This window comes from Triticum urartu, chromosome 5A (assembly GCF_056163025.1).
Source record: "Triticum urartu cultivar PI428250 chromosome 5A, HENAU_Tu73, whole genome shotgun sequence".
Classification (NCBI taxonomy): Eukaryota; Viridiplantae; Streptophyta; class Magnoliopsida; order Poales; family Poaceae; genus Triticum; species Triticum urartu.
Genome location: NC_141877.1, coordinates 103,652,599 through 103,724,687, shown reverse-complemented (window position 1 = coordinate 103,724,687; position 72,089 = coordinate 103,652,599). Strand labels below are relative to the sequence as shown.

The following is a 72,089-nucleotide window of genomic DNA, read 5'->3' as shown; positions in this document are numbered from 1 at the left end:
GTCGTTTCCCATTAGTATGGACCCATTCCCTATGGTCTGATAAGAAGAAAACAATGAAATGTCAGCACACACATGAATATTTTCACCTGTGTCAATCCACCAATCGGTAGACTGACAAACTGAAAATACAGTAAAAAAATTACCGTACCCAGATGGCCCACTCTCATCGTTGCTCACAATCATGTTAACAGTCTTGGAGTCCTGTCCTGACTTCTTAAACTTGTTTGGGCACTTGGCAGCCCAATGTTCATCTGAACCACAAGTGAAACAGCCACCCTTCTTCTTATCTTTCTTGAAGGTCTTCTTGCCCTTCTTCTTAAACTCGATATTCTATTGGACACCAGTCTTCCCCTTGGGCTTGTGGGGGTTGAAGTTCTTCTATACCACATTGGCGACAGAGGTGTTGGGGAACGTAGTAATTTCAAAAAAATTCCTACGCACACGCAAGATCATGGTGATGCATAGCAACGAGAGGGGAGAGTGTGATCTACGTACCCTTGTAGACCGACAGCGGAAGCGTTACCACAACGCGGTTGATGTAGTCGTATGTCTTCACGGCCCGACCGATCAAGCACCGAAACTACGGCACCTCCGAGTTTTAGCACACGTTCAGCTCGATGACGATCCCCGGACTCCGATCCAGCAAAGTGTCGGGGAAGAGTTCCGTCAGCACGACGGCGTGGTGACGATCTTGATGTTCTACTGTCGCAGGGCTTCGCCTAAGCACCGCTACAATATTATCGAGGACTATGGTGGAAGGGGGCACCGCACACAGCTAAGAAAATGATCACGTGGATCAACTTGTGTGTCTAGGGGTGCCCCCTGCCCCCGTATATAAAGGAGCAAGGGGAGGAGGCCAGCCGGCCCTATAGGCGCGCCAAGGAGGAGACCTCCTCCTAGTAGGAGTAGGACTCCTACTAGGAGGGGGAAGGAAGTGGGGAGGGAGAAGGAAAGGGGGGCGCCCCCCCCCTTCCTAGTCCAATTCGGACCAGGGGGAGGAGGCACGCGGCCCACCCTGGCTGCCCTTCTCTTTCTCCACTAAGGCCCATATGGCCCATTACTTCTCCCGGGGGGTTCCGGTAACCCTCTGGTACTCCGGTTTTCTCCGAAATCACCCGGAACACTTTCGGTGTCCGAATATAGCCGTCCAATATATCAATATTTATGTCTTGACCATTTCGAGACTCCTCGTTATGTATGTGATCACATCCGGGACTCCGAACTAACTTCGGTACATCAAAACTCATAAACTCATAATATAACTGTCATCGAAACCTTAAGCGTGCGGACCCTACGGGTTCGAGAACAATGTAGACATGACCGAGACATGTCTCCGGTCAATAACCAATAGCGGAACCTGGATGCTCATATTGGCTCCTACATATTCTATGAAGATCTTTATCGGTCAGACCGCATAACAACATACGTTGTTCCCTTTGTCATCGGTATGTTACTTGCCTGAGATTCGATCGTCGGTATCTCAATACCTAGTTCAATATCGTTACCAGCAAGTCTCTTTACTCATTTCATAATACATCATCTCGCAACTAACTCATTAGTTGCAATGCTTGCAAGGCTTATGTGATGTGCATTACCGAGAGGGCCCAAAGACACCTCTCCGACAATCGGAGTGACAAATCCTAATCTCGAAATACGCCAACCCAACATTTACCTTTGGAGACACCTGTAGATCTCCTTTATAATCACTCAGTTACGTTGTGACGTTTGGTAGCACACAAAGTGTTCCTTCGACAAACAGGAGTTGCATAATCTCATAGTCATAGGAACATGTATAAGTCATGAAGAAAGCAATAGCAACATACTAAACGATCGGGTGATAAGATAATGGAATGGGTCATGTCAATCACATCATTCTCCTAATAATGTGATCCCGTTAATCAAATGACAACACATGTCTATGGTTAGGAAACATAACCATCTTTGGTTAACGAGCTAGTCAAGTAGAGGCATACTAGTGACGTTTAGTTTGTCTATGTATTCACACAAGTATTATGTTTCCGGATAATACAATTCTAGCATGAATAATAAACATTTATCATGATATAAGGAAATAAAATAATAACATTATTACTGCCTCTAGGGCATATTTCCTTCAGTCTCCCACTTGCACTAGAGTCAATAATCTAGATTACACAGTAATGATTCTAACACCCATGGAGCTTTGGTGCTGATCATGTTTTGCTCGTGGAAGAGGCTTAGTCAACGGGTCTGCAACATTCAGATCCGTATGTATCTTGCAAATCTCTATGTCTCCCACCTGGACTAGATCCCGGATGGAATTGAAGCGTCTCTTGATGTGCTTGGTTCTCTTGTGAAATCTGGATTCCTTTGCCAAGGCAATTGCACCAATATTGTGACAAAAGATTTTCATTGGACCCGATGCACTAGGTATGACACCTAGATCGTATATGAACTCCTTCATCTAGACTCCTTCGTTTGCTGCTTCCGAAGCAGCTATGTACTCCGCTTCACATGTAGATCCCGCCACAACGCTTTGTTTAGAACTGCACCAACTGACAGCTCCACCGTTTAATGTAAACACGTATCCGGTTTGCGATTTAGAATCGTCCGGATTAGTGTCAAAGCTTGCATCAATGTAACCATTTACGATGAGCTCTTTGTCACCTCCATATATGAGAAACATATCCTTAGTCCTTTTCAGGTATTTCAGGATGTTCTTGACCGCTGTCCAGTGATCCACTCCTGGATTACTTTGATACCTCCCTGCTAGACTTATAGCAAGACACACATCAGGTCTGGTACACAGCATTGCATACATGATAGAGCCTATGGCTGAAGCATAGGGAACATCTTCCATTTTCTCTCTATCTTCTGCATTGGTCGGGCATTGAGTCTTACTCAATTTCACACCTTGTAACACAGGCAAGAATCCTTTCTTTGCTTGATCCATTTTGAACTTCTTCAAAATTTTGTCAAGGTATGTGCTTTGTGAAAGTCCAATTAAGCGTCTTGATCTATCTCTATAGATCTTAATGACCAATATGTAAGCAGCTTCACCGAGGTCTTTCATTGAAAAACTCTTATTAAAGTATACCTTTATGCTATCCAGAAATTCTATATCATTTCCGATTAGTAATATGTCATCTACATATAATATCAGAAATGCTACAGAGCTCCCACTCACTTTCTTGTAAATACAGGCTTCTCCAAAAGTCTGTACAAAACCAAATGCTTTGATCACACTATCAAAGCGTTTATTCCAACTCCGAGAAGCTTGCACCAGTCCATAAATGGATCGCTGGAGCTTGCATACTTTGTTAGCTTCCTTTGGATCGACAAAACCTTCCGGTTGCATCATATACAACTCTTCTTCCAGAAATCCATTCAGGAATGCAGTTTTGACATCCATTTGCCAAATTTCATAATTATAAAATGCGGCAATTGCTAACATGATTCGGACAGACTTAAGCATCGCTACGGGTGAGAAGGTCTCATCGTAGTCAATCCCTTGAACTTGTCGAAAACCTTTTGCGACAAGTCAAGCTTTGTAGACGGTAATATTACCGTCAGCGTCAATATTCTTCTTGAAGATCCATTTATTCTCAATTGCTTGCCGATCATTGGGCAAGTCAACCAAAGTCCATACTTTGTTCTCATACATGGATCCCATCTCAGATTTCATGGCTTCAAGCCATTTTGCGGAATCTGGGCTCACCATCGCTTCTTCATAGTTCGTAGGTTCATCATGATCTAGTAGCATGACTTTCAGAACAGGATTACCGTACCACTCTGGTGCGGATCTTACTCTGGTTGATCTACGAGGTTCAGTAGTATCTTGTTCTGAAGTTTCATGATCATCATCATTAGCTTCCTCACTAATTGGTGTAGGTGTCACAGAAACTGGTTTCTGTGATGTACTACTTTCCAATAAGGGAGCAGGTACAGTTACCTCATCAAGTTCTACTTTCCTCCCACTCACTTCTTTCGAGAGAAACTCCTTCTCTAGAAAGTTTCTGAATTTGGCAACAAAAGTCTTGCCTTCGGATCTGTGATAGAAGGTGTATCCAATAGTTTCCTTTGGATATCCTATGAAGACACATTTCTCCGATTTGGGTTCGAGCTTATCAGGTTGAAGCTTTTTCACATAAGCATCGCAGCCCCAAACTTTCAGAAACGACAACTTTGGTTTCTTGCTAAACCACAGTTCATAAGGCGTCGTCTCAACGGATTTTGATGGTGCCCTATTTAACGTGAATGCGGCTGTCTCTAGAGCATATCCCCAAAACGATAGCGGTAAATTAGTAAGAGACATCATAGATCGCACCATATCTAGTAAAATACGATTACGATGTTCGGACACACCATTACGCTATGGTGTTCCGGGTGGCGTGAGTTGCGAAACTATTCCGCATTGTTTCAAATGTACACCAAACTCGTAACTCAAATATTCTCCTCCACGATCAGATCGTAGGAATTTTATGTTCTTGTTACGATGATTTTCAACTTCACTCTGAAATTCTTTGAACTTTTCAAATGTTTCAGACTTATGTTTCATTAAGTAGATATACCCATATCTACTTAAGTCATCTGTGAAGGTGAGAAAATAACGATATCCGCCACGAGCCTCAACATTCATCGGACCACATACATCTGTATGTATGATTTCCAACAAATCTGTTGCTCTCTCCATAGTACCGGAGAACGGTGTTTTTGTCATCTTACCCATAAGGCACGGTTCGCAAGTACCAAGTGATTCATAATCAAGTGGTTCCAAAAGTCCATCAGTATGGAGTTTCTTCATGCGCTTTACACCGATATGACCCAAACGGCAGTGCCACAAATAAGTTGCACTATCATTATCAACTTTGCATCTTTTGGCTTCAACATTATGAATATGTGTGTCACTACTATCGAGATTTAATAAGAATAGACCACTCTTTAAGGGTTCATGACCATAAAAGATATTACTCATATAAATAGAACAACCATTATTCTCTGATTTAAATGAATAACCATCTCGCATCAAACAAGATCCAGATATAATGTTCACGCTTAACGCTGGCACCAAATAACAATTATTTAGGTCTAATACTAATCCCGAAGGTAGATGTAGAGGTAGCGTGCCGACCGCGATCACATCGACTTTGGAACCATTTCCCACGCGCATCGTCACCTCGTCCTTAGCCAATCTTCGCTTAATCCGTAGTCCCTGTTTCGAGTTGCAAATGTTAGCAACAGAACCAGTATCAAATACCCAGGTGCTACTGCGAGCATTAGTAAGGTACACATCAATAACATGTATATCACATATACCTTTGTTCACCTTGCCATCCTTCTTATCTGCCAAATACTTGGGGCAGTTCCGCTTCTAGTGACCAGTCTACTTACAGTAGAAGCACTCAGTTTCAGGCTTAGGTCCAGGTTTGGGTTTCTTCTCTTGAGTAGCAACTTGCTTGCTGTTCTTTTTGAAGTTCCCCTTCTTCTTTCCTTTGCCCTTTTTCTTGAAACTAGTGGTCTTATTGACCATCAACACTTGATGCTCCTTCTTGATTTCTACCTCCGCAGCTTTCAGCATTGCGAAGAGCTCGGGAATAGTCTTATTCATCCCTTGCATATTATAGTTCATCACGAAGCTCTTGTAGCTTGGTGGCAGTGATTGGAGAATTCTGTTAATGACGCAATCATCTGGAATATTAACTCCCAATTGAATCAAGTGATTATTATACCCAGACATTTTGAGTATATGCTCACTGACAGAACTGTTCTCCTCCATCTTGCAGCTATAGAACTTATTGGAGACTTCATATCTCTCAATCCGGGCATTTGCTTGAAATATTAACTTCAACTCCTGGAACATCTCATATGCTCCATGACATTCAAAACGTCGTTGAAGTCCCGATTCTAAGCCGTAAAGCATGGCACACTGAACTATCGAGTAGTCATCAGCTTTGCTCTGCCAGACGTTCATAACATCTGGTGTTGCTCCAGCAGCAGGCCTGGCACCCAGCGGTGCTTCCAGGACGTAATTCTTCCGTGCAGCAATGAGGATAATCCTCAAGTTACGGACCCAGTCCGTGTAATTGCTACCATCATCTTTCAACTTTGCTTTCTCAAGGAACGCATTAAAATTCAACGGAACAACAGCACGGGCCATCTATCTACAATCAAACATAAACAAGCAAGATACTATCAGGTACTAAGTTCATGATAAATTTAGGTTCAATTAATCATATTACTAAAGAACTCCCACTTAGATAGACATCCCTCTAATCCTCTAAGTGATTACGTGATCCAAATCAACTAAACCATGTCCGATCATCACGTGAGATGGAGTAGTTTCATTGGTGAACATCACTATGTTGATCATATCTACTATATGATTCACGCTCGACCTTTCGGTCTCCGTGTTCTGAGGCCATATCTGTATATGCTTGGCTCGTCAAGTATAACCTGAGTATTCCGCGTGTGCAACTGTTTTGCACCCGTTGTATTTGAACGTAGAGCCTATCACACCCGATCATCACGTGGTGTCTCAGCACGAAGAACTTTCGCAACGGTGCATACTCAGGGAGAACACTTCTTGATAATTAGTGAGAGATCATCTTAAAATGCTACCGTCAATCAAAGCAAGATAAGATGCATAAAAGATAAACATCACATGCAATCAATATAAGTGATATGATATGGCCATCATCATCTTGTGCTTGTGATCTTCATCTTCGAAGCACCATCGTGATCACCATCTTCACCGGCGCGACACCTTGATCACCATCGTAGCATCGTTGTCGTCTCGCCAATCTTATGCTTCCACGACTATCGCTACCGCTTACTGATAAAGTAAAGCATTACAGCGCAATTGCATTGCATACAATAAAGCGACAACCATATGGCTCCTGCCAGTTGCCGATAACTTGGTTACAAAACATGATCATCTCATACAATAAAATTTAGTATCATGTCTTGACCATATCACATCACAACATGCCCTGCAAAAACAAGTTAGACGTCCTCTACTTTGTTGTTGCAAGTTTTACGTGGCTGCTACGGGCTTAAGCAAGAACCAATCTTACCTACGCATCAAAACCACAACGATAGTTTGTCAAGTTGGTGTTGTTTTAACCTTCGCAAGGATCGGGCGTAGCCACACTCGGTTCAACTAAAGTTGGAGAAACTGACACCCGCTAGCCACCTTTGTGCAAAGCACGTCGGGAGAACCGGTCTCGCGTAAGCGTACACGTAATGTCGGTCCGGGCCACTTCGTCCAACAATACCGCTGAACCAAAGTATGACATGCTGGTAAGCAGTATGACTTATATCGCCCACAACTCACTTGTGTTCTACTCGTACATATAACATCAACACATAAAACCTAGGCTCTGATACCACTGTTGGGGAAGGTAGTAATTTCAAAAAAATTCCTATGCACACGCAAGATCATGGTGATGCATAGCAACGAGAGGGGAGAGTTTGATCTACGTACCCTTGTAGACCGACAGCGGAAGCGTTAGCACAACGCGGTTGATGTAGTCGTACGTCTTCACGGCCCGGCCGATCAAGCACCGAAACTACGGCACCTCCGAGTTTTAGCACACGTTCAGCTCGATGACGATCCCCGGACTCTGATCCAGCAAAGTGTCGGGGAAGAGTTCTGTCAGCACGACGGCGTGGTGACGATCTTGATGTTCTACTGTCGCAGGGCTTCGCCTAAGCACCGCTACAATATTATCGAGGATTATGGTGGAAGGGGGCACCACACACGGCTAAGAAAACGATCACGTGGATCAACTTGTGTGTCTAGGGGTGCCCCCTGCCCCCGTATATAAAGGAGCAAGGGGAGGAGGTCGACCGGCCCTATAGGCGCGCCAAGGAGGAGTCCTCCTCCTAGTAGGAGTAGGACTCCTACTAGGAGGGGAAGGAAGTGGGGAGGGAGAAGGAAAGGGGGGGCGCCGCCCCCCCCCCCTTCCTAGTCCAATTCGGACCAGGGGGGAGGAGGTGCGCGGCCCACCCTGGCTGCCCTTTCTCCACTAAGGCCCATATGGCCCATTACTTCTCCCAGGGGGGTTCCGGTAACCCTCCGGTACTCCGGTTTTCTCCGAAATCACTCGGAACACTTCCGGTGTCCGAATATAGCCGTCCAATATATCAATCTTTATGTCTCGACCATTTCGAGACTCCTTGTTATGTCCGTGATCACATCCGGGACTCCGAACTAACTTCGGTACATCAAAACTCATAAACTCATAATATAACTGCCATCGAAACCTTAAGCGTGCGGACCCTACGGGTTCGAGAACAATATAGACATGACCGAGACATGTATCTGGTCAATAAACAATAGCGGAACCTGGATGCTCATATTGGCTCCTACATATTCTACGAAGATCTTTATCGGTCAGACCGCATAACAACATATGTTGTTCCCTTTGTCATCGGTATGTTACTTGCACGAGATTCGATCGTCGGTATCACAATACCTAGTTCAATCTCGTTACCGGCAAGTCTCTTTACTCGTTTCGTAATACATCATCTCGCAACTAACTCATTAGTTGCAATGTTTGCAAGGCTTATGTGATGTGCATTACCGAGAGGGCCCAGAGATACCTCTCCGACAATCGGAGTGACAAATCCTAATCTCGAAATACGCCAACCCAACATTTTACCTTTGGAGACACCTTTAGAGCTCCTTTATAATCACCTAGTTACGTTGTGACGTTTGGTAGCACACAAAGTGTTCCTCCGGCAAACGGAAGTTGCATAATCTCATAGTCATAGGAACATGTATAAGTCATGAAGAAAGCAATAGCAACATACTAAACGATCGGGTGCTAAGCTAATGGAATGGGTCATGTCAATCACATTCTCCTAATAATGTGATCCCGTTAATCAAATGACAACACATGTCTATGGTTAGGAAACATAACCATCTTTGATTAACGAGCTAGTCAAGTAGAGGCATACTAGTGACGTTTAGTTTGTCTATGTATTCACACGAGTATTATGTTTCCGGATAATACAATTCTAGCATGAATAATAAATATTTATCATGATATAAGGAAATAAAATAATAACATTATTATTGCCTCTAGGGCATATTTCCTTCAAGAGGTCCCTTCGGTCCCTTTTCCGTGCGAGTCCTTTGCCCTCGAATTCTGCTCGACACTCAGATGGCCAATGACATCCTCAACTGAGAATTCACGCCTCTGATGTTTTAGAGTAGTGGCAAAGTTCCTCCAGGAATTGGGTAACTTAGCGATAATGCAACCCGTGACAAATTTGCACGGCAGCACACACTTGAGAAGCTCAAGCTCCTTAGCAATGCATTGTATCTCATGAGCTTGGGTTTTCGACCATTTTGTAATCGTGGAACTGCTCCATAATATACATCTCGCTTCCTGCGCCGAATTTAGATTCGAGCGCCTCCCACAAGTCCTTGGCAACCCGCATATGTAAGTATGCATCAACCAGCTTATCTCCGATCACGCTCAGAACGCATCCAACAAAGACGACGGTGGCTTCCCTGAACGCCTTCTCCTGTTCAGGAGCGATTATTCCCGTGGGAGTAACACCAGCGACCCAGAATACGTTCATCGTCGTGAGCCATAAGACGGTTTTAGTCTGCCAACGCTTAAAGTACGTCCCCGTAAATGGGGTTGGTTTCAATGCAGCAGCAAAACCATGGATCGTGAATTGCCTACACATATTAGGTTTTTGGATTGTTGAGGAATTAAGCAATTGTTCAATTAATTTAATCCAATAATAAATCATGAACATGACATAGGCAGTGCTAATGACATACTGAATTTTGATGATGTACGCAAGTATTAGGCAGATAGTAGAAACATCTAGGCAAATCGCTAGTACTGCACACATGAAAATAAACAGGAGCAGGGTAAATGTGTTATACCCTCCAGTAGGCTAGTCGGCCATAGCAGCAGTGGAGGCGTTAGCCTCGTCGGCGATCCTCTTGTCAGCAGCGGCCTTCTCGGCAACCGCGCGATCGGCGTCAGTGTTCATGGTGAAGACGAAGATGACGCGGAAATAGTCGACGTAGATGAAGTAGTTGAACAGAGGCGAGCAATCGCGTAGTAGACACTCCCCAAAAACCTAATCACCTCTCTCCCGTACAGGATTTGGAGAAGCGGGGTTTCGGAGGCCTGCTCTCCCGTCAGCCGTGTATGCGGTAGACCGGATGAGATCACCGAGGGCAGCAGCAGTGAAAAGAACGACCAGGGAGCTGAGCTGCGATGCCTCATATATATAGCCAGTCGGGTAGGAGAACAGTCCAGCAATAAAACCATTTAATTACAGACGTTTCATCTTCATAAAAAACACGTTTAATTACACGCGTTTCCACATTCATTTTGTGTCTGTAATGGACTCCAATTACACGAGGCGTCGCGAGGCGGGCGGCGGAGGAGGAGCGCGCGTGTGGAACACCTCTCCTTCCTTCACAGCAACTCATACTAGTGGGAGAAGAGCTCACCTTATAAGTTGGTGTACATCTCTCTCAACTAGCCATGTGGGACTAAATTTCACACCACTCCCTTGACAGCATGGGCCCTTAGGGATTTTCCTGAAATTGTTAAATGGGCCATTAGCCCAATTAATATTCAGCGGCTCATAGGGGTAAGGTGTGCGTGTATGCATTCATAGGGGTGAGTGCGTGCGCGCATATATGAGTGCGTCTATACTGTGTTAAAAAAAGAACGTGAATTTTTTTGGGGGCAAGTTGCCAAGGTAAGAAATTAGAGAATTTAATATGAAATTACCCTTGACTAATTTCTTGATTAGTGGCAAATAAATCTAGATCATGAAAGGAAGAGATACAGAAAATCTATAGAGAACTTTCTTTTTTCTCTACGACAGATAGACAATGGGGAGAGTTAATTTCCGTTCTTCTAGAGGTGTAAAGAAAATTAGGAATTAGAAGAAACTAGAAGTATACGTGCGAGCCGCGCCGTTGTTTACTGACCTCGTAATAATTTAGAATTTTCAAAGATAGGATTAACACATCAAATCAATTACTTATCTAGGAAACAGTAACATCCTGACATGAATACATTAGAGAACATCCATACACGACCATGTTGAAACAAAGATATACAGAAATCATATGCAAATGTCCATAAAATTAGCAAATTTTTATTTGTGGTGAACCCATTAATTTCGTACATTAAACATCCCTAAAATCATATTTTCTAAACCATATACACCAGATCAAGTTCAGCAAAAAAGGACCATCAATACATCGCCTAGGTTGTATGTCGCGTCCAGCCATGCCAATCGCCAACCACCTCCCTAGCACCCTCCTTGTCACTTGTCATCATCACCTTAGATCTGTATCAATGGAACAAAAATGATGAAAGCCACTCCATGTCCATTAACAATAAAAAAAACTGAGAAACTGAGCCTTCTATTTACTCTTCATTCATCACACTGTATAATTATCATCTAGTCAATAATTATATCAGATGCTAAAAACGATTTTTAATATCTACAATGTAAGTATCATTTTGCTATTCCATAGTTCACATCAAGCCGATCATGTCCTCGGGGATATATCATTCATATATATATATATATATATATATATATATATATATATATATATATATATATATTGCGAATACACAAAGCTTGCGTATCATTTCATTGATATAAGAAGATAAGAATGAGTACAGGGGATGGTACAACGCATGACACAAAAGCAGAAGGCGTGAACATGACTACCGGAGCAGAGGGACATGGAATGCTCAGCCCAAACAAGAAAGTAACATGGCTAAAATCGCCACCCTGGGACGCAGCCCAAACCAGACCAACAAGACGACCAACGTCATCGAAACTGCCACTGAGAACACCGCGAGCATACAAGACGACGCCTTCAAGAAGGGGAACGATGCCAGGGCGCCATCACCATCTGATCTGCAAAGCAAGACCTAGGGTTTCCCCTGATGCTCGAAGAGGGGCACAGAAAGCGGCCATGGCAGCGCCTCCAAGAAGGAAATGACACCCGCGGGTGTCACCGCTGCCAGCATCGAAAGGTCGAGCAAGGATTTTGCCCTGGCCGAGTCTGAGCAGTACCAAGCCGTCGAAGCAAAAGTCGAGGAGGAGGAAGTCGAGTCGGAGGCTAGAACCGCCATCGCAGGAAGGGGAGCAACGCCTGCCGACGAGGGAGGCGTCGGGCGCTGCCGGAAGAGCGAGCTAGCGAACATGCGGAAGGGCGGACGGAGCATGGAGGTGCGTGGAGTTGGGCAGCTGGGCGAAAGGTGTTGGGGAACATAGTATTTCAAAAATTTCCTACGATCACGCAAGATCTATCTAGGAGAAGCATAGCAATGAGCGGGGGGGAATGTGTCTACGTACCCTCGTAGACCGAAAGCGGAAGCATTATGACAACGCGGTTGATGTAGTCGTACGTCTTCACGATCCGACCGATCCTAGCACCGAAGGTACGGCACCTCCGCGATCTGCACACGTTCAGCTCGATGACGTCCCTCAAACTCTAGATCCAACTGAGGCCGAGGGAGAGTTTCGTCAGCACGACGGCATAGTGACGGTGATGATGAAGTTACCGACGCAGGGCTTCGCCTAAGCACTCCGATAATATGACCGAGGTGGAAATCTGTGGAGGAGGACACCGCACACGGCTAAACAATCAACTTGTGTGTTTATGGGGTGCCCCCTCCCCCGTATATAAAGGAGGGGAGGAGGAGAGGGCCAGCTTAGGAGGAGGCGCGCCCAAGGGGGAGCAATCCTACTCCAAGTAGGTTTGCCCCCCCTCCCTTTCCTATTCCTACTAGGAGAAGGAGGAAGGAGGGGGAGAGGAGAAGGAAAGGGCGGCGGCCCCCCAAACCCTAAACCAATTCGTTTTGAGCCTAGGGGGGCGCACCCCACCACTTGCCTGTTGCCCTCTTTCTCCACTAGGGCCCATTAAGGCCCATTGAGTCCTCGGGGAGTTTCGGTAACCTTTCGGTACTCCGGAAAATGCCCGAACTCATCTGGAACCATTCCGGTGTCCAAATATAGCCTTCCAATATATCGATCTTTATGTCTCGACCATTTCGAGACTCCTCGTCATGTCCGTCATCACATCCGGGACTCTGAACTACCTTCGGTACATCAAAACACATAAACTCATAATACAAATCGTCATCGGACGTTAAGCGTGCGGACCCTACGGGTTCAAGAACTATGTAGACATGACGGAGACACATCTCCGGTCAATAACCAATAGTGGAACCTGGATGCTCATATTGGCTCCTACATATTCTACAAAGATCTTTATCGGTCAAACCTCTTAACAATATACGTTGTTCCCTTTGTCATTGGTATGTTACTTGCCCGAGATTTGATCGTCGGTATCATCATACCTAGTTCAATCTTGTTACCGACTTTACTCGTTCTGTAATGCATCATCCCACAACTAACTCAGTAGTCACATTGCTTGCAAGACTTATAGTGATGTGCATTACCGAGAGGGCCCAGAGATACCTCTCCGATACACGGAGTGACAAATCCTAATCTCGATCTATGCCAACTCAACAAACACCATCGGAGACACCTGTAGAGCATCTTTATAATCACCCAGTTATGTTGTGACGTTTGATAGCACACTAAGTGTTCCTCCGGTATTCGGGGGTTGCATAATCTCATAGTCATAGGAACGTGTATAAGTCATGAAGAAAGCAATAGCAATAAACTAAACGATCATGGTGCTAAGCTAACGGATGGGTCTATTCCATCACATCAATCTCTAATGATGTGATCCCGTTCATCAAATGACAACACATGTCCATGGCTAGGAAACTTAACCATCTTTGATTAACGAGCTAGTCAAGTAGAGGCATACTCGGGACACTCTGTTTGTCTATGTATTCACACATGTACTAAGTTTCTGATTAATACAATTCTAGCATGAATAATAAAAATTTATCATGATATAAGGAAATATAAATAACAACTTTATTATTGCCTCTAGGGCATATTTCCTTCAAAAGGATGGAGGGGTGTGATCCGGACAGGGCAAGATCCGGAGAGGAGCGCAGATCCGGACTGCCGGGATCAGAGCAGCAGGGACGCCTGGCAAGCCGAAGGAGCTGGAAGGGGGTGCTGCTCCAGAGGCACGCCAGAGTCGAAGCCGCACCGGGGTGGATGTCGGCCAACCACGGACGCCTGCAGGGGGTGTTTGCGAAGCTGTCGAGACACCGACAAGCCGGATGAGCCGAAAGTTGACGCAGCTCAGACGCGGGGAGCGCCGGATCTGGAGCCGCACTGGCCAACCATGGACATCGAAGAAGGGCGCAGGTCCATTGCTGCCAGGGCCGAGGCCGCACCTGCAGGGTAAGGGGAGGGCGAAGGGAGCTCGCAGACGTGCCACTGCCACACACCCGGCCAGCTGATACGTCTCCGTCGTATCTATTATTTTTGATTGTTCCATGCCAATATTCTACAACTTTCATATACTTCTGACAACTTTTTATACTATTTTTTGGGACTAACATATTGATCCAGTGTCCAGTGCCAGTTCCTGTTTATTGCATGTTTTTTTGTTTCGCAGAATATCCATATCAAACGGAGTCCAAACGGGATAAAAACTGATGGAGATTTTTTTGGAATATATATGATTTTTGGGAAGAAAAATCCACGCGAGACGGTGCCCGAGGGGGGCACAAGGCAGGGGGGCGCGCCCCTGACCCTCGTGGCCACCCCGTAAGGCGGTTGGTGCCCATCTTTCGCCGCAAGAAAGCTAATATCCGGATAGAGATCGTGTTAAAAAATTTCAGCCCAATCGGAGTTACGGATCTCCGGGAATATAAGAAACGGTGAAAGGGTAGAATCTGAGAACGCAGAAACAGAGAGAGACAAAGAGACAGATCCAATCTTGGAGGGGCTCTCGCCCCTCCCATGCCATGGAGGCCATGGACCAGAGGGGGAACCCTTATCCCACCTAGGGAGGAGGTCAAGGAAGAAGAAGAAGGAGGGGGGCTCTCCCCCTCGCTTCCGATGGCACCGGAGTGCCACCGGGGGCCATCATCATCACCGCAATCTTCACCAACAACTTCACTGCCATCATCACCAACTCTTCCCCCCTCTATGCAGCGGTGTAATCTCTCTCTTACCTGCTGTAATCTCTACTTAAACATGGTGCTCAACGCTATATATTATTTCCCAATGATGTATGGCTATCCTATGATGTTTGAGTAGATCTGTTTTGTCCTATGGGCTATTTGATGATCAAGATTGGTCTGAGTTGCATGTTTTATTATTGGTGCTGTCCTATGGTGCTCTCTGTGTCGCGCAAGCGTGAGGGATCCCCGTTGTAGGGTGTTGCAATACGTTCATGATTCGCTTATAGTGGGTTGCGTGAGTGACTGAAACACAAACCCGAGTAAGGGGGTTGTTGCGTATGGGATAAAGAGGACTTGATGCTTTAATGCTATGGTTGGGTTTTACCTTAATGATCTTTAGTAGTTGCGGATGCTTGCTAGAGTTCCAATCATAAGTGCATATGATCCAAGTAGACAAAGTATGTTAGCTTATGCCTCTCCCTCATATAAAATTGCAATAATGATTACTGATCTAGTTATCGATTGCCTAGGGACAAATAACTTTCTCGTAAAAACAAGCTCTTTAATAAACCTAACTTAGTTGTGTCTTTATCTAAACAGCCCCTACTTTTTATTTACGCACTCTTTATTATCTTGCAAACATATCCAACAACTCCTACAAAGTACTTCTAGTTTCATACTTGTTCTAGGTAAAGCGAACGTCAAGTGTGTGTAGAGTTGTATCGGTGGTCGATAGAACTTGAGGGAATATTTGTTCTACCTTTAGCTCCTCGTTGGGTTTGACACTCTTACTTATCGAAAACTGTTGTGATCCCCTATACTTGTGGGTTATCAAGACCTTTTTCTAGTGTCGTTGCCAGGGAACAATAGCGTGGGGTGAATGTTCTCGTGTGTGCTTGTTTGCTTTATCACTAAGTAATTTTTTATTTGTTGTTCTTAGTTGTTCTCTATCTTTAGTTATAGATATGGAACATGAAATACCAAAAAAATTAGGTGTACTTGCTACTCATGGAGATGAGGAACCTCCTAAAACCCTCGATGCTCAATATGTGAAAAATACTATGTACCACTTTGATAATCCTGAGAAAACCTCATTCAATCTGGTAATGGGAGTAACGTTGGATCAACATGAATACTTTAGGGATTATCGCTTGACACAAAAAGGGAAACTATTATGGGATCAAATTTATATATTGTATTGGTATGCTAGGCAACTATGCTTGAGATATGATTATACTTGTTGCTCTAGGATGAAGGCTCCACACCTTCCCTTTTCATGTGAATTTAATGATAATGAAACCTTAGCTTCTTATGCTAATGGTATATATGATTACTATGATGTGGAATAAATAGAAGAATTTTTTGCTTTTAAGGGTGCTTATGAAATTGAATCTTTGTTTGAAAAGTATGAAGCTTTTGATGATGATGTTTATAGGCCTGAAAATTTAGCTATCCTAAAATATTGCTATGATAATTATGAATATAATTTCTATATTAATGCGCTTATTAAGAAAGGCTCCGTTGTCCAAGAAGAGACTAATATTTTGCAGGAATCTATGGAAGAAGAAGTTGATGAAACTGTGAGCTCATTGAATGAAAAAGATGAGGAGGAGAGCGAAGAACAAAAGGAGGAAGAACGGATTGATCACCCGTGCCCACCTTCTAATGAGAGTAACTCTTCAACTGATACATTGTTTAATTTCCCTTCGTGCTTACCGAAGGATGAATGCTATGATAATTGCTATGATCCCGTTGATTCTTTTGAAATATCTCTTTTTGATGATGCTTGCTATGCTTGTGGCCAAGATGCCAATATGAATTATGCTTATGGAGATGAACTTGCTATAGTTCCTTATGTTAAACATGAAATTGTTGCTATTGCACCCATGCATGATAGTCCTATTATCTTTTTGAATTCTCCCGACTACACTATATCGGAGAAGTTTGCACTTATTAAGGATTATATTGATGGGTTGCATTTTACCATTACACATGATGATTTTGATGAATATAATATGCATGTGCTTGCTGCTCCTACTTGCAATTATTATGAGAGAGGAACTATATCTCCACCTCTCTATGTTTCCAATACGATAAAATTGCAAGAAACTATTTATACTATGCATTGGCCTCTACTATGTGTGCATGAATTGTTCTTTTATGACATGCCGATGCATAGGAAGAGAGTTAGACTTCGTCATTACATGATATATGTTGTTTTGTGCTCACTACTAAATTACAAATCATTGCTAATTAAAATTGGCTTTGATATACCTTGGGATCCGGGTGGATTCACTACTTGAGCACTATATGCCTAGCTTAATGGCTTTAAAAAAAGCGATGCCAGGGAGACAACCCGAAAGTTTTAGAGAGTCATTTATTTCTGTTGAGTGCTTTCATATAGTTTAAAAACAACAAAAATAAAGAGGGGAACCCAAAACTTTTTCAAAAAGGAAAGTGAAAGTAAGAAAGACAAGCATTGTTGAAGTGGGAGAGCTCCTTGAACTTTGTTCATGCTCACAGAAACTTTGTGAATCTTGATTACAGAAACTTTTCAACAAAAATAAGTATCCCCTTGTACAATTCCATTGTATTATAAAAATAATGTGCCAAGGTTTGCTTTTAGGATGTTTACATTTGCTTGATGGTCTGTAAGGTGCAGGACAGAAACTTTGGCTGTAGTGCGCGATTTTACATTTTTAGCTGGAACTTCAAATGGTTCTTATTCTTCTTGCACTGTATCTATACAAATTTTTTATTTTTCCTAATTTTTGCAGAATTTTTCAAGTATCAGAAGTATGGTGAATGTTCAAATTATTACAGACTGTTCTGTTTTAGACAGATTCTGTTTTTGATGCATAGTTTGCTTGTTTTGATGAAACTATCAATTCATATCAGTGGATTAAGCCATGAAAAATTTATATTACAGTAAACACAATGCAAAAACAAAATATGAATTGGTTTGCAATAGTACTTAGAGTAGTGATTTGCTTTATTATACTAACGGATCTTACCGAGTTTTCTGTTGAAGTTTTGTGTGGATGGAGTGTTCGATGATCGAGAAGGTCTCGATGTGAGAAGAAGGAAGAGAGGCAAGAGCTCAAGCTTGGGGATGCCCGAGGCACCCCAAGTAAATATTCAAGGAGACTCAAGCGTCTAAGCTTGGGGATGCCCCGGAAGGCATCCCCTCTTTCTTCAACAAGTATCAGTATGTTTTCGGATTCGTTTCGTTCAGGCGATATGTGCAATCTTGGAGAGTCTTTTGCATTTAGTTTTAATTTTTCTTTTATGCACCATGATGGTATGAGATAGTCCTTGGTTGATATATAAAATTCTCTATGCACTTCACTTATATCTTTTGAGTATGGCTTTATAGAATGTTTCATGTGCTTCACTTATATCATTTGAAGTTTGGATTGCTTGTTTCTCTTTACATAGAAAACCGCCATTTATAGAATGCTCTTTTGCTTCACTTATATTTGTTAGAGCGTGGGCATATCTTTTTTAGAAAGAATTAAACTCTCTTGCTTCACTTATATCTATTCAGAGAGATGACAGGAATTGGTCATTCACATGGTTAGTCATAAAATCCTACATAGAACTTGTAGATCACTGAATATGATATGTTTGATTCCTTGCAATAGTTTTGCGATATAAAGATGGTGATATTAGAGTCATGCTAGTGGGTAGTTGTGGATTAGTAGAAATACTTGTGTTGAGGTTTGTGATTCCCGTAGCATGCACGTATGGTGAACCGTTCTGTAACGAAGTCGGAGCATGATTTATTTATTGATTGTCTTCCTTATGAGTGGCGGTCGGGGACTAGCGATGGTCTTTTCCTACCAATCTATCCCCCTAGGAGCATGCGCGTAGTACTTTGTTTCGATGACTAATAGATTTTTGCAATAAGTATGTGAGTTCTTTATGACTAATGTTGAGTCCATGGATTATACGCACTCTCACCCTTCCACCATTGCTAGCCTCTCTAGTACCGCGCAACTTTTGCCGGTACCTTAAACCCACCATATACCTTCCTCAAAACAGCCACCATACCTACCTATCATGGCATTCCTATAGCCATTCCGAGATATATTGCCATGCAACTTCCATCATCATCATATACATGACTTGAGCAATCATTGTCATATTGCTTTGCATGATCGTAAGATAGCTAGCATGATGTTTTCATGGCTTGTCCTTTTTTTCATGTCATTACTATGCTAGATCATTGCACATCCCGGTACACCGCCGGAGGCATTCATATAGAGTCATATCTTTGTTCTAGATATCGAGTTGTAATATTGAGTTGTAAGTAAATAAAAGTGTGATGATCATCATTATTAGAGCATTGTCCCAGTGAGGAAAGGATGATGGAGACTATGATTCCCCCACAAGTCGGGATGAGACTCCGGGCGAAAAATAAAATAAAATAAATAAAAATAAAAAGAGAAAGTCCAAAAATAGAGAAGGCCCAAAAAAAGAAAAAAAGAAAAAGAGAGAAGGGGCAATGTTACTATCCTTTTACCACACTTGTGCTTCAAAGTAGCACCATGTTCTTCATATAGAGATTCTCTTGAGTTCTCACTTTCATATACTAGTGGGAATTTTCATTATAGAACTTGGCTTGTATATTCCAATGATGGGCTTCCTCAAACGCCCGAGGTCTTCATTAGCAAGCAAATTGGATGCACACCCACTTAGTTTCAGTTTGATCTTTCATACACTTATAGCTCTAGTGCATCCATTGCATGGCAATCCCTACTCACTCATATTTATATCTATTGATGGGCATCTTCATAGCCCGTTGATACTCCTAGTCGATGTGAGACTATCTTCTCCTTTTTGTCTTCTCCACAACCACCATTCTATTCCACCTATAGTGCTATGTCCATGGTTCACACTCATGTATTGCGTGAAAGTTGAAAAGGTTTGAGAACGTCAAAAGTATGAAACAATTGCTTGGCTTGTCATCGGGGTTGTGCACGATGTGAATATTTTGTGTGGTGAAGATGGAGCATAGCCAGACTATATGATTTTGTAGGGATAACTTTCTTTGGCCTTGTTATTTTGAAAAGACATAATTGCTTTATTAGTAGGCTTAAAGTATTATTGTTTTTATGTGAAATGATAGACTATTGCTTTGAATAACTCGTATCTTAATATTCATGCCATGATTAGATATGTGATCAAGATTATGCTAGGTAGCATTCCACATCAAAAATTATCTTTTTTTATCATTTACCTACTCGAAGACGAGCAGGAATTAAGCTTGGGGATGCTGATACGTCTCCGTCGTATCTATAATTTTTGATTGTTCCATGCCAATATTCTACAACTTTCATATACTTTTGGCAACTTTTTATACTATTTTTTGGGACTAACATATTGATCCAGTGCCCAGTGCCAGTTCCTGTTTGTTGCATGTTTTTTGTTTCGCAGAATATCCATATCAAACGGAGTCCAAACGGAATAAAACTGACGGAGATTTTTTTGGAATATATATGATTTTTGGGAAGAAAAATCCACGCGAGACGGTGCCCGAGGGGGCCACGAGGCAGGGGGCGCGCCCCTGACCCTTGTGGCCACCCCGTAAGGCGGTTGGTGCCCATTTTTCGCCGCAAGAAAGCTAATATCCGGACAGAGATCGTGTTAAAATTTCAGCCCAATCGGAGTTACGGATCTCCGGGAATATAAGAAACGGTGAAAGGATAGAATCTGAGAACGCAGAAACAGAGAGAGACAGAGAGACAGATCCAATCTCGGAGGGGCTCTCGCCCCTCCCATGCCATGGAGGCCATGGACCAGAGGGGAAACCCTTCTCCCACCTAGGGAGGAGGTCAAGGAAGAAGAAGAATGAGGGGGGCCCTCTCCCCCTCGCTTCCGGTGGCACGGGAGTGCCACCGGGGGCCATCATCATCACCGCAATCTTCACCAACAACTTCACTGCCATCATCACCAACTCTTCCCCCCTCTATGCAGCGGTGTAATCTCTCTCTTATCCGCTGTAATCTCTACTTAAACATGGTGCTCAACGCTCGCTATATATTATTTCCCAATGATGTATGGCTATCCTATGATGTTTGAGTAGATCCGTTTTGTCCTATGGGCTATTTGATGATCAAGATTGGTTTGAGTTGCATGTTTTATTATTGGTGTTGTCCTATGGTGCTCTCCGTGTCGCGCAAGCGTGAGGGATCCCCGCTGTAGGGTGTTGCAATACGTTCATGATTCGCTTATAGTGGGTTGCATGAGTGAATAAAACACAAAACCGAGTAAGGGGGTTGTTGTGTATGGGATAAAGAGGACTTGATGCTTTAATGCTATGGTTGGATTTTACCTTAATGATCTTTAGTAGTTGCAGATGCTTGCTAGAGTTCCAATCATAAGTGCATATGATCCAAGTAGAGAAAGTATGTTAGCTTATGCCTCTCCCTCATATAAAATTGCAATAATGATTACCCATCTAGTTATCGATTGCCTAGGGACAAATAACTTTCTCGTAACAACAAGCTCTTTACTAAACATAACTTAATGTGTCTTTATCTAAACAGCCCCTACTTTTTATTTACGCACTCTTTATTATCTTGCAAACCTATCCAACAACTCCTACAAAGTACTTCTAGTTTCATACTTGTTCTAGGTAAAGCGAACGTCAAGTGTGCGTAGAGTTGTATCGGTGGTCGATAGAACTTGAGCGAATATTTGTTCTACCTTTAGCTCCTCGTTGGGTTCGACACTCTTACTTATCGAAAACTGTTGCGATCCCCTATACTTGTGGGTTATCAAGACCAGCGCGCTGCAGGAGGCAGCCACCGCCAGGAAACCACCGCAACCAACGAGATGAACCGCCGCCCCGGAAGCATGGCCGCAGCACGCGGGGTGGAAGAGCGCCACCACGGCGCCCCTAGGGTCGGCCAGCCCCAGCCCCGTCCTCCCGGGATCCGGCGCCGGCAGCAGCAGGGGTGCTGGCGGAAGCCATGGATCTGGCACGGAAGGTGGGGAAAGGGTAGGTCGCGCCGGCGAAGTCCAGGAGCAACTGGAGCCCGACAAGGGAGGGAGGCGAGGGCGGGGGGGGGGAGCCGCCGAAGGCACGCCGGCGCCGGTGCGCGGCGGAGGTCGACGGGGAAAGGGGTGGAGGTGGCACAACACAGGCCAGCCGAGGCGCCGCGCCGCCACCTTCCTGTGAGCCGGCGCGGCTTCGCCGGCCACTCCTCCGGTGGCGGCGAGGAGGTGGGGTGAGGTGGGGAGGGGGCCGCGGCGGCGTGGCTAGGGTTTCCCCCGCCGCCGCCGGGGGAGGCGAAGCGGGGGTCGCGGGAGGGGTTAGGTTGCGGGGGTCCGTATCCGATAGGTCATTTCCTTCTGTTTGGCCCGCCCAACAATGGGAATAGGAACAAAGTTCCATCCAGTAAATAGATCATATATAGCAGGTAGCACGAATATTACCTTTTATGTTAATGATGATCCATGACACAAAAAAAAAATGAAGAAAGGCAAAAGGCTTGCCTTTACATTAATTAAGTAGGGGGAGAAAAGCAAGGTTCACTACAGACCTCTCACAAAGCACATTGGCGAGAGGAATAGCACACCGAATTCTATTCATAGAAAGCCTGAACCCAAACACCAACGAAAAAACAGGAAACCTAACAACCCTCATGTGAATTACTCTCCCAGTATCATGAAGCTCAAATGCTTGGCGCCGGTCTTCTGCCATAAACGTGACTCGCCCTTGAGTTTTGACAGAATGGACTTTGGGTGGACCTGGACATGGTGGAAGACGCGAGCATTCCGCTCATTCCAAATCTGCCAAGAGATCAACATGGAAAGGGTCCCCACGCAAGCATTCCGCTCATTCCACGACACAAATAAGTTTGCATATATCTCGAGGACATAAAGATGTGTGTCCTTCTGATCATAACATATACAGATAAATAAATGATAACATATCCACTTCTCTACTTGTAGCTATTTATTAACCACCATACATTTAGCGAAACATGAAGTTGGTAGCCAAACAACTTTTATTGGGAAACTGCACCATGCCTTCCAAACTTTGGTATAAAAGACACCAACAAAATGGAATCAATGAAACATAAGGGAAATAGTGGACATTGAACAATAAAGAGCATACTATTATTAGGAAGCTAAACATAGAAGGGTGGCCAGTCCTCCTTAACATCGAACTGAAGCTTAATGCTCGAGTAGATTCATAGCAACTCAAGAGGATCTACGTAGTAAATGTTAGGAATAGCAACTTATCATTATCAGGAGGCAAAACGCCATCATATATACATGTACAGGGGAGGCCAAAGGCCAGAATGCAAAAGGCCAAAAGCCAACATAAATATAACTCTAACACCCCCCCGCAAACTCATGGCGGATCCACAACACTGAGTTTGGAGAGATAAAATCCATGTTGCGCTCTAGTCTGGGCCTTCGTGAAGAAGTCCGCCAGCTGTAACTCGGAAGGCACATACTGAAGAGCGATAACATGGTCCTGCACACCAGCGCGCACAAAGAAAGCATCAACACCAATATGCTTGGTAAGCTCATGCTTCACTGGGTCCCGCGCAATACTGATAGCACCTGTACTGTCTGACAAGAGTGTAGTAGGTGCAGTAACAGTAACACCAAAATCCTCGAGTAACCAGCGTAACCAAGTCACCTCTGCTGTGAGAAGAGCCATAGCTCGCAACTCAGCCTCTGCACTCGAACGGGAAACTGCAGTCTGTTTCTTCGTCTTCCAGGCAATGAGAGAACCACCAAGAAAGACACAGTAAGCAGAAAGTGAACGGCGATCCGAAGGATCACTAGCCCAGGTAGCATCTGAATAGGCCTGGAGCTGTAACGGGCTGGAACGAGGAAAGAAGAGACGGTGAGAGATCGTGCCACGAAGATATCGTAGAACACGAAGAAGGTGACTATAGTGAACCGAAGTGGGAGAAGAAACAAACTGACTCAGGATATGGACAGGATAGGAGATATCCGGACGAGTGACAGCGAGATAGACAAGACTCCCAACAAGATGACGATAACGAGTCGGATCGGACAAGGGCTCACCATCAGTAGCACGAAGGTGAACATTAAGCTCCATAGGAGTCTCAACAGTGCGCTCATCACTAAGAGCCGCACGAGCAAGAAGATCCTGGATATACTTTTCTTGGAAAATAAAAAAGCCATCAGAGGTGGAGGAAATCTCAATCCCAAGAAAGTAACGAAGTGGACCAAGATCAGACATAGAAAACTGCTCACTGAGACGGGCCTTGACAAAGGTAATGTACTCAAGATCATCGCCGGTGATGATCATGTCATCAACATATAGAAGAAGAAGAGTGCGACCACGAGCAGAAAGGTGAACAAACAGTGTTGGATCATGGACACTGGGTGAAAAACCAGCTGCAGTGACAACCGAGGCAAAACGCTCAAACCAGGCACGCGGGGCTTGCTTAAGGCCATAGAGAGAGCGACGAAGACGACAGACCATGCCATCAGGAACTGAATACCCAGGTGGTGGCTGCATATAAACTTCCTCACGCAACTCACCATTAAGAAAAGCATTCTTAACGTCAAGCTGAGACACGGACCAGTGGCGAACAGAGGCCACGGCGAGAAGTGTGCGAACAGTGGTCATATGGGCCACAGGAGCAAAGGTCTCATCGTAATCACGACCATGCTCCTGCTGAAAGCCACGAGCCACAAGACGAGCTTTATAACGCTCAAGAGAACCATCAAAGCGAGTCTTAATCTTATAGACCCACTTACAAGTGATGGGGCGAACACGAGGAGGAAGAGAAACTAGATCCCATGTGCCGGTGCGTTCAAGAGCAGCAATCTCCTCTGCCATGGCAAACTGCCATTCAGGATGAACAATAGCATCTCGATAAGAAGCCGGCTCTACAACGGTCGAAAGACCATAGCGAGAAGGAGAATATCGATCAGGAGGTGGACAAGGCCGAGAACGAAGACCATAAGTCGGCTGAGAGGAGGAAGACGACACATCAGAAGTAGAGGGCACATCAGTAGACTCATCCATAACACGTTGACGACGAGTATAATGGAAAGGAAAGGATGGGAGAGGTGGAATCACTGGAGGTGGAGACGGGGAATGTATCGGTGATGAAGGTGGAGAAGAGGAAGGTATCGGTGATGAAGGTGGTGATTCATGCGATGAGGGAGGAGAAGAAACCATAGGAGAGGACGGTGTCGAATCTGCAATAGTGGGATGAGGAGTAGGAATACTGGAAACAAAGGGAGGTGTATCCGAAAAGGTAAGAAAAGAGATGTCCTCTGTGGAAAAGGCCGAGGAGGATGGCCGAGGGTAGTAGGGACGAGACTCATCAAAGGTGACATCCCGGGAAATACGCATCCGGCGACTGGCAGGATCCCAACACCGAGAGCCCTTATGCTCATCACTGTATCCGAGAAAGACACACTCAACAGACTGAGCGGTCAGTTTGGTGCGTTCACGAGGGGCAAGCAAAACATAGCAAACACAACCAAACAAGCGAAGCACCGAATAATCAGGAGAACGACCAGAAAGACGCTCAAGAGGAATACCACCCTGTAGAGCAGCAGATGGCTGAATGTTGATGAGATAGGTGGAAGTGGTAACAGCCTCAGCCCAGAAGTGAGGCGGAAGAGAGGCAGCGATCATCATCGCACGTGCCGTCTCAAGAAGGTGACGATGCTTGCGCTCAGCCACACCATTCTGAGCATGAGCACCAGGACAAGAGAACTGAGCAAGAGTACCCTGCTCAGCAAGGAATCCTCGCAAAGCATGGGAGATATACTCACCAGCTGAATCTGCACGAAAAACGCGAATAGGAGTAGAAAACTGGGTATGAACCATGGCAGCAAATTTTTTGTATATAGATAAGACCTCACTACGGGAAGACATGAAATAGATCCATGTGTACCGAGAAAAATCATCTATAAAGATAATATAGTAACGATGACCCCCTTTAGAAGTGAAGGGAGCCGGACCCCAAACATCAGAGTGAACAAGATCAAAAGGGCGCTCGGACACTGACTCACTATGAGGATAAGGTAGCTGAATCTGCTTGCCAAGCCTACAACCTAGACAATCCAACGAAGCATTACCGGAGACAGACCCCAGAACACCGCGATGAACCAAAGAGGAGAGACGAGAACCACATAAATGGCCAAGACGATGATGCCACTGTTGAAAAGAGCTGGTAGATGCAGTAACAGGGGCTGTGAGACTAGTGGCGGTGGTAGCGGAGGGAAGACGAAGCCAGTCAAGCTCCCAGAGACCATCAGAGCGTCGAGGGCCAGCACCAAGCAGAGCGCCCGTGTGACGATCCTGAACAGAACACGAATCAAAGTCGAGAATGACCCTACAACTAGAATCTACAATCTGACCACCAGATATGAGCTGCATGGTAAGTCGAGGAACATGAGCTACAGAGGGAACATGAAATGAAGAAGTGCTAAGAGTGCCTCGACTTGCTACAGGGAGGGGAGTGCCATCAGCCGTAAGAACGCGAACAGGAGACTCGACAGGTCGAACAGAGGTCAAAGTGGAAGAATCATACGTCATATGAAAAGACGCTCCAGTATCAAGAATCCATGGGGATGTACCTGAATGGGTAGAAGGTGGTTTCTCATTGCCAGAAGAGTCAGTCACAGAATCTGCAGAAACTGTTGGTGAAGAATCCCAAGCATCAAGCAGGCAACGTAGTTGTGCAATCTCACGTGCAGACAGCGACAGGGCAGAGGTTGAGGTAGAAACACTTGTCGACGATGAGCAGTCGCCACCCCCCATGAAAGCCGCATGTAAAGTCGACCGAGAGTAGCGAGTCGACCCAGAGCCGCATGTGGAAACCACTGGGGGAGTCGACACAGAGCGATCACCGCCGCGCACGAAAGCCGCGGGAGGAGTCGACGTGGGGCGACAATCACCAGGTGCGGAAGTCATGGAAAGAGTCGATGAAGAACGACCATCACCATGCAGAGAAGCGGCCAGAGGAGGCGGTGCAGCTGCCGAAGGAGCCGATGTAGAGCGGCCAGCAGCACAAGTGGATGTCGCAAAAGGTGCTGATGTAGAGCGACAAACACCACCTCCAAGCGGGCGAGCACCAAGCACCGAGGAAAAGCGCATGTGCGAGATGGGATCAATATAAGGAACACCGTCAATAAACACCGGGCAGCGAGGGGGAGGCGTACCCGACGAAAGCATTGTACCTCTCTTTTTCTTTTTTTTTCTTTTTTTTTTACTTTTTTTTTCACAACGACAGGACTTCAGGGCGTCAAGCCAGGGAGCCGAACGAAGCCCACCAGCAGCCCAAAGCAGAACGGAAGCAGGGAGCACGCAGGAGCCGAACGAAGCCCACCAGCAGCCCAAAGCAGAACGGAAGCAGGGAGCACGCACACAGGCAGGTGGATCGATCCACGACCCTGCAGTCAACGCACACGAGTGTGAGATGGGTAACCGGCTCGGGAGAGCAGCAGGCGGCAATGGCGGTTGGCGCTCGACCAGATCGTGCGCGGGGCAAGAAGAAGGATGGACGGCGTCGGCCAGGCCGGGCGGGCGGCGGCGCCGCACCAGGAGGGCGGGCGGCGGCGACGGCGCACCAGACGGGCGGGCCGCGGTGGCGGCACACCAAACGAAAGAGCGGGCGGCGAGATCAGAGACGAAGTGGAGCAAGCCGGCTGCTGGAGCAGTTGTTTCGATCCGGATCAGCCAGAGCGGCCCGATCGTGAGGAGCCTAGTCCTTTGAATATGCAATAGTTGGAGACGGAGTGGATCAAGCCTTGCAGATCGAGCGCCAGCCAAGTCCCGATCGGCAGCGGACTAAAAGCAGCCTGAACAACGGGGAGAAGGCAGCAGCGCTGGCCGGAAAAACAGCGGCGCGGCGTGGGATTAGATGGTAGCACGAGTTGCGTGTGCGAGAAAAAAGAACCTAAGCTCTAATACCATGTTAGGAATAGCAACTTATCATTATCAGGAGGCAAAACGCCATCATATATACATGTACAGGGGAGGCCAAAGGCCAAAATGCAAAAGGCCAAAAGCCAACATAAATATAACTCTAACAGTAAACACATTTGAAACAGAAGGAATAATCACAAGTGATAATTTACTTTGGATACTTTATATGCTTGTGTAGTCATGAGATCCACATAATAGCTTACTGTGATCTCAAACATAAATATAGGTGTGGCTCTTTGTGAATGCCGAAATGTATCAATTCTGGGACATCTGAACTCACCTATCATTGTTTGGGACAGTAAGGAAATAAGTCAAAAAAACATATTTATCCAAATGATTGTAGAAATATCCACCAATCTCTGTATATATAGTTTTCCATGACCAAAGCTTGAATCTGCATGGCGGTCCCTAAGCGCCTTGCCACATAAGCAGCATGATACTAATTCAGGAGCAAGCACACAGATAGGAAAAGTTCATGAAAACATGTATCTTGGAGTAGATTCTAGAGATGAATCTTGACATTTGGCACAATTTTATACCATGATAGTCTCGGGACCAAGGATGCAAGGGGAAACCTAGCCATCAAGTTGAAATAATAGGATTGCCTAAACTCCCACATTGAACTATGGAATGAGTACATAAGATTGATTGGCGATCAATCATCTCTGAAATATCTCTATTTAACAATATCAATATTCAATAAAGGAATTATAGATGGATGAGGCAGTAAGCCCTGTTCCCATGAACAACATCCCGTGGTAAGAACTTATACGCTCTTTTCATGTACTTGGCATGTGGCAAGTCTCACTTTTTCTGTCATGGTTTTTTTGGATCCTAAGATGAATTCTGATATAAAAAGAAGTGAGAAGAATAGAATAGGTAGTTCAAAGTAAAAAAATAAGTGATTGTTAATAATTCCCGCAGGAAAAGAGTTCACTCTTTTTAAAATTTCAGTTTCTAAAGATATAAAATAATGAGAAACCTGACAACAAGACATGTAAATCAAACTTAAAAACAAGTCATCGTACTGATTTTGCCACAATTTTTTTAATCCCTTCTGAAAGTTATACTGTGAACATCTAAAATAGCGAGAATTCCTGTTAACAGTTTATTGTGTTGAGCCCAGGTGCTCTGATTTTGACAGCAGGTTCTCTATAGTTCAGGTACCATTCTGCTCCTAGTGATTTTTCAGATGAACATGATGAGTCCAAAATTATCCAGCACATCAACTTGTAAATGCACAACGCAGACCCATGGAGCAAAACAAAAAGAAGCCAAGACACCGTTTATCTCCCATTCTCTCTGTGTATACATCTTAAGTTTCTTAACATATTATCCTAGATAGTAGCAGATAGCATGCAAACTATTTGATGGCAATGGCTAGCAAAAAACATGGATCTGGACGAAAATAATTTATACTTTTTTCTTTTTAATTCAGGCCTCGAGCATTGCATGATACTGAATCTAGCACATGCAAGGCAAAAGGAAAGCATAAGCACGATTAGAGTTCAACAAAAGCTAACATGTCGACTGTTGGCACTCATTCAGTTGGTCAGTCCTCTATATATACAGAGATTGGCGGGCCATGATATTGACCGTCACAATGATTGTAGAAATATCCACCAATCTCTGTATATACAGTCTCCTATGGTAAAAATGCAGTAATCACCTGTGAATCGTGGATAGCCCTACCCTGTCCTCGTCCGGAGCTTGCTCACGCCAGCCGCACCCAACCCACACTCTGCCCGTCTACCGTCATCGTCCTCGCTCGAGCTCTCCCGGGTCATACCGGAGCATCACCGCCCAGCTCCACCTCTCTAGCCGACCCCTACCTGCGCTCCGCCAACCTCACTTCCACCTCGCCCACGTCGGACCCAAACACCACCATTCCTCCCTGAACTCCACCGTGGCCGCGGCACATGCCCAGACTTGCCTTCCCAGATCTTTACCACTGGCCCGTGCCCATGACAGATCTACGAGAAGAAAGCAGAAGTTACAGAGGGGAGTGGATAATCAAACCGGGATTCGTAGCGATGCACGGCAAGGAGAACATGCCAGCAGTAGGCGGAGCAGCGGTGTCGATGACGGACAGCAAGATAGCCTCGGGCGGCCCACGACTCAGGGAGCTGGGCGGCAAGGAAGTACTGCAGGCGCGGCAGATGTGTGGGGAAGGCATGATTCCGGGGAGACAACCTCGTCCACCATCGCCGAGGAGTCCCCATGCCCACTTCGGCTGACTACCGTCAAATGGCAGAAAAGCATCAAGAAGTAAATCTGGAAGGAGTTTTTTTAGGCTATCTGGGGGAAAGGGAACTGCAGGCGGAAGCAAATAGAAAAAGTGACAAGAGCAGCAGCCTCACGTGAAAAGGAAACCATGGCACGCACCGTGCACCGACCCTAATCACCCCTGCCAAATAGACCCCACAGCGTTCTAAGCAACCCAGATTCACCAGGAGGCAGTAATTCCTGGGAGCTTAGAAACTGTACTGATACATCTTACATTATGAAATATTATTTATCAAAATACAGGTGCTATAAATGAAGGGAGAGTATATACTGCTTTTTTCCAACTTTTTCTAGGGGTGGAAAAAATATTTTTGACATAAAAAAAGGGCTCCTGGATATCAATTTCCTCTTGCGAGGAATGATTTCTGGAAGAAAAGCAACCGTGCATTCTTCCAATAATCCTTTTTTTTCATTTTAAGACAACCCTTTTTGTCATGAGACGACATCAGAGTGGAGGCTGCATTAGAAGTCAATTCAAGAATAAAGGGCGAAGAGACAAGTCATAACACAGTACCACCTCCAGATTATATACAAGAATAAGCAGGCAATTGCATGCACAGAAACCAAACTAAGGAACTACTAGTTCGCTGGTACCCATTTCTCTCCATGACAGCCCATCATAGTGAACCGCACCCACTTGGCCGGTAAAGGAGGATTAGCACTGAGAGCATATATGTTCCAAGCAACCATCGTCAGTCAAATATCTCTTGGGCTTCTATTTTGCTGTGTTGCCTGCAGGATTTGGTCAAAGGTAATATTAGCGCCAAAAGCCAAATACTACGAGACTGAATATATTTATCTTATTCAAAGTATCAATCATTGCACAAATTTATGAATATTATCCAAGAAACCAAATAATATCAGCAGGTCTCCAGACAACTTCAACATGCCTCTTAGGTCCACACGATTCTGAACAACAACGCAAGAACAATAGAATTGCAATGCCATGTAAACATTGAATCCTACAGAATTGAATTTGCAGGAATGCTTGTTTGATTGCAACAGAGGCGGGGAAATGATTCTTCCCAATGGATTTTTCTACCATAAAATGTAATGCAGTGGAATGCTTAGGAAAAATCCAATGGGGTATACAATCCGACAAATCAAACAAACCTCATAAGGAGAATTTCCTAAGGATTTCAACCCTCCAGAATGCCTATGAATACCCTTTGAATTTGAATCAAAGAGGCCTTACAGACGGAAGTGCAAACACTGGACGCACAGAAAAATATGCAAGAGACAACACTGCATGAACTTACTGCTCATCCTTGGAGATTCGGTAATACTTCTCGGCAAGTTGCCTCTGACCAATAAGCTGAGCAAACCGCTCATCGTGGGTGATTATAATCAGCTGGAAGTTCTCCTGGCCTTTCCTACTCTCCATTATTCTATGGCACACACAAGAGACTCTGTTAATGGTAAAGCTCCAAATAATAATAAATTTAATCGCCATGCCTGAAAGTTTACCTCAATAGGGCAGCAGCTAGGCTCTCAGCATTCGGTCCATCAAGATTGGTGGTTGGCTCATCCAGAGCTAATATGCCACAATTCAGACAGAATGTCTCTGCCAGTGCGAGTCTGATTATAAGAGAAGCAAGCACCTGAACAGCAGTGGAGATAACCATGAGATTTGTAGGATTGTATACGATTCATAAGATCATGCTAGCTGAAGTTTATGACAACAAAAGAAACAAAACAAGTTTACCTTCTGACCAGCACTGCATCGCCCTCGCATTTCCAGCTCAGCACCACCATTTTGCATGACAACCTACAATGCAGTTCAAACAGCCAAATGTAACAGTTGTCCAAGCAATCAGTTAGTAAAACGTGTAGCTAATTTAACTTACACGGTAGCTATATGATCGAGTGCCTGCACCCTCAGAATCAGAATTGATGCTTATGCAATCAATATCTTGGCCTCTGTATGTCTGCTGCCACAATTCCTTAATTATTTTATTTATCTCCTCCATTTTCATGGTATGGAACCGCATAAGAGCCCTACAGAAATACAAGTGTGACATCATAAAGAAAGTTACGAAGCATCCATATATTTTATGGATAATTTTCTTGAAACCACCTTTTTTTCTTGTCAAAATATCGACCACATGCCAACAAAGTTCCACAAAAAATGCAGTTCTGTTATATCACGAAATTCAGAAGATCATGGCCTGCCATCAACACAATATCTGTTCCCAGGATTTCAGAAAAAACAGAATCTTTCTCTTGTTGACCACTGAAGGTGGGCCACAACTCAGTTCTTAAAAAGTGTGGTGGTTTTCTGACATAATAATATAAAAGAAGTTGTAATTTGTGAAACTACTCAGAAGTGTGGTTCGTTGACAGTTTGACAAAAAAGGAAAAGTTTTAAGAAAAAAATACTCTATGTTGTACTAATCCCTCCACCTTGCCGTCTTTATCTTGGTTTCATGATTTCTTAATCTATCCAGAAAGAAAAATGACTAGAATTTTGATATTAGTAAGAGTAAATTTAGAAACGATATTGGACAAGTGAAATGCCCATCTTCAGATGCAACACAGTTTCAAGCTAAAATGTCGGTAGTTACTACCGTGAAGAAGTATAAGAGTGAGATCACTAAAGTAGTGATCTGAACATTTAGTGATCTAAACACTCCTATATTTCTTTACAGAGGGAGTACTGATTAATGGCAACTAACTGGTGACTACTAGGGTTAAGTCTTATGACATCAAATTCAACTCTGGTATACATCCAGAACTAGTCATGTGTCAGTAGTGATGGGTATTATGGTTCAGTTTTACGGACTCAACGCTGATGCCATATTAGGTTGCATGCACCAACCCAAAAGCGAGTTCTTTTATATCATGCAGGGTACAGGCTCATTTGTTAGTGTTAATCTAGCATTGTGTTTCCCTTATTTATGAGTCACACGTACTTCTATACAGAATAGCCCAATGGTGACCAGTAATGGTACATCAGACCCATTTTCATAACAGAAAGTATGTCTGAATTTTGAAATTTTGGTTCATAAAGACAGGAGCACAATATACATGAAAATATGGAAACTTGCAATGTTTTGAGTTCACAAAGTGTTTGACATGGTAAGAATAATGGTGTAACCCGCCATATTTTCAGCCTATCACCAAGGGAAGCAAGTCTATCATTAAGGCAAAGAACAGAAAATTTTACTCCCCCCGTTCCAAAATACTTGTCGTGGTTTTAGTTCAACGACAAGTATTTGGACACTGCGTTTTGCTCGCAAAGTCACGAGTTTGTTAGCAATGCCATTGACCATGGCATTTACCCGTCTAACCTAAACGCCATATCATGCTAAAATTTCTGCGAGGAGTCATTTTTGCCTCAACTATCAGTGGAAGGTCAGATTTGTCGTTTTTGCCGTGAAAGCATACTCACTTGTCCAAAGCAGCATAGTATCGGTCCAAGTCCTTATTTGCCATCTCAGTTGTCTGCAACCACATCAGCTTCCTCATCAAGTAATAAGATCATAAAGCTGGAGAAACTGAACCTAGAAGATCATGCCACCTACCTTTAGTTGAAGAAGTTGGTTAAAATATCTCTTCTCAATATCCTTGTATTGTGTCTGTTTAAGTTCAAGTTTGTGCTTTGAAATATTACTTTGGTAAACAGAAATTGTTCCTTGACACCTATTATACTGCAGGGATTGCCAAGAAAATCAAATATCAAGGTGTCAGCCATATTTGATAGAGTTTCATACTAAGAAATAGAGTAATATGTATGGTGCGCCGTTGAACTTCCAAAGTTGTGTCACTTAGATACTTGCACTATGAAATTGCTCATTTTAGACCTTCTGTGCACAAATCAATTAGGCCAGGACATCTGATGACTCACTAATTTACCATAAGGACTAACACATGCATTTTCATATTACCAGGACCTGGGCGGCACACCTATGAAAAGTTGAAGGACGGGCGTACATTATTTTTACTCTTAAGAAATACGTAATATATGTACTAGCTGGCCAAATGCATGTTCATGATTCCCTAAATAGGTATGAGAAAAGAATGGCATCTTATTAGAGACAAGTTTGCCAATTATTAGGAATGAGAGAAACACAATACCTCTGAAAGAAGCCTCTCCTTTTCTTGAGCATGCCGCTTAAGATCAGCTTCTATAGTAGACATGCTGCCGATGGAAAGCACATTATCTTCAAGTAACTCGATATCATGAGTAAGTCGATCCACTTCAGCCTTTGTTTTCCTGTAGTTCAGATTGTCATCAATGTTTCTTTTCAATTGATCTTGGCTCCGTAATAGCTGTTTGCTCTTGTCAAGCTCAACCGAGATGTCTTGCTTTCTTGCCTCACATTTCTGTAACTGAGACAGGGATAGGGTATGCCTTTCCTGCAACTCATTAAGCTTCTCTACTTTGTTTGAATCCAGGTACCTAAGAGAATATATTTTTAGACAAAGTAGTTAGTAAAGGGGGGACAAATTGAAAGAGCGGGAGTGGGAAAATATATACCCTTTGATGCGTGTGTTAAGGGTTCCAAGTACATCGATTTCTTGCTGGAATCCCCTTTTTCTTTCTGCCAGCTGATCATACTCCTGATCAAACCTTTCCTTCAAAGCTTTATATTCTTGCAACAAGCTTTCTCTCTCTTTTGACAATGGAACAAGAGCTTCTTCTAAATGCTGTGTCCATAAGAAATAAACATTTAGCATGTATTAGATCATCATGCACAAGCGCAAGAGTTGCAGTGTCACTGATGCACAAAACTACATAGGAGTACGACAGAAAGAATAATGAGATCATGCCTTCAGGGTTAAAATCTAGACCAACTGTCACAAGTTAATTTGCATGCACCCAGTACTACCCAAAGTTGGTCAAGAGAGCTGTAAGCCCATGACAGTAAACTGATCAAACTAGTGGGTGGCGAGACCTGACTGTTTACTAACAGTAAGTCAATGGCCAGCACCAGCCAGTTAATACTCCCTCCGGTCCTTTTTAGTTCGCATATAAGATTTGACTGAAGTCAAGCCTCGTAAAGTTTGACCAGCTTTGTAGAAAAAAGTGTCAACATTCACAATCTGAAATCAATACCACTAGATGTGTCATGACTTAAAGTTTCATATTATATTAACTTTAGCATGGCAGATGTTGATATTTTTTCATATAAATACGGTCAAACTTTGTGAAGTTTGACTTCAGAGAATTCTAATATGCAGAGTAAAAAGGACCGGAGGGAGTATTACCCAGTTCCATATGAAACAGTGACCTACAACTGCACAAGTTATGTATCTACTCCGTATTATATTATTAAAATAGAAGTCAAACAAGCCATTACGTTAATCCACATAGGCTAAAAAAATATTACCTATTGATCTAAATTACAACGACTGATAAGAGTTATGTACAACAATATTGGTGTACATAGACACGTCTCATAGGACACGTACAATGTGCATAGACAAGTTCCATCGAACACCCATGGTCATACTGTAATAATATATTCGGAAGGTACACATACTACGTCTACTTGGATTGGCATATACCATTGGTGTCCGGCTAGACTTCCATCTAATACAACTTGCACGTGATTGACCTTTTGGTTACGGAAACTCTAGATGGCACTAAAATAGCTTGGATTCCTTCCGAATCAAATGCATGCAGTAGACAGACAATTAATCAAGAGAAATTTTTATAGGGAAGGTGCACTGTTGTCAGAAATTAATCTGTGTGCTCCGTTGATTGCTCAACAACTCGATCAGACATGACGGAATGCAGCCCAATAGATTAGTATTAGAGTCTCAGCCATGGGTATGCATGCATGCAGTGACATTACCGACGATCTCAGCCATGACTGCACACTAATCGACTTAACACACATATTTACAATTGATTTTGTATAGACTTATTTTCAAAAAGATTAAGAGGAAATATTGCAGGAAGATGTGATCACCTTTTTTGGTTTATAACAAAAGAGACAATTATAAGAAGAATACGACATGTGACACACAAAGTTGGCTTGATAGATTGCAATTATTTACAATAACTCTTAACAAAATGGAAGTTACTTCACAAAAAAATGCAAATTAAGTGTGGTCTGTTTTGAGACATGTGGAGACAGAAACCACAAGGTTTAATTATGAATCGTAGTTTAGACTGAATTCTCGAGGAAAAATAGCAATTAAGTACAAGTCACCATTTAGATTAAATTCCCAGAAATTTTATTATCAATCTTATGGTTAAGTTGATAGATATCAGGCAATAAAGGTGTCAAAGAGAAATTCGCAAAGCCTATTAATAAATTTGCTATCAATTTTTATGCATAGATAATATCAAATTCATAAAGGGCTAAAACCTATTTATTTTTCTTATTTATCCTTAATGATTTATCAACGTTATAATCACGGGACAAGGAAAGAAATATTATAATATTATAAATATTAAGTCTACCATTCAAATGTGTGACCTATAAGCAACCATATGTATCGGCATGAACATACAAGCAACCATGAGAGGGACAGAGAGAGAGAGATGATGATGTTCGTAATGAGGCGGACATGGTGGTGACGTACAAATTAAAACTACCTTTGAGTGATGGTCAAGGCGACACCAAAAAATCTTATCAGGAGGACAAAAACTTCTATTTACTAAATTCCAAATAAGAAATAAGAAGCAAGAAATAAAAGGTGTTAGCAAATTGGTCTTATTGCAAACAGTAAATACTAGAAAATTTATATGGACCAGCGTTGCTTTAAATATACTCCCTCCATCCAAAAATACTTGTTGGAAAATGGATAAAAATGGATGTATCTAGAAGTAAAATACGTCTAGATACATCCATTTCTCTGACAAGTATTTCTGAACGTAGGCAGTACATAATAAAACAAAAAGAAAACTATTATTTGTCGATAAAAGCTATAATTATTCTCTCTATAAAAATTCAGAATAAGGAATAAAGAGAGGTAGCTAGCATCTTTTCTTAAATCAGACATTACATAAAATTTGCTGTAGATATATGGTCAAGGAAAATAGAAATTTCATACTGTGGATAAAACTACAACCATTTTCTATATAAAAGTCAAGAAATACAAATAACAAATTTTCTATTACGAACTATGTATAAAAAGTTATATAAACGTAAGTGGAGATTGTATAGACAATTCAACATACAAACGACCGCTGGAATAAAAATAGCAATTCACTGACATCCGATAACAAGCAATATGTAGCGATGAAAAAAATCATCAAAGTAATATGCATGTATGGACATGCATGTGTTGTTCTAGGAACTGAACAATATGAATGGTACAGATGTATCAACATGAATGGTTTTTTTTTCATATAGGAAAGTAGTTTGACATGAATCAAGCAGGGATAACCAAAATTATTAATGAATTGGTTAACACCGGTCAATGTAGTTCATGAGGACTAGAAGCAAGTGAGATGTGGTAGGTTGAGAAGTACCAACATGTCATGTAGAGGAAAAACATATCATTATGAAAGAAGAATCGACCGCCCAATACTAATGTGGCATGTCTACAAGCTTGTGTATCATGCAAAAGAAACATGTTGCCAGCGTATCTTATATCTCTTTGTGTATGCCAAAGAATACAACTTGACAGAAACGCACGGGCATATGTGCTAGTCACTAGAGAATATTAACTGGACCAATATTGCAGATAAATGGAAGTTCAATGAATACCTTCTGATCTAGGATCAGTTGCTCCTTTTCCTCGGCAAAATGTACCAAATCTTCTTCAGCCTTTTTGAACTTCAGCAATACACTTGAAGCTCTTAGTTTTTCTTCCCTAAGAGCATGCCACCGCATCTGAGCATTTGATAGATCCTCGCTAAGCATTTTTTGCTGATCCCTGAGATCGTCTACTTCACCAGTCAATGTGTCCCTGCCAGACAGAAGTAAACAAACCAGTATAGTTGAGCCTCCAAGAGCAAGTCATAAAAGAAGTAAGACTAAACTAATTCAAATGTTTCATGGGTGACGGATTGAATATTCAACATTTGAACGCACTTAGCATATGTTTGGTTGATCACCAAAACCAACCCTACCAATATTTCATCAATGACCAATGTTTTGGCTCTTTCTTGCATAATGTCAAACATACATGCCGGCTCCTTGGCCAACACTAGTTCATTTTTTCTTGCCAGCTTTGGCCAAAAAATGGGCCCAAAAACAATTTTTTGGTGGGATTGGCTTGGGCTCAAACCGAACACACCCTGCGAACACTACGGATGCAAGAAAACCCGCTTCATGTGCAAATCCGGTTGAGTCTGGTTACTGAGTTGTTTGATGTTTGCAGTTGAACTAACATCTCACATTTTGCAGGCCTGGCGGGGCCCGCTCCTGCATCCCTAGCGCACACAGTTGCAGAATGTGTAAACCAAAACATTTAAACATCCCTAATAACCTGTATTTGTGTGCTTAGTTGTGTAGGTAGCCAGTATAATATGGACCTCCACATAAAAATATGAAACGGATAGTTCTCTGTAGAAAAGGCAGCATCTATGAGGATGCAGAATGAATCCTTCACCAAATTCAATTGATAGCTATACAACAAATTAATCAGGGTAAAAGTGTATCCATGTGTGTGTCACAAAAGGAATATCCTCCTTCATTGGCAAACCAGAAAAGCTTAAGCACTTGTTTTCATTTCACAGGCCAACAAAAAAGGAATAGTCTATGAACATGATAGAAGCACATAAAGAAACTATTCTCAGTCTTTCACTTATGTGAGAACAGGCTTTCTTTAAATCCCATCCAGAGAACCAAAGCAACACTGACGGCACACATGCATCATGCATATGCTCTATTTACCGTTAGGAAAGAGAAGGAGGAGCTGCAAGCTCCTCTCAAAGCTTCACCTAGACTCTCATGTATAGATCACCGCATAGCCATGTCTCCTCTACCTTCGTAAAATTCTCTCCTCTCATAAATATTTTTATGTTTCTATCTCTATGTTTCTTTCATCAAATTTACTGTCAAGGCCTCCCATACAGTTTTCAGTTCAGAAAAAAAAAAGGAAACGAATAGAGAGAACACAAAAGGGCAACGATATACATGGTAAGTTTGGTTGGACGATGATGTGGATCAAGGATGGTTGGGATGGACCATGGGTGAGAAAATAAAAAGAAGAAAAATTAAGGAGCTACACAGGAACGCTGAGATTAATTCTTGCATGCTAAAGAAGAAAAACGCACCCTAAAGAAGTCTCCTATGTTATGTTCCATAAATCAAAAAATGAGTTACTGGAGCTAGAAGGGTCTCAAGTGGTGGGGGTAAGGGAGAGTCATTTTCTAATCCCCTGTGATACTAGAACTAGAATTTAGTTGCCTGAACTACTTTCTCAATTCCCCAACAGAGGGTCTTATAATTCTAGGCCATGGAAATTGCATCTGAGTATTAGCAAGATTGTTCCCCGTAGAAAATCATTACCTTGCCCTCTGCACAGAGATCAGCTCCAACTGAATTTCGTCGACAGATTTAACACCTTGGCCACGAGAATCAAGCTTATATTCAAGATCTTTGACTTGTGGTTCTAACTCCTGTATTTCTTGCACATGCCTGTCAATAGTATCAACTGGACGTAACAAGACTTCCACTCCATCCCTGTCCATTTTAACTTGAGCAAGAACACTCACAAGCTGCAACACATCAAGCATACAAGTCAAAGCAAAATAGAAAAGACATCATGAATTATGTTTATAACAGATGCTACTACTTGGTAACTAAAAGTAAAAACCCATGTTTCTCTGGAGGCAGTGCACCTGAAGTGCATTTGCAAAGTGAAGTTTCTCAAATGACAGTGCGACTATCTAAAATACCAGACCATTATATCAATTACCCAAAGTACAGAAATTTTCCTCAATTTCATGAAAGAAGCTAATCCAACAGCACACATTGTCGAAGTGCTTAAGCTTAAGAACAGCCCAAACAACCATCATATGGATGTGACCTAGGAGATTTGCAAACAAAATAATCTACCAGCCCTCTGAAGAGGATGAAACATTCCATGGCCTAGTCCCAGAGAGCATAATATCTACACAAGTAGACTTGTACATCTGTATTATAGACTGATTTACTACATCTTGACACTTGACGTGGAGAAAGGGTCGCTAGAGTTATGCCTCAGGAGTGGAGAATCTTCATCAGGACACATAGTAGAGCTAAGAAATATTTCAGTTTGAGAGTAATTTGGTTAACAGAAACACAGGTCATCTAAGGTATTATGTCCGACTGTGTCTATCTTTATTTTGCGTATGATGAGAACAGAAAATAAAGTGCTGTCAATAGGGAGGACTAACATCATCAGATATCTGTTCCTTCTCACTTTTATCTGCCGAAAGTTGTTCCAAATCCTTCTCTGCTAAAGGTATAGTCTCTTTCTCCAGTTTCACATATTCATCATAAATCACACGGAGATTATCCAATTGATTGAATAAGTCTTCAGCAACTGATAAGTTCTCTGCCAGCACTTTCAAGCGCTCTGCGGTACTTGTACCTGTTGTCCTTTGCTGAAAGATGCAGCATACAACAGAAAGAAATCATCCACCACAAAGTAACTCTAATCAAACGAAAAATGCAGCACTCTTATGCTTACTAGATTACCCACCTTCTTTACAAAGAGGTCCTCTTCATCAGGTGTGAAAGCACGATCACAGCAAGGACACTTGTGATGCTGGCGGGCCACTTTTTCAAAAGGTTCATACATTTGGCGCATTCCCTTAGCATAACTGAAATTACTGCAAATAGGAAGAAAGCATTGAATTTGGGCATCATAATGAGGTGTGGCTTAAAGAGATAGCTACAGTTATGGATACCTACTTTGTCTGTTTATCTCTCTCGTCCATGGCATCTTTCAGAATCTTGGGGTAAGCGTTGATGTCAACAGATACCTTAGCAATGGATTGAAGTTTCGAGTTCAGATGCTTCCTTTTTGCTGCACGAAAGATAACATTTACCCATAAAACTGCAGTATTGGCAGAATAAATAACTAAAGCCTATGGAGTTTTTGCTTAGAATTTTGGTACATATCAATATATTATTTCTCTTAGCGAGACACTTGGATGTTGACCTAGGTGGGCAAGCCAATTCGTGCTTCAGTTTAACTCGGTTAAATCGAACAACTAATGGCTTGTGTGACACATTGGTTTGATACTGCATTCATCAAATTGAAACACTAGTTACCCTTGATCCCTATGTAGTGACAGTTGGAACCACTACAAGGTTTATACTACACTATGAGATAGAAATCGAGCATGCACAATAGTGCAATGTGGTGCATTGTCCAAGACATTCCTTCGACATGATAATCAAAATGGATCTTTCACATACTTTGATCACCTTCACTTTGTTCTGGATTAGAATGTAACTGTAGGTCAGGGAAATTTTGCCCAAGGAACAATTTCAACTGCATAGACTCTACTTAGTTGGCAGTGAATCTGTCATTGTTCCAACATAGCAACTCAAAATGATGGAATGATGATACATCTTGCCCATTCCGCGGGTAGGGCCAGCCCTGACGTGCACCTGGCCGCCTCTGCTGACCAGCCACCTGGGCCCCGCGCGCACACTCCCGAGGGCGGGGACGCGCGCCTCATCCCGGATCGCTCTCCCGCCAGGGACCTGAGCCCAACCACGACTATTCTGCAACGCCCCCAGGCCCAGCCCACCCCCACCCCGTCCAGGCCCGCCATCGTCCCTCACACGCCGGCTAGCGGACGCCATGGCCCAATCCTATCGGCCTCCGGAAGATTTGCCTCGCCGCCAGTCACCATTCGTCGGCCACGCGCTCGTGCCTCTGCGTCGCGAACCCTCACGCTTGGCGAATTCCTGGCCGCCACCACCAAGCATATCTCTGCTGCCTTGCCGACTCCAGGGAAGAAGTCGCGCCGCCCCCTGAACTTCGCGCCACGCCGCGGCCGCTCGGCTGCGACCACACCCCCAACGGCGGCGCCGCCCACTGCTGAGAGACGCGCGCAGGTCCAGGTCTTGCGCACGCTTGGGATCGTTGGCATGAACCAGAGGATCACTTCAACCGAGATGAACGCATACGATGGCATGTTTGCGATGCCGATTCCGCTCACGGTGCTCAAGGCCTTTGCTTCCCTGGTCGATCGCGAGATCCCTGCAGGCATGTCCACCCTGCCAAGTGCACAGATGCAAGTCGAGCGTGCTCGCGCAAGTTAGGACGGTCCTGTAGCTTACTGGTCGATCCAGTGTTTATTGATCACGGCCTCAAGATTGCTGTGTGGAACGTGCGCGGCCTCAACGCGCGAGCCCGACGCTTCGCCGTCCGCTTGCTGCTTGACACCACCGCTGCTTCCATTGTATGCCTCCAGGAAACAAAGATGGAGTTGCTCTGCTCACGCGTCGTCCTGGACACCCTTGGCTCGGAGTTTGACGATTACACCTATCTCCCGGCACAGGGCACGCGAGGTGGCATTCTTCTAGCGTGGAAGAGCAGGGCCGTAACCATCACAGACCCACTGTTCACCACGAACGCCGTCACGGCCAAGGTGACCACTGCCCCTGGTGTGCTCTGCTGGATGTCGGTTGTCTACGGCCCCCAGGAGGACACGGAAAAGATTGCGTTCCTGAATGAGCTCCGGGAGATACACGCGGCCTGCCCGGGACCATGGATGTTATGCGGCGATTTCAACTTGATCCTTCGCGATGAGGACAAGAACAATGGCAACCTGAACCGGCGCATGATGGGCAGATTTCGACGTCTTGTCAACGACCTCGCCCTGAAGGAGGTATACCTCAACGGACACCGGTTTACTTGGTCAAACGAGCAGTCCCCACCCACCTTGGTGCACCTGGACCGCGTACTCTGCACCTCGGACTGGGAGGAGGCACATGGGGAGTGCCATCTCCGCTACCTTGCATCCGTCGTGTCGGATCATTGCCCGCTCCTGCTTGACTGCTCCCCCATGCCTGCTGCTCACCGACGTTTTCGCTTTGAGGATTACTGGCTGAGACTAGAGGGGTTCCACGACACGGTGGCCACAGCATGGGGCTCGGTCCATGCCGAGGACCCCTTCCACCGCCTCATGATTCGCATGCAGGCCACAGCTCGCAGCCTCACCAGCTGGAGTGCCAAGTCGACGGGCAACATCAGGGATAAGATGGCCATCTCCTGGGAGCTCCTTGCGCGCTTCAACAAGGCTCAAGAGATTCAAGTGCTTACCCTTCCAGAAGCCTGGTTGCGGAAGCAGCTGAAATTCAAATATCTCGGTCTTGCGTCCCTCGAGCGCACCATTGCCCGGCAGCATGCACGCATCGCCACCCTCAAGGACGGCGACGCCAACACTAGCTTCTTCCACAGGTAGTGTTCCTTCCGGAGGCAGAAGAATAGGATCTTCAGCCTGACGGTGGACGGGCGTGTGCTCACCGACCATGCTGAGATGGCGCGGGCAGCGTTCGAGCACTTCGACGGTATCTTGGGTACGTCCACCGCCCGTGATGTGACGATGGACTTGGAGCACCTCATTGATGCGAGTGATCTCGCGAGCCTCGACGCGCCCTTCTCGGCGGAGGAGGTCTGGGACGCTGTTAAGCGCCTCCCCGCCCATAAGGCACCGGGGCCGGATGGGTTCACCGTGGAATTTCTCCAGGCTTGCTGGGGCATAGTCAGGCAAGACTTCATGGACATTTTCCAGCAGCTGTACATGATGAGAGGCCGTGGTTTCAGCAAGCTCAACCAGGCCCTCATTACCCTGCTGCCTAAACGCGCCGACGCCCACCAGCTTCGCGACTACCGGCCGATATGCTTGATACATCTGGTGGCCAAGCTCTTCGCCAAAGTCCTATCGCTGCGCCTTGCACCTAGGCTGGACAGCCTGGTTAGTCGCAATCAGAACGCGTTCATCACCGGTCGCAGCCTACACGACAACTTCATTCTTGTCAGGCAATCGCTCAAGATGCTTCACCAACTTGGAGCCCCACGGATCATGCTCAAGCTCGACCTCACGCGTGCCTTCGACTCCCTATCTTGGCCATTCCTCTTTGAGGTACTGCGCCAATACGGATTCGGAGACCGATTCCGGGAATGGCTCGCGATCCTGCTATCAACGTCAAGCACCCACGTCTTGATCAATGGCGAGCCAGGCCCGCCGATTTGGCATCACAACAGGCTGCGCCAAGGTGACCCGGTGTCCCCACAGCTCTTCGTGCTCGCTGTGGACACTCTTGGCAGACTGATGCGTCGCGCCATTGACTCCGGTATTCTACAGCGGCTCCACCCACACCGGCATATCCCGACGATCTCCCTGTACGCCGACGACGTCATGTTATTCTGCCATGCCACGACAGGCGATGTGGCTGCCATCAAGGGTATCCTGACCCTGTTTGGCGAGGCGAGTGGACTAGAGGTGAACTACGCCAAGAGTTCCGCCACTGTTCTCCATGGTGAACCCGCGCGGATGCGGTACTTGCCCAGCTTGGATGCCTGGTGGTGCAGCTCCCTGTTACTTACCTTGGCATTCCCCTGACGACGCGCCACCCTACTGCCGCCCAGCTACAGTCATTGGTGGACTCGGTGGCCGCCAAGCTGCCATCCTGGAAGGCATGGCTCATGAATAAGGCTGGGCGCCTTGCTCTGGTCAAGTCGGTACTCAGTGCTATCCCCGTACATCAGATGCTAGCGTTCGCCCCTCCAAAGAAGACCCTTAAGCAGCTAGAGAAGATTCAGAGGGGATTCCTATGGGCTGGACGTGCCATTGCCAAAGGAGGGCACTGCCATGTCAACTGGCGACACGTTTGCCACCCAATTGAGTACGAAGGACTTGGGATGTGAGATCTGGAGCGTGCTGGGATGGCGCTCCGGCTCCGATGGCTATGGTTCGCACGTGTGGACACGGACCATGCTTGGCAGGGGCTTGACCTCCAATTCTCATCAGAGGAGTGCGCGCTGTTCTTCGCCTCCACCACCATGACAGTTGGGAACGGCCTGTTGGCCTTGTTATGGGAGGATCGCTGGATCAACGGGCAGTCCATTCGCGAGCTCGCACCACTGCTGTACCTGTGCATCCCCAAACGGCAATGTAATTCTAGGACGGTGGCGGAAGGGCTGCTTGGGAACTCCTGGGCGCGTGACATCCAGGGAGTCCTCGGCCTCCACGAGATAGGCCAATACTTGATGATCTGGCAGAAGGTGTGCCATACCGTCCTATCGAACGACCCAAACCGGCTGCTATGGAGGTGGACAGCCAACGGCATCTACTCGGCGCAGTCCTGCTATGCTGTCTCCTTCCACGGCTCCACACGTTGCACCTCCTGGAAGCTAACTTGGAAAAGCTGGGCGCCACCACGGGTGAAATTTTTTCACTGGTTGGCGAATCAAGATCGCTGCTGGACGGCGGAAAGGCTCGCTCGTCGCGGACTGCAGCATCACCCCAGGTGCCTCCTTTGCGACCAAGCCACCGAAACAATTCAGCACTTGCTTCTGAACTGTCCCTTCGCTCCGCAAGCATGGCATGCCACCCTGTCCTGGCTGCGCCTGCCGATCCGTGCACCGACCAATGAGACCACTGTCATGGCATGGTGGCAGCAAGCGAACTCACACGCACCGGCAACGCATCGCAAGGCCCTCAGGTCTATTGCCTTGCTTGTTCCCTGGATGCTCTAGAAGCACAGGAACGCGTGTGTCTTTGACAATGCGACACCCTCAATTGATGTCCTAGTGGATAGGATTAAAGAAGAGGCCCGCTGCTGGGTTAGAGCCGGTGCCCAGGGGCTTAGGGTTGTTCTGCCCACATCCTGGGATGTACACTAACTGGCCAATGCTGTTGTAAACTCACCTCCTAGGAGGCTCGCCCCCCCCCCCCCCCCCCCTTTTCAATGAAATGAAAAGCAAAAGCCCTTTGCGTTTTCTCGGGAAAAAAAATACATCTTAAAAGGCAAAAGAGAGATGTAGTGTGCTGTGTGCACCTCTCAGATTTTGATTCCAAATTTCATACATAGTGGAGCTTTTACATGCCAAAGAAGCATCATCAACTTTGTAAAATAAGTAAGCGTGCAGTGATCATATCTAAATTTACCATCCAAAACTTTTTGGAGCTTTGACAAGTGGCTTTTAGCAGCATCAATTTTCATTTGTGCCAATTTCAACTGTTGTTCCGCTTCCTGAGATTTTGAGTTCAAATCATTGTATTCTGAGTCTACAGACCTGCGCCAAGCAGAGTTTTGTGGCAACATTAACAAACAGCACCAGAAAATATAAAGTGCCACATGTAGTATAATCCATAAGGAAGAATGAAAGCATAATAAATTAATAGATTACTAGTTGGGTGTGTCAGAGTAACATGCATAACTTTTTTTCCACGTCAGGATGGAAGCTTAACAGATTGCTAGTTCAAGAACAGAATGGAATGTGTAGGCCTAGACGTCGCATTAACAGACTAGACCTTTGAAATACACATCCATATGTGAATGTTTACAACTAACATGTATGCTTAAACTGGATACATACTTATTGTGCACATGATTTATCAAACTGTACCTCGTTAGAGATACTACTACTGCCTGTCCAGTAACCAACAATGGCATGAACAAGAAAGATGAATTGCATTGGAGGAAGTCAATATATTGCAGCTTTACATAGGTAACTTCAGTTTGATAATGTGAGCCAAAATAGGACATATTATGCACCAGAAAATCACTAAGAGAGGCGATTACGCATATCAATAAAGCACTGCGACACAAACCCGAAAGCTTGAGTAATCTCCTTCTTGACATCCTTCTCATGAGGAAGCCTTCCCTTAAGGACACTTCTAAATTTATCCTTATGTTCATCATATCTGCATTTTATATCATGTTATCTCAATCTTCATAACGAAAGAATTGGTATTGGAATATAACTACAATAAAACCATAGCACAGATAGAAATTAAAAGGGAAAGGAAAGAAGTACATCTTTTTAAGTTTCTTCTTGCACTTCTCCAACTCATCCTTCTTGAGTTCTAATTTTACTCTGTCATCAGCATCAGTTGCTATGTTATCTTTCTCTCGGTGAAGTGCTTTTATCTTGTGATCCAAGGTATATATCTCTGAGCGCTTCTGACTTATAATCAAATCATAGTCTCTTTCTCCCAGCGCAATTGTCTTCCTCTCAACTTCAATTTGCTATTCAAATCACAATGGGACACTTATTTAGAATTAAGAGTGTTAAACTTAGAGAGATGTAACTTACTTATAGATGTAAACAAAGTGAAAACAAATCAACCTAGCAGACCAGCCAAGCACAGGTATATAACGATGAATAGATCCAATGGACAATGATAGTTAGGTTAAATAAATACCAGATGCCGCTCTCTTTCATCAATACGGGCCAGATTATGCCTTGAAAGCTCCGTCTCTGCAGCATCTCGCTCATTCTCTTTATCCTTTATGCGCCTTAAAACACCTATCTGGAATATAGTATATTAATGAATGGTATCTGATGTATCAGTTACGGAACATCATGCGTGTGCAAGTCCAGTGTTGTTTCCATTACTAACCTTAGATTCCTTCTTAGACTGTATCTGGCCATCAACTTCAGAGTAGCGAGCATTTACTTTAAGATAACGTCCCCAAAGAAATTCTAACTGTGTCTCGTTAGTTTTCTGCTTAAGAAAAGGAATTTGATTACCAAGGGACATACTTGATAAGAATGCAGGTCTTCAGCATTTCCTAATTAATTGCACTTGCACAGATGCTTTTGAATAAATAAAGTATGGTAAAGCAAGAAACCTTGCATGAACATATCAGAGGGTCATGGAACCACTAAGATTACAAACAAAAATAGGCAGCAAAATGAATGCCTAGAAAAACGTTAAGTGCGATACAAAAAAAGAAGTTCACATGGAAGTGTTTAATTTTGCAACTAAATTCCAAAATACGAAGAATAGGTATTATAACCTTCTTTTCCTGCAAATCGTCCTCGAGATTCGATAGTCTTGCTTTAGTTCTGTTTGTAAGGTTCATGGCAATATCATTGGTAAAAGGAGCATCAGGAACTGGCCCAAGATTATGTTTATTGAATATCGTTCTGATGGCTGAATCTCTTTCATGCTTCACGGACATGTGAGCCTGAAAACAAGATACTTGTATTTAACCTTGTGTCACAATGTCCACTATCATTTACGAATGGTCAAGCCAGTCAAAAGAAAGAATAAAGGATTACAGTATTACATCAGCTTCTGCCTGGAGCTTTCCTATTTCGCGTGTTGAATCATTGATGGTCTCAGATAGCAGAGAGCTTTTTGCATATTCATCATTCATCTCTCTTTCAAGTTTAGCGATTTTCGTTTCCAGTAATGCAATTTTTTCTTCAAATTTTGTTTGCCACTCCTTCAGCTCCTCATCAGTATCTAAATGAAGCAAGGTAAACCGTCATTATGCTGAGAAGGAACCATTTGAGTGATGAGCATGATGAGGAATTGCTTACCTTCATTTTCCTCAGAAAGAGCAGCATACTGTTGCTGCTGAAGTGTAAAATATGTACTTCTAGCAGTTGCTTTGGTGCTAATTTGCTCCTGAAGTTTCCTCAAGTCCACCATACTTGTTTCGGTACGAAGGATTTTGTTTTCCACAGCTTGGATGTTTGTTTTCAGGTCCTCCATTTGAGTTTTTAAGGCGTCTGACTTCTCTTGATCTTGTGCAATACTGTCACAAAGCTGTGAAAGTAAGGAAATTAAACTAATATTAAAAGCAGCATACCCTTCGAAAAATTAAACTAAATTGCAGCAGAAGTGTAGAACAGATTGATTTTCAGTGCACATTCAAGTGTTCAATGTTGCTGCACATGAATACTGACATGAACTGGAAAATGCAGTGACTCAAATTGAGCTGACAAGTATGCCAATGAAAGAGTAAAGGCAACAGAAATTAAGTAGTCTACTAGGGTAATGTGAATTGTGAAGTGTAATGAATCGTTGTCAGCTATTATAGGGAGGTTATTTGTATATCACCTCCATTTATATTCTATACATATATATCCCCCATGGTGGCAACATAACACAAAGTAGGGTGGTAACACAACAGAAAGTAGGATTCTAGAAACATATCACATAATTGTGAAAATAAATGAAAACATATAAATAGAAGATACAAATTACCCTGTATGCTTGATCTTTAAGAGTCTGAAGGTTCTCCAACTTTAACCTAAAAGTCTTGATTTCTTGTGCTTGGTCCTTGTGAAGTTTCTTTATGACTTCGAGAGCTTTGGTATAGCTGTACATTAGAAATTAAGGTAGTGAGATGCTAGTTTTGACATTATCTCCCCACTTTCACAGAAAGATTAGCCTCCAGAGAAGTGGAGACTACACCATCTTAAACAGAATGCAACAATCAAATAAGAAAATTTATGGCCTTAATCGGAGCTTCTAACTAATGAAGTAAATAGTAATGCATTCATATACCGGGTAGCAGAAAAGATGTCGTCAAACTTTTTCTTAAGTGTTGAAGGGTCCTGTAATGGCCAATTGGATTCGTCTTGGTGCACAAATATAACATTCTCCAATATAGCCTTCGAAACACCCATTAGGGCTGGAATCTCCCTATCCATATCAGCGCATCTGTAGCTGAGACAAACCTTCTGAGCTCAGCAATAAAAACCGATCAGTGAGGATATGATTTTATACAACATTTTCAGCAGTATTCCGTTAAAGCTAATAGGCTTCTAGGGCTACACAACTTAAGTATGCTACTATAATGGTATCACTTGGAATCAATCAAAGAACTGCTGTGAAAAATCAATTGTCCAGATTCAAAATTTCCTTTGTCTTGATTCACATGAATTAATTTTTCCTATGTGCAAATCTATCGCCCTATTTGCAGTTGGGAATATAATGTATAAAAAACGGAGGAGTGCTCTAGAGAAGATTTTCTATGGCCAGACGCAAACATAACAAGGAACAAGTAAATCATATGCCCTTTCAGGTATTAGAAAAATTACATGGTTCACAAGACGTGTTAACTGTTCTAATCTTTTTGATATACTTCCAACCAAATGGGGCAAAATAGCATTTAGTTTCTCTTTCAGTATATAAAGTGAGAGAAAGTTCCAAGCGAGTGTAAGTTATAAAGGCGTTTGAAAGCAGAATAAATCTCAGTCAGCTCCAAAAGGCTGGAGTAAGAAGTAGAACTCTTGACCATCGGGGTGGATGGAAGTATATCACAGGGATTTTAAAACAATTGACATGTTTTGTGAACCAGTCTCTGTGTATGTACCCATGGGAGCAGCAGTACTGCATCATAGTTCTATAACAGAGATGCATACAACAACAGCAAGTATCAACTACGAGAGCCGAGAGGTGCTTGGTATGTTCAATAACTCACATCATTTTAATGATCCTCGAGTTTGAAACAGCAACAGAAGCAAGTTTAAGCCGAATGCAAGTACATTATGGCAATATAAATAACAGGAACCTAAACAGTAGGCATGACAACGCATTGGTTTTTCCAGAACCGAAGTTTAAACAACCTTCTGCGCTGAGTTCGGGCATAACCCAGGAATTACATGAATAACCCAAACATCAATACAACAGAATTAACATAACTGATCGCAAAGCACATATGAAGCAACTTGAAAGCCAAAGGAGGGGGGGAAAGGGACCTCGCCCGTGTGTGGATTTATAGTCTGGAGGACGCTCTCGATTGCCTTAAACTCCATCTTTGATGCCTTCTGGGTAAGCTGGAAAGAGCGGATGCACACCACATCCTTTCCTGCTGCTGTCTTAAACCGCAGCTTAATCTGCCCTTTCGTTTCAGTTTCACCTGCTACCTAAATCTCACAAACATGTATAAAAGTAAGAATCGAAGAGAGAATGAGTACAACATAAGAAAAGAACAACCTTAAGATAGTGTTGATCCAAACAACACCGGGCACAAATTCGACTAAGCTCATAGCACACCACAAGTCAGAGGCATCAAATTTTCCCATGTGCAAGCGAGTGCTAGAGCACACAGGATTTCAACAGACCTCAGAATCCACAAAGCCCAGAGAACCTCTCTAATTGGACCCCGATTAAACCTATAGAGCAGCACAACCCAATGCATTGGGCCACACACATACTTGCACGCGCACACACTGCCACCGCCGCCGTTCCCAAATCAGTAAAACATCTCCCAAGTCCAGGTCAGCAGCAGAGAGCACAAGGCCTTATGGACAGCAATGAGACCCCGAACAGTGAATGGCGAGGTCAATAAGGACGGCGCATTACCTTGGGGTCATGGACGAAGGTGTGGCCGGAGCGGGAGTTGGGGGGCAACTCGCCGGTGCAGGACAGCTTCAGGCACTCGATGATGGTCTGCGGAAATCCAAAAGAACCCAGGCCATGAATGAATCGGCGCATACACACGGCATACAGTGGAACAGGATGAGTAGATTGGATTGGTGGGCATTACGGTTTTGCCGGCTCCGTTGGAGCCGACGATGAGGGTGAGGGGCTTGAAGAAGGTGATGACGTTCTTGTTCTCCGGGTCGAAGCTCCGGATCCCCTTGATCAGCATCTTGTCCACCGTGCTCATCTTGGCCCCCAAATCCTATCCCTCCTCCAACTCCTCCCTCCTGTCCCACCTCCTCTCTTGCTTCGGCTCCTTCGTATTCCCTCCCACGCCGGCGCCGTCTCCGGCGTTGCTGCTTGCGTCGGCGTGTCACAATGATCTATCCTCTGGGCGTGGGGGGCGAATCCATCTATTGCTCCGCCATGGACGGGGGAGACGGGCGGGCGAAGGAAGGAGGCGGAGAAAATGGTGGGGAAGAGGCGTTCTATTTGGAATTTTGGGATTTTGGCCTCTGGGGGTTAGGGTTTGGACTTTGGACCGGGGGCGACTTGGGGTTAGGATAGAAACTGGACCTCCGGTGGAAAAAAAAACAGAAAACCTCACCCTGAGCAGCCGTTAGATCGGAGTTGGATGGCACAGATCTTGGTGCAGGAATCTGTAGGAACAAGTACAGGATTCTGTGCGAAAGAAACCCTTGCTTTTAGTTATTTTAAGCATTTCTAGCAGATCCCATATAATTCCGGCGAACTGTGTTTTTTTGGTCGGTTTACGGGACGGGCCAAAAATATGGCCCGAACAGGTCCGCAAACAAAGATTTGGCCCGTAAAAAAATTTACAAGCGGCTCGTAAACCAGCCGACATTGCAGTATATATGCGGGCCCGGGGTCATTTTAGGGTTTCCGTTCGGCATTCCCCTTATCCATCTCCGCCGCAAATTTCAAAGTCCGGCGAGATCTCTACCCCTCAGGAGAAATTTCCGACGCACTTGATCGTCAGATCTCACTGGAGATGGCGTCCGCGGGTGCACGGCGTGGCGACGGTGGGGGCTTCGACTGGCACGATGGGGTTTGGGTGCGGTGGGTTCACCGGACGCAAGCGTCGCAACGACGACGAGGCCAATAGCTCCTCCCTCCGCCCTCCTGTGTCGGAGAAGCGTAGGGAGCAGGCACGCACCCGCGACGCGAAGTCTCGCAGCGCTGCGACTTGTCAGCTGCATTCGGATTTCCTCGAAGAAGAGAGGATGATGCAATACAGTAGTGAAAGCACAAGTGCTTCCTGAATGATTTTGATAATTAATGTCAACATATCTCTTGTTGGATTAATACTTTTATCTAGTGTATTTCAGACAAGTTTAACAATGGCGTGGAAAGGACAAGAGGATGTGGGACCCCTTCATTTTATTTTAAGTGATCCAAGATCACATTGAGTCCATAGGAAAGCCAATATTATTAAAAAGGGGATGAGGTGTTGCTTAATGGCTTGCTTGCTCAAAATGCTTAGTGATATTGCTCCAAAGCCATCGACCAATTTCTCATTCCAAATATGTCAAAACCCTAAACTCCAACTCGGCCCCACCGATTTTTTCTATTCGGCGCCACTGAGTTCATATGACATAGCCACAGCCAGAAACCCTAACAGTTCGGTCACATCGATACGGATCTGATCTCACCGAGATGGCCTTGCCAACTCCCTGCTGTCGGTTGCAATTATTCCGGTCTCACCGATTACGATTGTCTCACCGAGATGGCTTGACCAATTCTCTGTTGCCCTATTGCTTCACTTCGTTCTCACCGAGTTGATGCAACCGGCGCCACCGAGATGAGGTTTGCCCTAAGCCCTGGCACATCAGTCCCACCGAGTTGTTCTAGTCAGTCCCACGGAGATTCCTGATGTTCACATTTTGAACTAATTCGTCAGACCGAGTTCATCTATTCGGTCTCACCGAGTTTGGTCAAATGTGTGTAACAGTTGGATTTTGTGTGGATGCTATATATACCCCTCCATCCCCATCTCTATATGTGAGAGAGCCATAAGAGCGTGCCTACACTTCCACCATACATTTTCTGAGAGAGAACCACCTACTCTTGTGTTGAGATCAAGATATGCCAATCCTACCACAAGAATCTTGATTTCTAGCCTTCCCCAAGTTGCTTTCCACTCAAATCATCTTTCCACCACATTCAAATGTGTGTGTGTGTGTGTGTGGGAGAGAGAGAGAGTTGAGTGTTGGGGAGACTATAATTTGAAGCACAAGAGCAAGGAGTTCATCATCAACACACCATTTATTACCTTTTGGAGAATGGTGTATCCTAGATTGGTTAGGTGTCGCTTGAGAGCCTCCGTCAAGATGTGGAGTTGAACCAAGAAGTTTGTAAGGGCAAGGAGATCGCCTACTTCGTGAAGATCTACCCGAGTGAGGCAAGTCCTTTGTGGGCGATGGCCATGGTGGTATAGACAAGGTTACTTCTTCATAGACCCTTCGTGGGTGGAGCCCTCTGTGGACTCACATAACCGTTACCCTTCGTGGGTTGAAGTCTCCATGAACGTGGACGTACGATAGCACCACCTATCAAAACCACGCCAAAAATCTCGGTGTCTTCATTGCGTTTGCACACTCCAAATCCCATCCCTTTACTTTCTTGCAATTAGCATGCTTTACTCTTCTGGCTGCATATATTCTTATCATGCTTGCTTGAAATGTATTGTGGATGCTTAAACTTATGATAAAACTCCATCTTAACTCGAAGAACTTGGTGTAAGTGCATCTAGTGCCCCTTAGTGATTTTGGTGTATTGAAGACTTATAGGTTAAGGGACTAATGTGTTTGTGAGTGTACACAGGTCTATAAGTCTATGAGGAGTTTGATATTTACAGAGAAAGTATATCCCTAAAAATGAATGTCTTCAACTGAAGACTTTGGCTTTCTGAAGACTTTAGAAGTGAAGAAATTGGTGTGATCCTGAAGACTTGATATTCATGCGAGGAATATGAAGCTCGAAGACTTTTGTTTTCATAGTTTCGTTTTTCTCTTTCTTGAGTCATAAGGAACACCGTACTGTTAAAGGGGGTCGAGGTAAAACTAAGGAAAAGTTTCCAATTGATGCTCATCTCAAAACCCTACACCTACCAATCCTTTCGAGTGAAGCCATTGGAAATCTCATACAGTTCAGTCAATTTCTTCAGTGACAGAGGCGAAAATCTTCTGGTCTCTAAGGAATTTGCTCTGACTGAGGAGTTAGGAATTCGCCAGTGCAGATTGCCTACAAGTGAGGAACATGATAGCCCTGAGGAATTTGATAGCCAAATTTTCGACCGTTGTTGTGCTATGTGCCAGCTGTCCCAAAATATCGTACCCACCTAACGGTCATATCATTGAAGGGCATTTATGTCTTATCATGTCGGGCTGCCCCTAGGCTATAAATAGCCGCCCCCTACAACCACTAGCTGGTTGGCTGCTCTGCGAGAAACTGACACTTGTCATTGAGAGTATCCCATCCTTCGAGGACTTTGAGCGAAAATCATCAAGTGAGGAAAAACCCAAAACCCCAAACCAAACACATACAAACCCAAAGTGATTGAGCATCACTGAAGAGATTGTTCCTGTGTGGAACCGACGCTTGTTACCTTTAAAGGCTGTGCATCTTCCAGACGGTTAGGCGTCATGGTCTAGAGTATCCAAGAGGAAATTGTGGATCGGCGAGTGACCGAGTTTGTGAAGGTTTGGAAGTCACTTGAAGACTTACCACGAGTGATTGGGCGATGTTTGTGTGACCTTAGCTCAAGGAGAATATGGTGAGGACTGTGTGTCCTCGAATTTAAATACCTAGCTGCTCCAACCAGACGTACAACTATCACAACAGTTGGAACTGGTCTACCAAATCATTGTCTTCACCGAGCTAACTGGTTCCATTTCCTCATTACTGTGTTGTGTACTTGATCGTTACTGTTTGAAGACTTTGACTAAAGACTTTCTCAATTTCCTCAGTTCAATTTCTTCATTCTGTTTGTCTTCAGCCTGCTTATCCTGTGTTTACGCTTCTTGTACTCATTGCTTGCTTTTATTTCTTCATGATGATTGTGCTACTACTCTATTATGCTTGCTTCTGAGTACTTATTCCGCTGCTAAGTAGTTCGTGACTTAGGAATTTCCTCACCCTGAAATTCCTCAGTGATGAATTTGTAAAAATCGCCTATTCACCCCCCTCTAGTCGATATGACGCACTTTCAATTGGTATCAGAGCAAGGTACTCCTTTGTTCTGTGTGATTTTGGTTTAACCGCCTGGAGTTTTAGTTATGTCGACCGTAGGAATGAAGACAGTGACATGCCCCATCTTTGATGGTCATGATTATCCCAAGTGGAAGGCCATGATGAAGAAGCGCCTCATGGCAATGAACAACGAACTGTGGACCGTCGCTGAGATTGGTCTTATCGATCTCTGCAAGATGGCGGACGCGGATGATATTTGCAAGTACTCTACTTAACCTCACGGCGAAGGACATCATCTGCTCTAGCTTGTCCCAAAATCAGTTTAGGAACATTATGCATCTCAGCCATGTGAAGCTCATCTAGGACCGACTCTCTGAGGTCTATGAAGGTCATCGAACTCATCATGATCCCTGGTTTGGGGATTTCATGGAATCGCGCAAGGCTATGACTTTCGATCTAGAATCATCATCCTCTTCACCATGCCTTATGGCAAAAGGTGCTAAGGTAACTGAATGCTACCTATCTGAGTCTAGTGATGATGAATCTGGTGATGAATTTGGACCCAGTTATACCAAATTTGCTTCCCTTGCCACCAAACAACAAAGAGTTTTGGAAAAAGTTCAAAATATGCTAGATAAAAGCGATGATATGTTGGATGAAGAAATGGATCGCACTAAAATTTTGACTGAAAGTCTTCAGAGACTTCAGACTAAGTTTGATAATCTTTAGAGTCATCATAACACTCTCTTATCTGATTATGAGAAGCTTTCTTACGAGTTTCTTCAAAGAAAGCAAGATCTTGAGCAGCTAAGGGCGAGTTATGAAGATCTTCAGAAGGAGTGTTATTCATTGCTTGCTCAACAAATCAGTTCCGCTTAGGTTGAATTCACTCCACCATGTTTGAAATGCATTGAACATGAATATGCTAATTCTTCACCTGAAAGTTCAAATGCTTCTATTACTGCAAATTCTTCACCTGTCTCTACTATCACTAATTCCTCATCTGAGGATGCTACTAGTATCACTGACAATGCAGGGCTGAAGGAATTGTATATGACAGGCATGTACAAAAGCCTCAAAGGGCACGAGGCACTTTGTGATGTGCTTAAAAAGCAGATCCTCAACAGGAACCCTAGGAAAGAGCGTATTGCCTTTGAGAGGAAACTCAATGCTGATGGGACCTACTGGAAACCTGAGCAGTATCCCAAAACCTCATGGGTTGCTGCAAAGGGACCTTTAGTAGATCCATCTACTTTCACTACAAAAAAAGACACATCCGTGACATTTTGGGTCGAACAAAAAATGTTTCTGTCATACATATGACACTTCTATGATGATAATTGTGACAAAATCCGGTATCATCATAGATGTGGTGGGTTCCTACTTCTATGACAAAAAATCATGACAGAAAATGGGCTTTTCGTCCTGGGCGGGCCAGAGACGCAGCCGCATGACATTCTTTGGGCCGTCCATGACGGAAAAAACCATGGTAGAAGCAAGGGCGAGGAAAATTTTGGGGAGTTCCCGGTTACGGTGGGAGGTCGAGGGCCGAGCGATGCGCGTTTCTCTCGTACACGTACGCGCGTGTGTGTGAGGCATTGGCTCTAACTAAACCCGAGCGAGGCGTTGGGCTCTAACTGAACCCGAGTGATTGCACTGCAGGCTACGCGTTACTGAATCCGAGCGATCGATCGATGGCTGTTAACTGAACCCGATTGAGCGATTCCTTCACTACTGCTGTGACGCCCCCGATTTGACCGTACACTAATCATACACGCAAACGTGTACGATCAAGATCAGGGACTCACGGGAAGATATCACAACACAACTCTACAAATAAAATAAGTCATACAAGCATCATATTACAAGCCAGGGGCCTCGAAGGCTCGAATACAAGAGCTCGATCATAGACGAGTCAGCGGAAGCAACAATATCTGAGTACAGACATAAGTTAAACAAGTTTGCCTTAAGAAGGCTAACACAAACTGGGATACAGATCGAAAGAGGCGCAGGCCTCCTGCCTGGGATCCTCCTAAACTACTCCTGGTCGCCGTCAGCGGGGTGCACGTAGTAGTAGGCACCTCCCGAGTAGTAGTAGTCGTCATCAACGGTGGCGTCTGGCTCCTGGACTCCAGCATCTGGTTGCGACAACCAGAAAGAAAGGAAAGGGGGAAAAAGGGGGAGAAAGCAACCGTGAGTACTCATCCAAAGTACTCGCAAGTAAGGAGCTACACTACATATGCATGGGTATTAAATGGAATAAGGGTATCATATGAGGACTAAACTGCAGAATGCCGGAATAAGAGGGGGATAGCTAGTCCTGTCGAAGACTACGCTTCTGGCAGCCTCCGTCTTGCAGCATGTAGAAGAGAGTAGACTGAAGTCCTCCAAGTAGCATCGCATAGCATAATCCTAACCAATGATCCTCCCCTCGTCGCCCTGTGAGAGAGCGATCACCGGTTGTATCTGGCACTTGGAAGGGTGTGTTTTATTAAGTATCCGGTTCTAGTTGTCATAAGGTCAAGGTACAACTCCAAGTCGTCCTGTTACCGAAGATCACGGCTATTCGAATAGATTAACTTCCCTGCAGGGGTGCACCACATATCCCAACACGCTCGATCCCATTTGGCCGGACACACTTTCCTGGGTCATGCCCGGCCTCGGAAGATCAACACGTCGCAGCCCTACCTAGGCACAACAGAGAGGTCAGCACGCCGGTCTAAATCCTATGGCGCAGGGGTCTGGGCCCATCGCCCATTGCACACCTGCACGTTGCGTACGCGGCCAGAAGCAGAACTAGCCCCCCTTAATACAAGAGTAGGCTTACGGTCCAATCCGGCGCGCGCCACTCAGTCGCTGACATCACGAAGGCTTCGGCTGATACCACGATGTCGAGTGCCCATAACTGTCCCCGCGTAGATGGTTAGTGCGTATAGGCCAGTACCCAGACTCAGATCAAATACCAAGATCTCGTTAAACGTGTTAAGTATCCGCGAACACCGACCAGGGCCAGGCCCACCTCTCTCCTAGGTGGTCACAGCCTGCCCTGTCGCTTCGCCACAAAGATCCACACAGAGGGCCGTTGGGACAAAGGTCCTTTCAGCCCCCAATCCGTGAATCACTCGCGGGTGCTCCACAAGCCGACCCGACTTTAGTCACCACATGTATCATGTATAAAGTATATAGTATATACCCGTGATCACCTCCCGAGTGATCACGGCCCGATAATATAGCATGGCAGACGGACAAGAATGTATGGCCACTGATGATAATCTAGCATCCTATACTAAGCATTAGGATTACAGGTAAAGGTAACAACAGTAGTAGCAAGGACAGGCTATGCATCAGAATAGGATTAACGGAAAGCAGTAACATGCTACACTACTCTAATGCAAGCAGTAGAGAAAAGAGTAGGCGATATCTGGTGATCAAAGGGGGGGCTTTCCTGGTTGCTCTGGCAAGAGAGAGTGGTCGTCAACACCGTAGTCGTACTGGGTAGCAGCGGCGTCGGTCTCGGTGTCTAGCGAGAGAAGAGGGGGAAGAAACAATAAATATAATGCAAACAAATGCATGACGATGCATGACATGACAAAGCGTGATGCTAGGTGTGCCCTAACGCAGTACGAGGTGGTACCGGTGAAGGGGGAAAACATCCGGGAAAGTATTCCCGGTGTTTCGCGTTTTCGGACAGTTGAACCGGAGGAGGAAAGTTGCGTGTTTGCTATGCTAATGATGCATGGCGGACGAACGAGCTGCGTATCCGAATTCGTCTCGTCGTTCTGAGCAAGTTTCATGTTCAAAATATTTTAATCCGAGTTACAGATTATTTTCTATGATTTTTCAAAGATTTAACAATATTCTAGAATTTCTGGATTTAATATTAATATGAAAATAATGTTATAGGTACACACAGAGTGTACCCAGCTGTTTGCATGTGAGGCCGACAATGGGCCCAGTCAACTGCCCAGTCAGCAGTTGACTGTTCAACGTTGACCAGTCAAAGGTTGACTTGGGGGCCATCTGTTAGTGACTAGACTGAGTTACACTTTAGTTAAGTTAGAATAATTAGTAGTGGGGGCCACTAGTCATAGGGCCATATGGCTAATGTAACAACACAAAACAATAAACAAAAAAAAACTAACAGGGCTAATCCCCCAAGAACAGGGTTGGCCCCTTCGTGCTGTGGCACAAGGCCGTGGCTGGGACACGCACGCGCGGCCGCTCACAGAGAGCGCCGGCGGCCAGTGCCCAGCTCACGCGTCGGGGAAGCAGGGCCAGCCAAGTAGTGAGCAGGCGCGGGAGTAGGGCGCTGGCGGGCGCGGCGCTCGGCAGCGGACGGTGCGGCAGGCCGGACGACGAGCGGCAGGGAGAGGCGGCGATGATGGCAGGAGACGGGCGTTGTAGTGACGACGGCCAGCAAGGCGCGAACTGCGCGGGTGCGCAGACTCGTGACAGCACAGGGCGTCGGCGGCTAGGCCTGGGCAAGCAGCGGCGGTGCGGGCGAGTAGTGGCAGAGGCGCGGGTCGGCGCGCTCGGGGGCGTGGCCGGGCGACGAAGCGGATCTCCGGGCACGGCCAAGGGATTTTGCGGGCGGCGACGAGCGCGTCAGGTACGCAGGCGACCATATGTCGGGGCGAGGGCGGCTTAGGTTTGGCCTCCCGGCGGCCACTTGATCCGCGAGGAGCTGCTGCTGGACGAGGGCGACGGTGCGAGTCGACCAGGGCAGGAGGAGGCACGGGGGTGGACGGTGCTATCGGCTCGGCGATGTCCGGCGGCGGTCACAACTCGGGCTGGACAGAAATGAAGCCACGGACATCTACGGGGCGCACGCGCTGCACTGGATCCCCAGGAGCATGGCAAAGGTGTTAGTTCAGTACGTGCTAACAACAACAGTGGTAATAGACATGGCGGCGCAAGTAGAGCTTCGTACTGGGCATGGTCATGGCAGCAGCTAGCCAGAGGGCGCGTGCGGGGCAAAACGAACTATGAGAAATGGGGAACGCTCACAATGGTTCTCGCGGGCGATTCGGTGAAGCTGGGGCAGCCGGAGTGAAGCAGATCAACGAAAACGACGACGACCACAGGAGGAAGAAGAGCTTGATCTTGTCGTTGCCGGGGCGCTGAGCTCGAACCGGTCCTCGTAGCCGAAGCAGCGAAGCTCGACGGAGCTCCAGGGCAACCTCCTAGCCCGCGGGATGCACGGTGGCCGCAGGGGCAATGGAGTTCTTGGCGACGGCGGTGGGGGTCGTGGCGGATCTGGGCGAGAGAGAGAGTGACGAGGGAGTGTATGGGGATATTTTTTGGGGCACGGTGGCTTCCTTATCTCCTCCCGCGACACTGTAGTAGCGTGGCCGGCGAGGTGGCTCGGCGGCAACGTGTTGCGCGGGCGTCGGTCGGCTGAACAGGGAAGGGGAAGACGACAACGGAGGAGCTGGGCCAGCTCAAGTGGGCCGACGCAGGGGGGTTTAGGCCCAGGAGGGGTTGGGGCATTTCCTTTTTTTCTTTTTTTTGCTTTACCCTTTTATTTCATTTCAAGACAAAACTAGTTTTTTTAAAATACAAGAACTGCACGTAAAATCCTATTATAATTTAGGCTACTATCACCTTTAGTTTGATAGGCAGATAAGTTAGTCTGCATTTGTTTAAAATTTTAAAAGCATTTAAATATTTGTTCAACCACCAAAACTAGTTAGGGATTATTTGCCACATAATGAACATTTTAGTTTTGATAATTGAAAACTTTTACCTATTGATTTTATTTTATATTTGAAATGTGAACTGGGTTTCGAACCGATGCGAGTTTATCAATAGTAATTGCGGTGCCGTGACATCTTCTACAGGGAATTACTGTAGCTTAACTATCCGGGCGTCACACTGCTAACTGAAGTCGATCGATTGGATGAACAGTGAGCGTTGCGGGGGGGGGGGGGGGGATGGATGAACAGTGAGCGATGGCGTTGCCTCTAGATGAACAGGACCCCGTGATGTGGTGGAGGGCTGGATGAACAGTAGACGGTGGAGGGGTGCCCGTGGAGGGGTGGTTGAACAGGACCACGTGGTGTGGAGGGCTGGATAAACAGTAGATGGTGGAGGGGTGCCCGTGGAGGGGTGGTTGAACAGTAGACGATGGACTAGCGCGCGGTGGAGGCTGGATGAACAGGAGCCCGTGGAGGCTGGAGGAGGTCGACGGTTGAAAGAATCAAGAAGAGGTGTCTAGAGGGGGGTGATTAGACACTAAGTGCTAAAAGTTGCAGTTTTTATAACTTCTTTAAGTTGAAGTGGAGTTTTGGCACAAGTTTAACAAACACAATGTTGGGGAACGTAGTAATTTCAAAAAAATTCCTACGCACACGCAAGATCATGGTGATGCATAGCAACGAGAGGGGAGAGTGTTGTCTACGTACCCTCGTAGACCGGAAGCGGAAGCGTTTAGCACAACGCGGTTGATGTAGTCGTACGTCTTCACGGCCCGACCGATCAAGCACCGAAACTATGGCACCTTCGAGTTCTAGCACACGTTCAGCTCGATGACGATCCCCGGACTCTGATCCAGCAAAGTGTCGGGGAAGAGTTCCGTCAGCACGACGGCGTGGTGACGATCTTGATGTTCTACCGTCGCAGGGCTTCGCCTAAGCACCGCTACAATATTATCGAGGATTATGGTGAAGGGGGGCACCGCACACGGCTAAGAGAATGATCACGAAGATCAACTTATGTGTCTAGAGGTGCCCCCTGCCCCTGTATATAAAGGAGCAAGGGGGAGAGGCCGGCCGGCCCTTGGGGCGCGCCAAGGAGGGGGGAGTCCTCCTCCTAGTAGGAGTAGGACTCCCCTTTCCTAGTCCAACTAGGAAGAGAGAAGGGGGAAGGAAAGAGAGGGAGAGGGAGAGGGAAAGAGGGGCCGCGCCCCCCTCCCCTAGTCCAATTCGGACTCCCCATGGGAGGGGGCACGCCACCTCCTGGGCTACTGCCCTCTCTCTCCCCTCAGGCCCACTAAGGCCCAATACTTCCCCGGGGGGTTCTGGTAACCCTTCCGACACTCCGGTTTTCTCCGAAATCACCCGAAACACTTCCGGTGTCCGAATATAGCCGTCCAATATATCGATCTTACAAACTCCTTGGTTGAACTCCACAATCTTTGTCGGAGGCTCCCAAGTGACACCTAGCCAATCTAGGAGACACCACTCTCCAAGAAGTAACAAATGGTGTGTTGATGATGAACTCCTTGCTCTTGGGCTTCAAATGATAGTCTCCCCAATACTCAACTCTCTCTCACAGGATATGGATTTGGTGGAAAGAAGATTTGAGTGGAAAGCAACTTGGGGAAGGCTAGAGATCAAGATTGATATGGTGGGAATGGAGTATCTTGGCCTCAACACATGAGTAGGTGGTTCTTTCTCAGAAAATGTGTATTGGAAGTGTAGGTATGTTCTGATGGCTCTCTCCATGAATGAAGAGTGGGTGGAGGGGTATATATAGCCTCCACACAAAATCTAACAGTTACACACAATTTACCAATCTCGGTGAGACCGAATTGAAAAACTCGGTCGGACCGATTTAGCAAACCTAGTGACCGTTAGGGTTTTCGGTGGGACCGACTGGATCAACTCGGTGGAACCGATGTGCTAGGGTTAGGGTAAAACCAAAACTCGGTTTGACCGATTACTCAAACTCGGTGGGACCGATTTGGGTAATAAGCTAAACATAGAGTTGGCCAAGCAAACTCGGTGGGGCCGATTGCATATCTCGGTGGGACCAAAAATATTGCAACAGGTAACAGAGAGTTTGCAAGCCCATCTCGGTGAGACCGAGATCCCATCGGTGAGACCGAACTGATTAGGGTTTCTGGCAGTGGCTATGTCAACTGAACTCGGTGGCTCCGGATAGAAAGAATCGGTGGGGCCGAGTTTGACTTTTGGTTTAGGTCATATGTGGATGTGGGAAGGTAGTTGAGGGTTTTGGAGCAAATCACTAAGCACTTTCAGCAAGCAAGCCATTAAGCACCTCATCCCTCCTTGATAGTATTGGCTTTTCCTATAGACTCAATGTGATCTTGGATCACTAAAATAGAAAATGTAGAGTCTTGATCTTGAAGCTTGAGCCAATCTTTTGTCCTTAGCATCTTGAAGGGGTTCCACATCCTTTAGTCCATGCCACGTAATTTGTTGAACTTGTCTGAAACATACTAGGTAAAAGTGTTAGTCCAACAAGAGATATGTTGTCATTAATTACCAAAACCACCTAGGGAGCACTTGTGCTTTCAACGGTAGCCCGTGGAGGCTGGAGGAGGTCGACGGTGGAGATGAACTGTATCCCGTGGAGTCCCGTTTTGCGGTAGGCCACACCCCTCCCGATGAACGGGACCCCCGTTTCGACCGTTTTGCGATAGGCCACACCCCTCGCGATGAACATTATCCCATGTAGTTTTTATAACTTCTTTAAGTTGAAGTGGAGTTTTGGCACAAGTTTAACAAACACAATACATATCAAGCAAGCATGCAAAGAGTATATGAGCAGCGGAAAGTAAAGCATGCAACTTGCAAAAATGTAAGGGGAAGGGTTTGGAGAATTCAAACGCAATTGGAGACACAGATGTTTTTGTCGTGGTTCCGATAGGTGGTGCTATCGTACATCCACGTTGATGGAGACTTCAACCCACGAAGGGTAACGGTTGCGCGAGTCCACGGAGGGCTCCACCCACGAAGGGTCCATGAAGAAGAAACCTTGTCTGTCCCATCATGGCCATCGCCCATGAAGGACTTGCCTCACTAGTGGTAGATCTTCATGAAGTAGGCAATCTCCTTGCCCTTACAAACTCCTTGGTTCAACTCCACAATCTTTGTCGGAGGCTCCCAAGTGACACCTAGCCAATCTAGGAGACACCACTCTCCAAGAAGTAACAAATGGTGTGTTGATGATGAACTCCTTGCTCTTGGGCTTCAAATGATAGTCTCCCCAATACTCAACTCTCTCTCACAGGATATGGATTTGGTGGAAAGAAGATTTGAGTGGAAAGCAACTTGGGGAAGGCTAGAGATCAAGATTGATATGGTGGGAATGGAGTATCTTGGCCTCAACACATGAGTAGGTGGTTCTTTCTCAGAAAATGTGTATTGGAAGTGTAGGTATGTTCTGATGGCTCTCTCCATGAATGAAGAGTGGGTGGAGGGGTATATATAGCCTCCACACAAAATCTAACAGTTACACACAATTTACCAATCTCGGTGAGACCGAATTGAAAAACTCGGTCGGACCGATTTAGCAAGCCTAGTGACTGTTAGGGTTTTCGGTGGGACCGACTGGATCAACTCGGTGGAACCAATGTGCTAGGATTAGGGTAAAACCAAAACTCGGTTTGACCGATTACTCAAACTCGGTGGGACCGATTTGGGTAATAAGCTAAACATAGAGTTGGCCAATCAAACTCGGTGGGGCCGATTGCATATCTTGGTGGGACCAAAAATATTGCAACAGGTAACAGAGAGTTTGCAAGCCCATCTCGGTGAGACCGAGATCCCATCGGTGAGACCGAACTGATTAGGGTTTCTGGCAGTGGCTATGTCAACTGAACTCGGTGGCTCCGGATAGAAAGAATCGGTGGGGCCGAGTTTGACTTTTGGTTTAGGTCATATGTGGATGTGGGAAGGTAGTTAAGGGTTTTGGAGCATATCACTAAGCACTTTGAGCAAGCAAGCCATTAAGCAACACCTCATCCCTCCTTGATAGTATTGGCTTTTTCTATAGACTCAATGTGATCTTGGACCACTAAAATAGAAAATGGGAGAGTCTTGATCTTGAAGCTCGAGCCAATCTTTTGTCCTTAGCATCTTGAAGGGGTTCCACATCCTTTAGTCCATGCCACCTAATTTGTTGAACTTGTCTGAAACATACTAGGTAAAAGTGTTAGTCCAACAAGAGATATGTTGTCATTAATCACCAAAACCACCTAGGGAGCACTTGTGCTTTCAATCTCCCCCTTTTTGGTAATTGATGGCAACATACATCAAAGCTTTAGATAAAGATATAGAGAGTAGCAAGTAAAGCTTTGGAAAGACATGTAACAAGCATAGGCTCCCCCTATATGTATGCAATCATGTGAATATGGTATATAGAAGCATGTGAGGGCATAACCATGATAGAGTAGCAATGTGTTACATGTATCTTGGCTATATGCATCAGAGCAAGTGATGAAAATATGAGAAATGTACCTTCATTCCCATGAGTCCTTCTTGCAAACATTATGTACATCAGCAAGAATTTCTCATACACATGACCATGATGCATATACTCACCTTGTGGTCTTGAGTTGGCTAGGATGGGATGAACCTGCGTAAACAAGGTTAGATAACACAGATGCACCTACTAGCTAGAGCAAACAAAAGAAACCACAAGAGTACCAAGACTGGGATGACATGTAGAGTGAGTACAAAGTACAACGATAGAGATTGACATGTCCCCAAAAAGAAAGATATGCAATGAATTTAATGAATTTCTTTCCCTTGGATGTCTTGCTCCCCCTGAATCTAGCATGGGATGCTGGGAGAAGATAGGGAACAGAAAAACAGAGCTCAAAGAAACAAATGAACAGAGCTAATGCAAATAAGCACATATGAACATGCCTTTCCCCCAAGAAGACATGTGGCATCTCTCCTCTTGAACATCAAGCATCTGGGATCCTTGAAGATTACTCTTTCCTGGAGTATTCCCTCCCCTAGAGATCTATCCCCCTAGAGATATGATTAAGCTTTGATGTGATCTCTCTCCCCCTTTGACATCAATTTTCAAGAAGGGTCTCCTGGAATTTGTTGTGAATGGGTTCGGTCCTTGAATCACAACATTAAGGTAAATGTGATGCTTGAAGAGGACAAGATTCATTGAGTGGAGCTGGATCAAGAATAAGGCAGGAATAAGTGGCAAAATGTTTTTCCTGTAGTGAAATCGGTGTCACCGAGTTGGATGCTTCGGTTGCCCCAAAAATCTTCGGCTAGACCGGAATCATGAAACCGGTGGAACCAAGTTCATCACAGAGAAAAACACTTGTCACCTCAGCTCACTAGACAAAAGGATCGCACAAAGATTTGCAAAGAATTTGATGCAGAAAATGCAGAGCAAAGAACAAAGAAAAAAAACTAAAAAGTCTAGATTAAGTTTGAAAGGGGAAACAAATATGCATGAGACAAGTGAAAGAACACAGAAAAGAACACAAGAGAACTTCATCTAGAGTTGGGCGGTGACAAAGTCACCTATGTTAGAGTACATTGACTTAGGAGTCAAGTGAGATCACTTGATCATAGGTCATACTCATCGTTTAAGCTCAAAATGGGGTTACCATTTTTCGTTTAAGTATCTTGATGTATTCACATCTTGTCGAGTTGCTTTGACTCATGACTTGGAGTAAAGCTACTCTAAGATGGAATAACATACCTTGGGTGGCGGTGTTGATCTTGATCATGTAGTTGAACTTGTGTGGGTTGCTCAAAGTTGATGTAGCCCATCAAGTGTTGGGAGCACCCTTTGGATTTTGAGTTCATCTACCTACATGGGTTAGTTTTCGCAAGGAAGAGCACTTGTGTATCCAACATGACAATCATGAAACTCAACATAGAATTTGTCAAAGGATATGTTTGAAAGGTTTTGTGCCACCATTGTGTAGAGACTTGGTGATGTAGAGATTGCTCAAGATGTGAGTGAGTTGCAATCTCATAGAATTAGATTCATCCAAGTACCTACAAGGGTTAGATAACATGCAAGATGCAAATTTTCAAGACATAAGATAATCATCAAAATATCAAGTGATTAGTCGTGAGCTCAAGTCTTGCATGTATCCAATGGAGTTCCTACTCCAAGTTTGAAGCATCAATGATGTTAAATTCACCTCTTAACCTGCAAAACACTTTCTCATCAAGTGGTTTAGTGAATATATCTGCTAATTGCTTATCGGTGCGAACATGCTTAAGGTTTATGTCACCCTTAGCAACATGATCTCGAATGAAATGATGACGAACTTCAATATGCTTAGTTCGAGAGTGTTGCACGGGATTGTGAGCAATCTTGATAGCACTTTCATTGTCAAAAAGTAATGGAACATGTTTCACATATATCCCATAATCTTTAAGAGTCTGGGTCATCCAGAGTAATTGAGCACAACATGAACCAGCGGCAATGTATTCCGCTTCAGCGGTGGATAAGGATACCGAGATTTGTTTCTTGGAAGACCAAGACATAAGAGATCTACCAAGGAATTGGCAAGTACCAGAAGTGGACTTTCTATCAACCTTGTCACCGGCATAGTCCGAGTCGGAGTAGCCAACAAGATCAAAGGAAGCCCTCTTTGGATACCAAATGCCAAAATTTGGTGTATGTATTAAGTATCTCACTATCCTTTTCACGGCCTTAAGATGACATTCCTTAGGAGAAGCTTGATATCATGCACACATGCACACACTTAACATGATATCGGGACGTAAAGCACATAGATATAATAATGAACCAATCATAGAGCGGTAAACCTTTTGATCAACTGGTTCACCATCTTTGGTCAAATCAAGATGTCCACTAGTAGGCATGGGTGTAGTCATACCTTTGCATTCTTGCATATTGAAATTCTTGAATAAGTCCTTGGTGTACTTCGTTTGAGAGACAAAGGTGCCTTCCTTAGTTTGCTTGATTTGCAAACCAAGAAAGAATTTGAGTTCACTCATCATAGACATCTCAAACTTCTCCGACATTAGCTTCCCAAACTTTTCACTAAAATGAGGGTTAGTTGATCCAAATATAATATCATCAACATAAATTTGGCACACAGATAGTTCTCCATTAGCCCTTTTAGTAAAAAGAGTAGAATCTATTTTTCCAATTTCAAAGCCTTTTTCAATAAGGAACTTGGTCAAGCATTTATACCATGCTCTAGGAGCTTGTCTAAGACCATAAAGGGCTTTGTGAAGTTTGTAGACATGATTAGGTTTCTTAGGATTGACAAAGCCGGGAGGTTGCTTAACATAAACTTCCTCCTCGATTTCACCATTTAGAAAAGCACTTTTAATGTCCATTTGGTACAAAGTGATATCATGGTGATTAGCATAGGCAAGTAAGATGCGAATGGACTCAAGTCTAGCAACGGGAGCATATGTCTCACCATAGTCCATACCTTCGACTTGTGTGTAGCCTTGGGCGACGAGACGTGCTTTGTTGCGAACCACTTGTCCATCTTCATCTTGCTTGTTGTGAAATACCCATTTGGTACCGATGATGTCGTGGTTGTTGTCGGGCTTCTCGACCAATGTCCACACTTGATTTCTCTCAAAGTTGTGTAGCTCTTCATGCATAGAGTTTATCCAATCCGGATCTTCCAATGCTTCTTCAACCTTCATAGGTTCAATGCGAGAGATGAATGAATAGTTTTCACAAAAGTTGGCTAAACGAGTTTTTGAGCGAGTGATTCTCCCGGTTTGGATATCATTGTAGATTTGCTCCACGAGATGATCTTTAGCAATTCTTGCTCGAACTCATGAAAGCTTTTGCTTGGGTCTTTGTTGAACATCTTCTTCATCTTGTTCTTCTTCTTGGCCTTCTTCATTGTTAGCGTTGTCGTTCTCTTGTCGTGGTGGAGAAGGAGGTTGTTGACGTTCGTCTTGGTGCACTTCCTCGTTTTCTTCATCTTGGTGTGTCCCACTCGTGGATGCTTCCGTATCAACTCTTGGTTCACCTTGTCGTGAGGTAGAAGCTTCTACTTGGACGGACGAGGTACTCTCCTTTATCTCCATTGGACGAATCTTGCCAATAGATAAGTCTTGGATTGCTTCCAAGGGTTCTTTGTCTCCTACATCAATTGGCAATTGCTCTACTTGCGAGCCGTTAGATTCATCAAACTTCACATCTACCATTTCTTCAACCTTTCAGGTGAAATTGTTGTAGACACGGTATGTGTGAGAGTTTGAGCCATAACCAAGTAGGAAACCTTCATGAGACTTTGGAGAAAATTTAGAACGATGATGCTTATCAAGAGTGTAGCACTTTGAGCTGAATACTCGAAAGTATCCAACTTGGGGTTTGTTACCGGTGAGGAGCTCGTATGCCGTCTTGCCGAGTAGCTTGTGAAGATACAAGCGATTTGTTGCATGACAAGTTGTCTCTACCGCTTCTGCCCAAAAGTGTTTTGGCGTCTTGTACTCATCAAGCATCGTTCTTGCCATCTCGATAAGAGTCCGGTTCTTCCTCTCAACAACTCCATTTTGTTGAGGTGTGTACGTAGCCGAGAACTCATGTGCGATCCCTTCTTCGTCAAGAAAGGTGTCCACATTTGCGTTCTTGAACTCCATTCCGTTGTCGCTCCGAACCTTCTTGATCTTCACGTCAAATTGATTTTGGGCCTTCCTAGCAAAGTTTTTGAAGATCTTTTGGACCTGCAATTTGTCATCAAGAAAGAACACCCACGTAAATCTTGAAAAATCATCAACTCTGACAAGACCAAATGAGTTACCACCGAGACTCTTGTAGGCATTTGGACCAAAAAGATCCATGTGAAGTAGCTCGAGTGGTCTTCTTGTGGTCATGATGTTCTTAGAGCGATGACTTCCTCCAACTTGTTTCCCTGCTTGACAAGCACTACAAAGTCTATCCTTGTCAATTATGACATCGTTAACGCCAAGGATATGATTTCCTTTAATGAGTTTGTCAAGATTTCGCTTGCCCACATGGCCTAGCCTTCTATGCCACAACCAGCCTTTAGAAGATTTAGCAATTAAGAAAGTTTTAGGTTGAGCCTTTTTAGTGAAATCAACAATGTAAAGATCTCCTCTACGTATACCGGTAAAGACCATTTTATGATTATCTCTATGAAACACTTGGCAGTCTACTTCAGTAAATAGGACATTGAGACCGAAATCAGCAAGTCTAGATACCGAGAGTAAGTTGTAGCCAAGAGATTCAACGAGCATGACATTTTATATGGAGCTATCATGTGAGATGGCCACCTTACCAAGGCCAACCACCTTACCCTTTGAATTATCACCAAAAGTGACATACTTTCGAGGGCCGTCGTTTTTAGCAAGCTCACGGAACATGTCTTTATCTCCGGTCATATGACCAGTACATCCACTATCAAGGACCCATTCCTTTCCTCCAGCCATGTAGCCGCGAAGATTTGCCATAAGACCAAAGTGTCTCATCGCATCATCGAGATCATAGTCACTATCATCCTCATCCTCATCAGAGTATCCATGTTCAACATCATCTTGTGGTTGATCAATTCCTAGAGAGGGTAATTCATTAGATAAATGATCATTTCTATAGTTATCTTTATGAATTCTAATAGCTCTGGAAATGATATTGCTAATGATTCCAACGTCTCCTTTGGCACTCGTAAGATTAGTAAGCTCAAATAAGCAGTCACCAAATTTGGGATCATTGGAACTCATCTTAATCAAGGCAATAGACTTATGGAGAATTTCATCTAGATCTTTCAAGGAATAATTTGGAAAGAGTTCCTCAAGAAATTTCCATATTGTGTAGGCACACTTAAGAGTAGGCAAACATCCAATCAAGTTTCTAGGCAAGCCTTTAGTGATAAGATTAACAGTTCTAAGATTGCGAATCATGTCAATTGACTCATCAAGGGTAGGATGCATGGGATCAACATGAGGTGCACAAGGGCTAGCAATATACTTGTTCAAGTGATATTCATTGAAAATCTCAAGCATTTCATTTTTTCACTCATGAAAGTATTCTCCATCAAGAATAGGCACTCTATGTCTAAGACTCCCCAAAGTAGACTCATCCATCTTCCTCCAATGGTGTTTAAACCAAGGCAATGGAGACCAAAGCTCTGATGCCAATTGAAAGGATCGAGAAGAGGTGTCTAGAGGGGGGGGGGGGTGATTAGACACTAAGTGCTAAAAGTTGTAGTTTTTATAACTTCTTTAAGTTGAAGTGGAGTTTTAGCACAAGTTTAACAAACACAATACATATCAAGCAAGCATGCAAAGAGTATATGAGCAGCGGAAAGTAAAGCATGCAACTTGCAAAAATGTAAGGGGAAGGGTTTGGAGAATTCAAACGCAATTGGAGACACAGATGTTTTTGTCGTGGTTCCGATAGGTGGTGCTATCGTACATCCACGTTGATGGAGACTTCAACCCACGAAGGGTAACGGTTGCGCGAGTCCACGGAGGGCTCCACCCACGAAGGGTCCATGAAGAAGCAACCTTGTCTGTCCCATCATGGCCATCGCCCACGAAGGACTTGCCTCACTAGTGGTAGATCTTCATGAAGTAGGCAATCTCCTTGCCCTTACAAACTCCTTGGTTCAACTCCACAATCTTTGTCGGAGGCTCCCAAGTGACACCTAGCC

General features: G+C 44.7%; 1 protein-coding gene across 1 annotated transcript; it reads right to left on the bottom strand.

The window, feature by feature from the left end:
- Positions 1–30,553: 30,553 nt before the first annotated feature.
- RAD50 (DNA repair-recombination protein (RAD50)) lies at positions 30,554–52,074 on the bottom strand. The gene is made up of 27 exons (XM_048672624.2): positions 51,657–52,074; positions 51,473–51,559; positions 50,866–51,033; positions 49,670–49,845; positions 49,367–49,481; positions 48,697–48,925; positions 48,441–48,619; positions 48,168–48,338; positions 47,768–47,872; positions 47,570–47,677; positions 47,182–47,393; positions 46,976–47,068; positions 46,310–46,437; positions 41,091–41,205; positions 40,879–41,008; positions 40,571–40,780; positions 39,702–39,910; positions 37,953–38,154; positions 34,766–34,935; positions 34,363–34,687; positions 33,810–33,935; positions 33,677–33,729; positions 32,133–32,283; positions 31,991–32,053; positions 31,753–31,886; positions 31,545–31,673; positions 30,554–31,017 (listed from the first exon to the last, which is right to left on the bottom strand). The coding sequence occupies exons 1-27, from the start codon at positions 51,777–51,779 to the stop codon at positions 30,978–30,980; spliced, it is 3,951 nt and encodes a 1,316-aa protein (XP_048528581.2). The 5' UTR covers positions 51,780–52,074; the 3' UTR covers positions 30,554–30,977.
- Positions 52,075–72,089: the final 20,015 nt, after the last annotated feature.

Excerpts from the sequence above, each read along its gene's own strand:
- RAD50 (XM_048672624.2), bottom strand. The coding sequence starts at position 51,779 with ATGAGCACGGTGGACAAGATGCTGATCAAGGGGATCCGGAGCTTCGAC. Across the intron at positions 41,206-46,309 it reads GCTCCAAAAAGTTTTGGATG|CAAAAAGGAAGCATCTGAAC; the intron begins GTAAATTTAGAT and ends TCTTTCGTGCAG. Across the intron at positions 40,781-40,878 it reads AGGACCTCTTTGTAAAGAAG|CAAAGGACAACAGGTACAAG; the intron begins GTGGGTAATCTA and ends TGCATCTTTCAG.